At 39.0% G+C, this 63,774-nt stretch overlaps 1 protein-coding gene across 1 annotated transcript; it reads left to right on the forward strand.

The window, feature by feature from the left end:
* The first annotated feature begins 24,092 nt into the window (after positions 1-24,092).
* Positions 24,093-48,154, forward strand: OPN4 (opsin 4). Its single transcript, XM_009649218.2, has 12 exons — positions 24,093-24,119; positions 31,461-31,603; positions 33,528-33,661; positions 34,833-35,036; positions 36,891-37,062; positions 37,962-38,126; positions 41,347-41,454; positions 42,609-42,789; positions 45,873-46,025; positions 46,557-46,625; positions 47,081-47,119; positions 47,963-48,154. Exons 1-12 carry the CDS (start codon positions 24,093-24,095, stop codon positions 48,152-48,154), a joined length of 1,587 nt encoding a protein of 528 aa, XP_009647513.2.
* Positions 48,155-63,774: the final 15,620 nt, after the last annotated feature.

Here is a 63,774-nt window from a genome sequence, read left to right on the forward strand (position 1 = left end):
CAACTGAGGAACTTCCTTAAAGTATGAGTGATTATGAGATGGAGTTCCTCACTGGTGATTCATGTTTCAGATTTTTTTTGTCCCAGCTCTCCTAATCAGTAGTGTCAGAATATGCAATCTTTTCTCTAACAATTAAGAAATTATTTTGCTGCTATTTTGTCCTCTTGCTATAATCAAACTGATAAGCTGGCTAGGAAAAACATATGTGATCATATGATATTGTTTCATAATAGCTGAACCATTTCCAGCTGCACTAGAGCAGATGGCTTGGAGAAGTAACAGAAACAGTATGTGCTTATCTTAAAATTAAATTTCCTGGAGATCTGCTAAGTGATTAATCATAATCTAACAGATAATCTAATTGTATTAATGAATGGTAGGTAAGTCACGGTGTAACTTGCTTTTCAAGCACTGAGAATTGCTCAGAACAAGTGATAGTAGGGGAATAAAGAGGTATACAACTGAGGTTATATCAAACATTACTTCCAAAGTAGAAGCAAGGGAAAGAATTGAGAAACAGGACCTAAACAGTTCCACTAATGGAAAGGACAGGGCCAACAGGAGAGTATTAGTTTTCTATAGATAAAGAAGGTTCTTGTATATCTTTCATCACAGCTGATAACAAAGAAAGGAGAGCGGTGAATGCAAAGGATGAGATCTAGAACAAAAGAATGAATGGGCAAGGAGTCTTTCTGAAGACTTGGGCTCTTTGCTAAAATACTTCTTGCTTTACTACACCAGAAAGTCTTAGTTGGAGCTATCATTTCACGTAGAAAAAGATACTTCCTACAATGTAACAAATGTACAGTTATCCTGCTGCAGAAGAGATAGAGACAAGGCACTGTAGTTTGTTTGTGTGATAAAATAGGTTGTAAGTAAAGGTATTGTGCCTTGTCAATGCTTTTGAATTAAAAATTAATAGCTATTCAAATGAAACTATTCAAAAGTTGGAAATTGCCCTCTTACTTCATGCAGAACAAGCTATCCCTCACCCCTCTCTTATAAGATATTGCTTACTTGAAAACATTTAATTGTTTGTGAAAGACATGAAACTTGAACAACTGCCTCTGGCTGAACCCCGTGCCTTGTCTCAGGAGGTAGTTAATCTTGCTGTGATTGTATTTACTTGAACAATGCAATCAAATGAAGGAACAATGTGCACGAACCCAGTTTCATTGTTTAGTGTTCAATAGACTGTAAAACAGATACTGTAGTAGTTCACCAAGTAACACCGAAGCTCCCCTTAACTTAATGCCATTTGTTAAAAGAAAATACCTCCATTCTCCTTATCTAGCTTCTAAAACCAGAATGATGCTGTTTTAGAACTAATTTACAAATAACCAGCAGCTGTATCTGTGAAATAGCTTCTACATAGTTATATTCTTCTAGCACTGGGCATGGATCTTTTGTAAACTGTTGTTTGTTTTTCAGAGTAAGTGTAGGCTTTTCCAAATGACTGTAATTCAACTAGAGCATTATATGCAGTAACATGCCTTTACTCTGAGGGAAACCCATGTTTCCTTGTTTTCATCTTACCATTGAGTAATGTCATCCTCCACAATGGAGTCTCCCTTCATTAGCTAACAAAAAGTCCCTAAGTCTGTGCCAAATATTGTGATGAAAGCTTTTTAAAGGTCTTGTTACAAAGTTTGTGTACTTGTTAGCTTGATGGGTGTGCAAAGAACTCTTGAATATAAAATTAGATTGGGACTGGCAGATATGAAACTGAATTATTCCACGTAATGAGTTAAGACTCGCAGAGATTAGTTTGCTGCAGATATGGTCCACCACTTCCCCGTTAAGAAAAATGGCTTGCTTTTGTGCTTTTCCAATTTCCTACAAAACTAAGTATTTATTCTTCCACGGAGACTGAAAGATATAAAAATGAAGAAAGAATAAGTAAGAGAGAGGAACAAATGAGATATACCACTTGGGAGAAAGGAAGGAAGAAGTGAAGGGTGGGAAGAAAATGAAAGAACAATAAGTTGGGTGGGGAAAGAACTGAGTAAAGTGAAAAAGGTGAGAAGAAATTACTTCATCACTAAGGCAATATTTATAGTGTAGCTAGAACAGCATAAGATGGGTAAACAAACTGTTGCTTGAACTCTCAAGCTTTCACAGAACACTACTTAAATAATTCTGAGTGTAATTTCTTGAGGCCATCCTACTGTTAATTTCTTCCAGTTACACTCACAATATCTTTTCAACAGGATTCCAACCCTTAGAATGACATCTTCTGAACTGGTAGATTGCTATGTACAGTACTATATAAAGTGATGAATCCCTTCATATACTAACTCCTGAAAGAACACAACCCCCCTTCAATGCATACCATTATGGGATTTAACGCGTGTTCAGGGGTGGCTGGAGCTCTTGTAACTGAGAACTCACCTGTAAGTTGTTGCTTTTACAAGAGTATGCTTTAGTCCAGTTCAGTGGATTATAGCCAGACCTCTAGGGTTTGAGTGCTGTAAATTATTCACTTGTTTAGGAAGGACCTATGTTAGTCAGTGAAATGGGTGTATCAATACTTTCCTAACCAGCAAAGGGACTGTTAAAGCTAACCATGCCTTAATCTACCACACACAGAAACACCACTAAAATCAATATGACTTAGAGTATGCTTTAGTTTTAGTTAACATAAGCTTCGTGCCCTTATCAGGTTTGGTAGAGGTTAAGTGATACCAGTTATATTAAGTTATCACACTGGTTCTTACAAACCTTCTGCAATCTTATTTTATACCTTTTTATCTATAAAAACTTGTGGAAACTTGCTCAGTTTTCAGAAACCAGTTTTATTAATAGAATTTGCTTTAGAAGTTAATTTAACCTCATTTGTTAATTTCCAGTTAGAGCTCACTCTCAGTTTTTGACCTGTCTTTCAAGGAAACAGTAACCACTAGGCACAAACAAAAAGAAAAGAAAGGGGCCAAAGGGATGAAACGAAGGAAAGTAAACTAATAGTGGGGCCTGAAGTTACTAAATCTCCTTTAGTGAGGAAAGTAATATGATCAGCATTTGTGTTAACTTTTGGAGTTCTTAAATGTGGCTTGTTTCTTTTAAAAATATTTCATACAGAATTGGAGATACTATTTTTCCCCAGAAAACTATCTTGGAAGCTTTTCCCCCTTCATGGGTGGTGGGAATGAGAAAGATACCTCTTCCCATTCTGTTTCTATGCTACGTGTTAATAGGGATATCTGTCTTTTGGTGAGCAGAGCCTGGAAGGGACCTTTTTCACCTGCCTTGGATGCTCAAAGGCTATTCTTGTCTAAGTACAGCTGCACTTCCAGAGAAGTCCCTTCTTTGAACAGGTGATTGCTCTGACAGAATTGCCTTACAAATTTGTAATCCTCTTGCATAAATGTTATGCCAGAACCATTAGCAAGATCAACATACGTGGTGTCAGTAGCTATTCCTTATAAGAAATACATTTGATTTGACTTATTAGTCTTATGGCCCTTGTAGCTTTTTTCCTTCTGCCTAAAGAATTAGAAAAAATCTGCAACAAAACATTCCTGTACTGGAACAGCCTTTTATTGTCTAGATACAGTAGATAATTTGGCTTTTTATCTAGCTAAAGGGAAAGGTAGCAAGATAGCATAGTCACTGTATTTCATTATTTCCCATATCATTAACTTCTGGTGCTACTTGGAGCTTTACTAAAAAATTTCTAAATAGTTGTTCCTTAGCAAAAGACAGGTCAACCAGATATTTTTCCAGCAATTTTACTGATGTAATCCTTAAAACCCCCTGAATTATCTGCACTCTTTCACAACCTTTTTGAAATAAACATATTTTTAGTTTAGAAGCTTGATGCAAAATTATTGAAAGGGACCTATCAAGAGACTTATTTTGACATTTCTTTTCATGAAAAAAAAATCATAATTTATGCTTTTCATATCACTTGAAGATATAATATCAGTTTTTGCATAGGCAAGATATCCATTCTCTGACTAGCTCTAATGTTAATGTTCATGCAGATTAATTTTAGGAAGTGAGCTTCCTACACACCACTAATGACTTTTCAGATCCATTAGCCTGTTATGTATTATTGATTTCAAGCATTACTGATTAATGCTGTAAGTAGATTTATTTCTGCTCCTAGAGGGTAAAGGACTGGCACCTCTTGTTACCGTTGTTAGATGAATGGTATATTAGTGCTTGCTTTAGTCAGTTCCAAAACTTTCCCTTCCTCTGCTCTTGTCTGTCCCCTGTGCCACTGTACTGTTCTCCCCTTTACTATGTTTTTCTAATAGTCAGTTCAATGTTAGGTGCCTTCCATCCACCTTCTGTAAGAGGAATTTGCACTAAAGTTTGGAAAGTACAATGCAGTACAAAAATGGAAAACTCATGCATGTGCAGCTGTGTTTTTTCAAAGGTAACAGGGTGGCGTTTCATGTTCATTGCTCCTTCCAGAGTCTGACTCTGCCACTGCCCACGAGCTGCTCTGTCCCTGGCTGCTACTGCTCTCCAGGGACCACAGTGTCCTGCTGGCCCTGTGGAGGCTCCTCAGTCACTGCAACAGCTCCTCATCCCACCTCTTCCAGGTTGCAGATTCTTTGCAGTGCCCAGGCATGTGGGTTTACTTAGTACTGGATTTCTCATGTTTCATTCAGGGCAGCATCGTGCACTCAGGGTTTGTGACCAAGCCCCATACAACCAGATCCAGCTCTTCAATCTCTTGCATTCAAAGGCTACAAACTCCAGCTCCTTCTGTCTCTTTAATTAGTAACTTATACATTGTACATGTTCCTCTAGCTATCGCCTCCTATTCTGCACTTTGGAATTACTTTATATGTTGAATACATATGCTTCAGTCATTAGCACCTCTGTTCAGTAGAGATTGGTTATTTTCTGCATTCTGTTCTAGAGGTGTCTGATAGCTTATGTCTCCGGTAGACCACAGACATTTTGCTCAAGATAGTATTTAACTCATCACCTGCCCTTCTAAGTCCCTCACTAGTTTTGTTGCACAGCTATAATAATTAGATGTCATATTAGGCTGTCAGCTCTGATAATCTACACCATATTTCAAGGCTAGTTTTTAAGTATTTAAATGGTATTTTGGTGAAATGTTACTTAATACCAGGTTATCAAATGTCTGTAAGGTTTAGTCACCTAAGTTAATTCTCAAAAATGAGAATGTGCCACTTCCATCAGCTGTGGGACAGCAATACAAAGATCATGTGCCTATGTAAATCAAGGCTTGGAACATTGATATAAAAGATAGGGCAGGTGGTTGTAAAAGAAGAGTTACAGAATAGAAGCTTTAAATGTACCTGGTTCCACATGTCTGGATGGTGTTTTTCTCTTAGACCTTGTCACCTAATAGCCATTATTCTTCTGCAAGGAGACCCAGAGCCAAGCACTCCGTATGAAGTGGAGCAGAAAGTTCCTCAGGTGGGGGACAGGTTGTTAAAAAGGTTTTTTGGTAATGTCTGTGAAGGAAGAAGATTGAAATGAAATCAAGTCAGCAGTATCTTTTGGTAAATGAATCAGTGTAAAGTTGTATCCTGAATTTAAACAGTGTCAATCTCCTGCCTCATACAATGCTAATTCCTGCTTTCCTTGGCACTAATACCTTCTCTTTTCACTCATCACCTAATGATAGCGCATTACATAACAGAAGGGGGAGAGTGCTTATTATTTGATTTCTGTTAGCATTAACTTCCCCCTTGTTGGTTATCTCCCCAGCTTCTGGACCTCACAACAGATTTCAGAATACATGGGAGGACATTTAGGCACCCTGTTCCCATATAAGTGGCAACCCATGAGACACTCATCTAAAATGACATTGTCTCTTTAAGTACACAAGCTACTTAGCATGTACTGTCAGAGCTATACAGTTGCTAAGCAATACATTTCTAGGTGTATGGTTAGAAATACAACTGTCATTGGCCCAAGACATTTTGCTCCTCAGGACTCCAACAATCTTAAAGTAGTACAAGGACTTTCCTGCAGGAGTATTTTTTTTCCTTCTTTCTTGCTTTCCTTTGCCCATCCTATAACCACGAAGTTGGGGATAATCAGTGCGAAGTCTTTTGAACTCCACCCCCCAGACCTATGAGAACAAGCCTTTGATTTCCAGGGATAAATACAGATGCTATTAATTTATATTAATATGAATACATAAGCAATATTAACTGGGAAATATCTCTTTGCTCCTAGGTAAAAAAACTATAGAAAAATGTATGCCCAAAGCTTTAGGATTTCTATCATCTGCTAACTTACTAGCAAACTAAAGAGAATAATCAAAAGATCCTATTTCCTTCTATCGTTCTTTTAGCAACCGCAAAGAAAAGGCCACTTGACATATTGTTTCTGATTTTCTCCCAGTCACATTGTATTCCTCCTTAGACAAGCAGAGCAGTTCTGTAGTATGGCCAGAATACAAGGATCCATTCCCATTCAAACCTGGCTTGTCCCCTTGTATGACAAGACAGAGTGTTACCAAAAATGAAAGTTGGACCCTCGGGCAAATTGAAATTTCAAATGCTGGGCTGTGGTGCTTTCTTGAAGAGCATGTGGTAAACTGTCCTTTTCCACAGCAGGAGAGCTGTCCCCCAGTGCCTCTGCTGACCTCTGGGAAACTCAGGTGTGAATTGTCCTCCCTGTCTCCTGCTAAAGATAGACTGATTTTGGCCATGGGCAGGAGACAGAGATACAGTTAAACACTAGGAATATGACAAATGATCTGTTTATTGCATGTTTGTTTACAAATAACATGCACCATGTCAGAAATGCACTGCCAGTTATGTACAACACATGTCATTTTGTTCCTCCCTAATATCTAGTCTGGCTTAACCCCTGCAAGTTAATCAACCTCAATCTTTAGCTGCAGCAGTAGAAGCTCTTGTTTTTACACTCAGTAACACCACATTCCTACAGATAAACAACTGAAATAAGACATCACAGAAACATGAAAACAGAGGAGTGAAAGCAAGGAGCTTTTTCAAATGATGCAATGCAATGGCTCTGTATTTGTGTTAATACTGTTATTTACTGGAACTGTTTGGGAAATCATTTCACTAGCTCCAGTACTGCTGATTTTTCCTAGTTTTTTTTGCAGGCATGAAGATTCTTTAAGATTGCTTTAGGAACAGATGCAGTAATTTTCCTGCATTATCTATCACTACAGTGGTAAGTCCCTTAAAAGTTATTTTTGCTGGTGCTGTCCCATCATGAAGACTTTTTAAGTTTTTAAGTATTTAAGGTTTTTAAGTATTTAAGGAGAGATTTGTTTTTTAATGTAGCATTCTAATACATGGTTTCCAAAAAAGGAATCTCTTTGAATATACAGAGCACAGTCTCCTGCATGGTTTGAATGTACAACATCTAAGTAATAGAGGCTACTGTTGAAGTGGTATGTGAAATAGTGCAAATAATGGAAAGCTCCAGACTAATACAAAGTCCTGTTTCTTGGGTCCACTAGTACTAGTGAACTCAAAAAGTAAAGATGTTAAAAAAAAGCCTGACCCCAGCATAATGAAATTTTTCCCATATGCTGTATTTCTCCCATAGCTGTGTCCTGAGGGTGGATTCAATTCAGCTAACCTTAGCAAGAGTTTTACACCTTCTACACGTGTCTATGCCCTCCCTGCAGTGTGGAGACAGATAGACAGCCCTAGAGGGTGGCGTGTCCTGGCTGATCTCAGATACCCATCTCAGAGTGGGTTGAGTTGGGATGGAGGTGTCTAAAGAAGGCATGCAGTTCAGAAGAGACAACTAAGTTTTCAATGGCTGAGGCTATTTAAGAGGAATACCCACTTTTCTAAGGTCTACATTATCTCTGCATAAAAATTTCCTTTCAATCATTAGGAATTTATCCCTTGTGATTATAATTCTTTTTACAATGCCAGGAAGCTTACAGAGGCCCTTTCTGTCATTTGTCCTTAATGCGGATACAGATTCTTTTGGTCTAAGAGCTGATTTTTCTGGAACTTCCAGTGGGTATGCTCCATAGTATCAGATACTAGCATCTGTGCTGGGCCCAGCTGGAGATTTACTCTTCCATGGAATAAGAGACAAAAGCAAAGCAGTATAAAAGCTTCGATGAGCTAGGTAAATGCTTGCCTCTTTACAGCCTGCAGACAAGCTTAAAACTGAATGAGCAGTATTTAGCAGACAATACCTTCTTACAATAGAGATCAGTTATGTCAAAAGGGCGTAAATTATTTAACTTGAAGACTTCAAGTTTGTTGACAATAATAGAAAATAGAACAGAGGAAAAAAAAGTCTTTAAATCTGACCACAACTTCAGAGATTGAGAAAGCACTGCCTTGTGTAATATATCTTACCTTCCCTGTTGCTTTTCTCTTGTTTAATACAAACTGTTTAACATATTGCAAAGAAATAAACCATCATGTAAGCATGGTGAGAAATTGCCCAAGTTACAGCTGAAAACCCTAGAGTGTTGTTCCACGCTTGTATTTAGAGCGCCACCATTTTCTCAAAAGATGCTTTACCTGGAGACCACTTCGGTTTCAACACAGTATTTTGCTTCTGAAATTCAGTAAAGAGGAAATGAGAAATTCACATTATAGCTGACAAATAAGGTTCTTTGCTCCAATTTTTTGAAAAAGGACAGATGAAATGCCAGCTTTTCTGTACCTGCTTTTTGTACTAACAATTGATGTTTAGGAAAAGCTGTAAACTGTTCAAGCCTCTGGCAAAACATGGCAAACATCCATTGTAAACAAAAATCTTTGTAGAATTCTAGACAATGCAGCCTAGGCTGAAGAAAGGTTTCTACCTGAACCCTCCAATGCAGCAAAGATTCTAAACAGCTGGACTGTTGTGTATTTGAAGACCTGTGACTGTTTGCTGAAGAAAGGGAAGACAAAGAGGGCACTCAGGCTTTTGTCCTGTTCAGTCAAGACTAAAGCATCAGATGCTGAAGAGGAGAAATAGTTCAGAGAAGGATGAAAGGCCTGGGAAGGTAAGCACTTTCTTTCACAGCTAGGACTTCATGGACCTGATTTGAAGTCCAAACTGCCAGGCTGACATGCTCCTCGCCTGCAGGAACCCAGGTGCTGCAGGAGGACCACCTGCCTGAAATTTGGGTTCAGTTTGACAGTGAACAGAGTTTAAGTGCTGATCTGCACAAAAATTGTCACGAGAATAATTACACTGCTCTTACTTTGCATCTCTTGTTATGCAAGTTCAATATGTGGATACTCCTACTCTTTTTGTCTTAAAATAGTAAATCCTAAATCAATATCATGCTATAATTATTGTATTGTCTTCAGCTGAAGAACCTGGTTGCTTCCAAGAACATCCAAGAACATCTGTGCATTGTGTCAAGTGGCAAAAGGCTTCAGTTAAAGCAGACATGGTTATTTTGATGAAAGCAATGTAAATGAGCCCCATATGCCCTGAAAGCACACAGAAGTTTCATGGCTATTTCTTAGCACTGTAGGAGTTTCCTTGAGCAGCCAACAATCCTCTTGTTCCAGAATAACACACCACAGCCAAAATAATCACATACATTTTTGCTAACATCAACCAAATAAATTTCTAGTAGAACTGCTTAGTAATATAAACTATAAAAGTACATGCATATATATTTCTTTATATAGAGGAGGAGAGGAATTGCTATTGATTATAGAACACCAATAAAGATACTACCCATAACTCAGAATATTAATTTTATCAATGAGCATTTATTTTACTAGTGAAATCTTACTTCTGCCAGATGGACAATATTGATGAGTTAAAATTGGAATTTATTAACAGGGGTGTGTGTGGGCGGAAAAAGTGCTTCCATTGTGATTTTTCAAGTACCAGAATAGGAAAACAACTTGCAAATGGCTGGACAAAGAAAACATGCTTGATTTGAATTGTAGTACATTTTTATTTCAACAAAGGACGTATTAGTAAATGGAAATATTCTGGGAAAATATAGACTTTGGTTACCATTTTCTCGTGTCTACAAAGTCAACAAATTATAACCAAATCTTATCAAATTCTGAGTTATATTATTCCAAAAATATTAAATGAGCTCATAGTCTGTGAATGAATATCCACATGGCTAACTCCTCATGTCAGCATTCACTTTTGGGTTAGATTCTTTGTGATAGATTATTTTCAGACTTTCATCTCCCTAAGATACTGTTGGGTTTTCTTCCCCTGAAGCTGCATTCTCAGCTCATCAGAGTGTGGAACTGTTGTTTTCATATTGTATCCATGCTAGACTTTTTGACCCCTGCTGTGTTCTTACTGTTGTTCTGGCTAATAGACCCTGGTCAACAAAGAATTCACTTTCCTTCCTACAGTTAGAGTGTCACAGAATAGTTGAGGTTTGACAGTGCTGCTTTAGATCATCTAGTCCACCCTGCTGCTCAACCAAGGTCAGCTACAGCAGGTTGCCAGGGACTGTGTCCAACAGCTTTTGAATATCTCTAAAGATGGAGATTCCATAACCTTTCTGGGCAACCTGTCTCAACATTTGGCCACCTTCACCACAAAAAAGTGGTTTCTTGTGTTCTCATGGAAGTTACTGGTTTTAAATGTGCGCCCTTTGCCTCTTGTCCTATCTATCTCATTCTTCCTATTAAAGCAAAAAGTCTGAAACAAGTTTTTCACTGTACAGTATTTGTTCTGATACTGACTTTATCTCAGTAACAGCTGCACTAAACAATCAAATGCCTTCAACCAAGTTAAATCTAGTTCTTCAGAAGCATTAGGTTAGTATAGTTCTAAAATAATGTGACTATGAACACAAACATTCAGTTGAAAGCTTGTGGGAAAATGGCATGTTTATTCAGACATATGGTAAAGGTGTCTGTTCCTTTGACTTCCAGTAGCAGCTAGAAATACGAGTTACAGAATTCTTTTGGTAGTCAGTCCTGCCCAGTCCCTAGCATGCCATAGGGAAAATCTTTTACAACACTTGTTTTTCAATTCTACGATTTCATAACTAGGAAAAATAAAAAAAAACTCCATTACAAGACCAGCTTTATGCCACAGTTATTGTTACACTTCATAATGTAAATTGCTAACAGGAGCACTGATATTTGAAGACCTTTTAACAGTACAGAGCCAGCATGATCAAGGAAAACTGGTGAGTTTTATCTCTGCTCATACCTCATCATAAAAGTTGCTAGCTACATGTGACTAGAAACTGCTATTCTGAGATAAATGGTAGAAACCTTAAATAATCCAGCTCAGTTGCTGAATTCCAGATACAATTTGTAAGACTCAACTGAAATGAAGTAGTTCTGATTTGCAAAACCTAGAACTGATGACAGACAGCAAAATGCACCATCACTGGGATATGGACTATCTGCCATTCCATAGTAAAGCTGGAATTCTCCTTTTTCAAAATTTTCACCCAAGTCTCCTAAAGCGCTGCTTTCCAGTTCCCAATTATTTTGTTGAAACACAAACCTTTATTCTTACAGAGGGCCAAATGGTTTGTGCTTTGCCCTGTTTGTCACACACATTGCCTACTATTGTATTTAATTCCCTCCGCAGAAGCTGGCTGAAGTTCAATGGAGAAACAATTTGTTATGACACTGGAAAATCAGCTGCAAAAGATATCTGTGAGCTGGATTACAGCTGTCCCTCTCCGTTGTTTCTCCACATGACACCCACTTTGATTTTAACAACAGTACTCCCGTGTTTTATGCTTCTGGTGTAGTTTCATGAATTTTGGGGAGGGGTGCTGTCAAGTCAGGAAAACATGCCATTATTTCTGTTATGGTGTACAGAACACCATTACTGTTGTGGTGTAAAGACAGGCTGTGCAAGCTCTGTAGGTAAATGTCTTTCATTAGATGAACTGGCACAATTGGAAAAGTTAGGTAGTTTTCAGACGCAAACAAATTAAGGTGTGGTAACAAGGGCAGGGCAGGTAAAAGCAGCAGCTTTCAAAACTATAAACAAATGCAAATAATTGCTCAGAGTTTAGTTAGATAAGTACCCTGTACAAAAGACCATCAACATCTTTGAGTCATACGTAGGCACTTTCAGAAAAATGCATCAAGTGACCTCACAGCAAGTATATAGGTGGAACTCCAGAACCAGTGCTCCAAAGTGCACTTGCACAGATGATGATTAAAGGACTAAAATACCCAGCTCCCTGTGGGTGAATATTTCTCATAGAATGAGCCCTAATACAACATCTCAATACTGATCATTAAGCAAAACTTGCAAAAACACCTTCCAGTTTGGGAGCATATATATTCATGACTCTACTGGTTACCAAAAATTAAGAACTCAGCCCCAGTGGAATGGTTGGAGAATGCACAGCAGTTGCTCTTTTTAAAGTCTCCCCTCCATTACTTCTCTGAGCTCGGTGAATAATGAAGAGCTTTTTACTGCAGTAATATCTAATAAGCAGAGGTTAAGACATTCAGTAGAAGCATCATCAAAGCACCACAAGAAAAACCTGAGAAACAGCAGTGGTTAGAAACTATTCCCAACATAGCAAGTGTTAATTTTGCATTACTCTGTTAGATTTATGGTTTTATTCAACCTTTCAGTTCTTAAAGCCTAATTCTTATAAAAACCCCATGTTCCTAAATCTTCAGCTAGTCATTCTGGGTGCTTCAGTTGCATCAAGCCTTGAAAATCAGAGCTTTTAATAAGGCTACTTATGACCTTTTTTTTTTTTTTAAAAAAAGATGTATTAAAATCTGTGAATGAAAAATTAATTTTAAGTGGGAGGAGAAAGGACGGAAAGGGAGCTTGTATCTCAGCTGGTTTGATCTGGCAACTTTTTTGAAAGGCACTTGCATATCATGAAGGGAATAGCTGAGCTGGATGAAAACTGGTTTTGTAGTATGACAGTGTTTTAAATTATACAAAGCTTTCCAAGAGAGACTGTTAGCTTTCACATTTCTGTGCTTGTGCTCAAGCTAAGGAGTAATTTGGCATGGACCAAAATAACTTCATGGTTCAGACTGCAGCCTTTCTTTTCCCTGACTTTTATGTTGACAACTTGAAACTACATTCTTTCTTACATCCAGAATCCTTTTACAAACCCACAAAAGCTCCATCCGTGTTTGATTTAGATCACCGAAATATGGTTTGAGAGGCACAGATTTGCTGAGCTGCATACTCTTGGAGGCTGAAAGAGTATTCTGGGGAAATGTCACCATTTTCTTGCACTCTTTCTTGGCACGCTGCTTTTAGCCACTGCATGTTGGGTTAGACAGAACTTTGCACTGACTCAGAATGGTCATTCTCATACTCTTCTTAGAGATACTTATGAAATACCAACATCTTTCTCGAATGCAACAGATTATTTAAATAAATAAATAAATAAATAACCCCTCATGAGATCTCTTGCTCCAAACTTCCAAAATGTCAGAAGATTCCAAATGCAAATTTAAGATCCTAAATAAATGGCTAGATGGTAAATAGGTATTTAGGGTGACATCAGTGCAAGGTAGTAGGACTCCGTATTCGAGAAAAGGTGCTCATCTCTTAAGAATTTAATTTAGCAGAAAGAATTTAGGAGTGCGAATTTAGTAAGAATTTGAGACTCAGGGTCTGTCAAGGACCTGAGTGCACTAATAGGTCTTAATTGCCCTGAGCAGCCTCACCTGACACTCCCATCAATCCCCTCTACCCATAGGGCCAGGGACTGCATTAAAGCTTAGGCCTGGCCCTGTGTTTTCTTCCTGAGCCTGTCACAGTTATGCCTGTTCCTACCCATGGACCTGGGTACTGTCACTGACCTGGACTTGCTGCCTTTTGCTCCCAGCTTTGCCTCAGCCCTGCTCTCGCTGGCGTGGACTTACCTGATAGCCCAGACTCTCAGCTGATCCTGGCTACCGCGCCGGCTCTGCCTGGCTCACCGCACTTGTATGCTGTGGGATGGTGCCCTGGCTGGTGAGGCTCCTGCCCTTCTGGTTTATTGCCATCTTTGGCTTCCTGGCCCCTATAGAGCAGCCGGCTTTTGCTGTTCCCCAACATAGTCCAACACTTATGTCCTAATTTTAAATTCTTGTTTTTCTTTAGTCTTAGTTAAATTTTTGTTTGTTTACTTCAGTGTTTGAACACCTGACTGTTTGATCATCTTAAAACATCCCCAGGAAAAAAAAAAATTGCTATTCTTTCTGCTGTACAGGTATTGAACTGGAGTTGCAGCGGAACCAAGTCACTTGTTAAACCCTCAAGAAGTTCCTCTGGAGCATGAGGTCCCATAGTGTTCACATCAGCAGAGTGAATGGAAAAAACCCTCCATTGTTTTCCCACTGTAAAAGCAGTTCTGGAAGGCTTGTCTAGAAACTGGAGTCTGTTAGGTTGTCATTGCTAGGAAGGGAATGTGCTTTGTATACTTTGTGGCAGAACCTTCCTTGGGCAATTTATACTAGCTTTGCAGTTGCTTTGTGATGGGGAGCTCAGATCCTCAAGTGATAAGAGCTGAGTTAGTAGAGCCATGTTGATTTATGCTATCTGAAGAATAGATCCATGATAAAAGGACAAAACAGCTAAATTCTGTAAGCGTGATTAGACCTGGACACTTTTTGTATGTTCTATGGAATATCTATTTTGGTGCACAGTAAAACTGAGTCCTAATAGGTGTGCTGTTCCTTAAATTTGAAATGTTTATGCTCAGAAAATAGGTTTGAGTTTCTTTGGTATCTAACTTCAGAATGCTGCCCCCAGATTATTTTTCTGTTGTTTCCATTGAGTAACCAATGTGATCATTGTTCACTTGCTGTCTGCAAGACACTAGAGCATGCTGAGATCACTGCAGTTGTTTGATGATGGTAACTAGTTCTGATTGCTGCACGAGGATGTTTCTCTGGGAAATGCAAAATAAACAGCCCTGTTCTCTCATTTTTAAAAGACATCCAAGAAAGTAACCACAAGTCAATGAATTTGAAAAGAAAAAGACTGAGTAGACTGTCAAATATGTCCCTAGCCAGCAATATAATAGCAACAGTTTGTACTGATTGCATGGCTAGGGTTTTTTTAACTTGCCTACACTTAAATTTGTGAAGATAGAAGTGGCTGTATTTCTCATTACCTCTTCTCCCTGATAATTAGTTACTATAACTAAACACTGAAAAAATGTAGCATTTTCACCTCTTGTGTCAGAGGCAGCAGCAATGTATTTGTTTAGTAAAATATTCTTTATGTGCTAAGGGCAAAGGCTTAAATTTTTAGCTGGGTAGAGTATTTTGGGGGGACAGCAAGAAGAAGATGAGAATTTTGCTCTTAGTAAATTACATTTTGTTACTAAATGCTGCAAAAAGGGGTAAAAACATGCGAAGAAAATGTTTTTGTAATCAGGGAATAATGCCTCCTAACGTCCATTCTTTATTGACATGTTCCGCAGTCTTAAGTCCCATTACTGAATCTCTGCTTAGAAAAGAGCACATTGATTTTCTTACTGGGAGAAGCAGTAGCTGAATCATTCACTCAGAAGTGAGACAAGGCTTGTCTAAATCTGATGTCTCTCACCATCGGATCCACTTGTTTATTATACAGGGAGGGGTCCGTCGCTTCCTACTGGTGACATTCTTAAGTTTCAGTTTGTATGAGAAGGGAACTGTATGGTGGTGTGCAAAATAGCTCAACTGCTTTGGGGAATCAGGCCCAGAAATTAAGTCCACATTCAAGGATGCATGTTTTTAATGTGTTTTGGTGTTTCAAGTATATTTGTAGCTATCTAAAAGGAGCAGCAAGAATACAGTGCCCCGCTTTCCCAATCATATGTATGAATTTCAGGATATTCTTTCAGTGAAAAATTCTTACAGCAAGTAGAGAAGAAATGTTTGTCTTTTTGTCTCTGCTGTGCCGCAAAATTACTACCCAGCTATGTTTTCATGATTTGCAGCATCATCTGCAGCTCAAGTGAGAAGTAAGTTAGGCTTTCTGAGGACTAGTGCCAGTGGTTTTTATCACTTTAGCTCATATAGGCTTGCTTTTGAGATGTTTGTTTATTCAGAAGGCTTTCTCGTTTGCTTTTTAAACTCTGAAAACAATCTTGAAGCAGAAGTCCACATTTTTATTAAAACAAACCCCTGAACTTCAATTGACTTTTTGTTGTAACCATACTGAACTACTTACCAATTCAACACCAAAAAATTAAGCCGAGTATATTTGTTAAGGAAATTCATGACACTGCCAGAGAATAGAAGCCCACAATGTTTTCATTATTCTCATGCCTAGAAATATTAGGCAAATCAAAGCATTATACCAGCACAGAATAAAAAGTATCTGCTCCAAAGAGCTTGTTATCAAAGTACAGGGAGACAAGAAATGGAGGCATACAGGCAGGAAAGTAGCGGGTATCAATAAGACAATATAGGTCAGGGCTGACACTCCAGCCAGCGGGCTCTGCGTGCCTACAGCCTAGCTATTGTCAATGCCTCTCGTCGCTGCTGCCACCAGTGTGAGGAACTGCATGAAGGCAAGCAAGTCATGCGTGCTGGAAACTGTGTTCAGTGAGTGATGGAAATGAGCATCCCTGGCTGACACCATGTGAGAGCTGGCAAGCCAGTGCTGTCTGAAAGATGATAGGTAAGCTGGAGATAGATAATCCATCAAGGCCCCTGGAAACGAAGACCAGCAATATATATCTGATTTAATAGAAAAGGGGGAGTCAAAGAAGGGGATGCATGGCAATAACAGTCAAAGCAATGGGCTGGGAGTGGTCAGGGTCAAGATGAAAAGGGCCCAGCCTGAGCTGGACATAGCTGCACTGGCACACTTGCATCCTGTCTGCAGCCTTATGGTAATTGCCCTGTACATTCCATTAATTAAGGTCAGAGAAAAAGGATGTCATAGCAACTGAAACACAAGTCAGTGAGGATCCAGAGGACGCATTTAGCAGAGTAGGTATTAATAAAGGCCACGCTGCAGAGTTAAACAAAAGAGAATCTCTGTTCTTTTAGGGGTCTCATGGGAACACTTGGGAAATCAGAGTCCAAGGTGATGACAGGCTGGATGATAGCCCTAGCAGAAGAGTTGGTAAAGAAATGGGCATGTGGCTTTACACTTCTGTACATTGAGAAGCTCTGATCACAGAACTGAGGTGGATTCTCTTCTAGCTTAAGCATTGGATTTTGTGTGGAAGACTTCAAGTTGCAGCAGGGATAAACTGTTGATAACGTCTCTTCTCAATGGTCATGACAGAATCCTGCCCAAATCTTGAACATTGTTGTAATCTGAGCCAAATCCTGCTTCAGCTGCTGCTGGCCGTTTTGTCTTGGGCAGGACACTTGTCACTGAAATCTCTTACAGACCCAGCTAAAATATACTCGGGTATTTGTAATTTGCACTCACTCATCAGGCTGTTTTCAGAAACAATTCAAATACAAGATTTTGAAAATTCAGTTATGTTAGTGAGTGGTCTGTTCCTCCCTCCTCATCCTGCCCAAATTCCTGAGAGCCTGGGCACAGCACAGGCTAGAACAGCAAAGCACAGGGCACCTGCAATAGCTGTGAGCTGCTGAGACTTACGTGGCAGTCAGTGGCAAAGCTGTCTGCTTATTAGTGCAGTAACATAATTTTCTCCCACCAGTGGAGTGACAATCATGGTTGGGTTTTGGGTTTGTTTTTGTTTGGTTTATTGGGTTTTTTTGTTTTCATTTTGTTTTGTTTTTTTTTTTACAGAATCACTGATGGTATTTCTAGAAAGGATATTTCTTTCACAGGGATGTTGTCAGACGAGAGAGTATATGTCAGGAAAAACAGCTGTATAAGCATCAGGGCAGTATATGCATTCTCTGTGGATTGTTTGAAGACAATAGTGCTATTATCTAAGGAGAAAGATGATAACTCTTTAATATCAAATGAGACCACACTTTGTTTACCTTCTGGTTATCATGAACTATTATTTCTCAAACCCCAGGGTTTTCATTTTGATTGCTGTGTGTGGGTACAAATTGCTTTTTATTGTTAGTCTTCCCATAGAATTTTCATCAGAGACCAGGCTGTCTCTGTTACTGTCCTCTATCTTACCTATCAAGATACTCATGCAGCCCCTCCCCATGATAGGCTCTAGTCACTGAGTTCTTTCTATTTCAGAAGTAACTACTGTATAAACAGATGAGATTAAAGACGAAACAATCAAAAATCAAATGGTACCAATGGTTCTTCCTGTAAGCAGTACAAACTCCATTCATGCTGACCCAAACCTGGCACTGCTCTCTGTCACTGGTCACTGTGTGCACCTCTAATGGCAGTCAGTACTTGACTGGGGAAAATGCTTGATAAATAGAATTTCTCTGCAATTTTATTTCTCACCCCTTCTTGATCAGTAATTCTTTTTTTTTTTTTTTTTTAATCTGAGTACTAACCCAGCTGGGAAACTCGCTATTCTGCTGTATCTCTGCACAAGCCAATCTTTCATAATGCCTGCTTCCAGCAAAGGGACAAGGCAGCTTGGAGAGCACCATGTGCGGACCCCATCTTTCAGCCCAGTGCAGGCTGAGTTGCCTGTGGCACAGACCTGGTTTATTAGGGGCAAGAGAATAGCAAGGGAAGTTTCTTTTAAGTTTTGTATCTAATTATTGCCTGAAAGATGGGGAGGTAGTTCTTTCTGCAATGATACAGCAACTTTTCTATCATTTTTAAAATGTGATTTGTCCCTGCCTACAGAAGACACTAAACTGCACTAGCACAATCAGCTTTATTTCATACATGTGAGAGGGGCTGGAAAGGTGAGAGCTTTTATTTGGGAACTGGAAGGAGGGAAGCATCCAGCTGAAATTATTTCAGAAGACTTTGGTTAACTGGAGTTCCCTGGAGAAGAGTAGGCTTTGCACAGAGGTTAAGCCATAGGAGGTGGGGAAGGATGAATTTGAGAGCTCAGCCCACAAAACAAGGTAACAGGCTTTTTTTGAAGGCACTGCAAATCCAACTTGGCTGGTCTGGAGAGCTCTTTGTGTGACTACTTTGTCTTCAGACTCTGAGGAAGGACAAGAAGGACAGAGGTGGGCTGACATTTTCAAGCTACCTGGCCTTGAAGCTGTAAGCCACTAGAGTAAGCTGGAAATACTACTGGGGAAACTAAGGCAGAGCACCTGCTGGATTGTGTCTTGCCATAGAGTGGCAGTCTAATGCCATATTACAGAGCTCAATCCATACTATTGAAGATCACTGATACAATCTCTTCATCTTCATCAGACTTTTTTTTTTTTTTTTTTTTTTTTTTTGCTACGTCTTAGAAAAAAAACTTGTGTTTGAATGGACTTTTCTAAACCATCCTTTTTGGTCTGGCCTTTCTGCACTCAGTCCAGCCCTGGGATTCTCACTCTCCTGCTATGGGGCTAAACAGCTCTGCAGTGTTACTCACTTGCTGGCTGCAACCAGCAGTTTGTGCTTTTGCTCTTCACCATAGATACTGGCTACCCTACAAAATTAAACTACCTATGAGGTGAATTATTCACTTCAACAGCTGAGCAGAAACCACATTGAGTTGATTTACTGTTTTCTATTTTGTCTATTGATTTTTGGGTAGTCCCAACAGTGTGCTCCCATAAGCGGCCATACAGAACTTTGTGCTCAGTTTAACAATTTTATTTACAAAGGGTGTTCTTGCCTCCATGTCCCCTTGCCAAGTTACTCCAGGCATGAAGAACTAAATTTAATTTCTATGATTAATAGAGCACAAAGAAGATATATATTACACAACTTGCTCCCTGCTTTGTTATTTGGGGTGCCAAAATTGCACTACGCTGGCTGGGAATGGCTAGGAAGTGGGAGAGTTCCCACGTGACAGATCTTAGCTGTTAAAAGGTAAAAAGAACACAGATGGTTGAAACCAGATTTGTATAAAATGAGCAACCAGCTTTCACCTGCCTGTCTAAGCAGATAAGTTTGTTGCAGGTACTGGTACAAAAGTAGGCCTCTGAAAATGCTTCTGAGAGACGTGTTTTCAGATGTTACAGCCACTGACAAGCAATACCACACCAAATACCCAAGACTTGCAACTTCTATACAGGAGGGACTGTGTAAGGAAGGCTGCTATGGACTCAGATTTTATAGTGTGGTATTGTCTTTTGAAAGGCGGATACTGAAAATGGAAGGCTTTCGTGTGAAAAATCAGTAATTCCTCCATCTATCCCATCACTTACTGAAAGAACTAGCACGTTTGGAAGGCAAGCACAGCATATTTTGAGGGTAGCATTGTTATCCCCAAGATGTTTTGCAGGGGTTATCACTATCATTCTTCCCATCATAACCATGGGAAAAAATCACCCAACTTCCTTGCTTTGTGCATTCCTCATTTGTGATAACTCAAATACCAGAACTGTATCTGCACTTGAAGAGTGGGAGTTTACCTTTCCCATTACTGAGTAGTCTATTCCTCTTTCCTCATGCTGGCCTTGGAATTCTAGGTGATCTTTTGTAAGGTTTAAGGAAGCTAAGGTAAGCTGTTGTAAATACGTCTCAGGGACATTAATGCCTGGCTGACCATACTCCTGGTCTTTTAACTCTCCTGGCATTTCCCAACAGCAGTCTTTATCTTCTAAGCAGATTACCTGTTCTTTCAGTCATTCTGTATTCCTGCAGACGAGCTAAAACCTAATTCCGCGCAGAGCTCCCAGCCAAATCGGAGGGCACTGTTCCCTTTCACTCATTGTGAAAGAACTCCTATGCTCCTTTGGACTTTAATTAAATTTTACCCATGCATTATCTTTCCCTTGTCCTGTTAGAGAATTTTCTCAGTTTCATGGAAAGGCCCCAGAGTCTGTGGCCTTTCTGCTATTTCTGCCTGTAGCTTATAAAAAGCTATGAACAGAAGTTAATTATCAGTAGCAAGAGATGCAGGTGAAAGTTAAGACTCTAAAACTGGGAAGAATGTTCTCACCGTACCTCAGCATGACTGAATTTGGAGAGATGAATTTGGGGCAGGATTTATTCCCTCCAGAAGTGACTGGAGGGCAACTCAGACCTGGGCCATAAACCACGTGGGCTTCTGGCATGTTTCACACACAAAACTGCAGCAGAAACGTTTGAAAACTTTAGGATGAGCAGGATGGCTTTAGAAAGTACCTAGGGTCATGAGCTGATATATTTTCTCCATTAAGCTTCCCAGGGATACAACAGAGGTAAGTTTATGGTGGGGAATAAACAAGGGAGAGACAGAGGGCAAATTTCCCTCTAGATCCATAGGTCTAGCCTTCTGATGACTTTAAGCCTTACCTATAATGAAAAACAATTATTGCTCTGTAAAATACTTTTTGAATTTTTCTCTCTGGTTTAATACTGCACATAAAACAGAAGCAGATCTGAGAAAAAACGTTTTGTGAATGATTTGCTATTACATGTATTTGTCTGACTTCCCAAGCCCTAGGTACAGAGAATGAGAAGCCTCATACTTCATACCTTGTGCAATTCTAGGAGATGCCTCCTCTCCTTCCATGGAAGCTGAGGCATTGCATATAAAATGGGTCAGCTAAATCGCCTATAGCAATTGGCTATAACACAGTATCAGACAACTGTAATTGTATGAGAACACTTCCATTGGACATGAACCTTAGTGTTAGGGTGCAATGATCAGAACTAGATTTCGCCTAGCTTGCAAGTGCTTAGCATTCACAAAAGCAGGTCGCAGAGGCTAGGGAAGGACACCAAATCAATAGTTTTCTTTGGAGTAGCATCCACTTCTCACTGGGGAAACTTTTTTTCTCTTCCTTATACTGCATATTCTTTCATAATATACTCTCAGCAGCTGCTGAACTAATCAAATTAATCTATCTGGAAAGGTATGTACAACACCACCAAATCTAGTGAAGCAAGAAGACACATAGTTTCTATTATGTCTGATTTACTTAAAAACCCCTACATTTATTCCATTATTTGATTCCAAACGTATTATGGGCTCCCCTAAAAATGCCAAAGAATTGGATGCTTCCAGGCTAACTGGAAATGAAACACTTTCACTGCACTGACTTTTTATTAAGATGAGAAGAAATAAGAAGGAAGAAAAATGTCATCTGTAACACAGGAAAAGGCAAACAATGTACAAGCTGTATGTAAACAGATTGAGTGTTGGTGTTGCACAAAGCTAAGACAAAGCAGAAAACTAAGATGAACTGAGTAAGGAAAATTAGAATACTGAGTCAAGGAACACCCCTGATTTAATATTTATGCCTGTCCTTGAAGATTGTATGTTTCAAATTTTATGCAGTAAGCAATTTCTTTGAACATAAAGTTCACGCAAATGGGAAATCTCCCATTCCTTCCTTTCTCTCCACTTCAATCATTAAAATGTACTTTCTGCTCCACTCCCTTGATAAGCTTTATCTGAAGATAGTACAAGCTTTTGCCAGTTTCACATTGTGGCTTTCTGTAATGACATCTCCTGCCCTTTTAGTACTAAAGTGCAAAATTGTCTTCCAAAAAAGGACCTGTCCCTCAAAATATCCAGCACCGCTGTTGCCTCATACCTACAGTGTTTGCTGCATACAAAGAATGCGTATACAAGAACACAGCGTGATGGATCTGGAGTTCACATCAACGTCTTTTGAAGCACGTACCATTAATGCCACATCTACCGTTGCCCCGATATGTCAGGTGACTAGCCAGTTTGAATCTGTCTTGGTTGTGTCTACCTAACACTGCAGGGCAGGGATACTCAATGAAATCTCTCTGCCTTTCACAACAGGTCTGCTAAGAATTATTTTTAAGGTCTCACAGTTTGAGAGCCTGTATAGTCTAAGAAGTTCCTCCTCTGGTTAATGCTCAGTGGCCTGGTGACACAAGGTAAATGCTGCCTTCCTTAAATGACTATCAAGGAAAAGGAATCTGCAGCACTATAGGTGAGTGCCTTTGATATAGAGGCAGAGCTTCTGTTCACGCAAAGATACGCGATCCCTTTTCCCTCAATTTAAGGTTAGGTACTGCAAGTGCTAGTTTAAGGAAAGGTATGTGAGAAGGGGAGGAGCTGAGGGAATACAGTTTCCACCATTACTATCACAGCCTTCTCACAAAGGCTTTCCTGAAACAGTTCACACTATCTATTTTTATTACCTACTGCAATAAGGCTAATAGCTTGCAATAGGGTCATTTTGACGGTGGGTGGGAGGCCTAAACTCTGTGATATTCAGGCTGTAGTATCTGCTAGAACAGCTTTTTCACACTCTGTGCCTAATTCTCTACTGCGATTAAACTTCACTTTACCACAGCGAAAACCAGCTTTCACCTGGGAATACAGCAATTCATGTTTCTTCGCACAGTGCAATGTAATGGAAAATTTGTGTGAATAAGAATCTGCTCATGTAAGCCCTAACTAAACAGAACTGAAGAAGAAATCAGACAACTCTTGAAAGAAGTGGTTATTTGCTGTTCTCTGCCTAAGGTATTTGTGTGCTTTTTTTTTTTTTAACTGAAGAGCAGAAAAGGATGATGTCAGTGGGTTTTATCCCTATTTTTCAGTTATTTTTAGAAGTGGACCAACAAACAACAGTGACCTAAATTCTACAAGACAGAAGTGCGCACAAGCACATTGTTAAATATCAGACTCTATTTGAGTTCAGACAATTTCAGCAGAACTGTACACATACATCATCTTTAAAAGCAGACTACAAAAAAACTAATTCACCAATCCAGTGAAAATGAACAACAAGGTCTAATATTTAAGACAGGTAATGAAGTCAACCTTTTAACTTCTTTGTCTTCACACAGGGATTATGTGGATATAGCATTAAAATACAGACATAAGACCGTCAAAGGCAAAAAAGATAACAGCACTTTTAAGTGGGCATCAGTTTTATGCTGTCATTAAAGTGAAGCTGAAATCTGGATGGAACAAGCTTCAAACTGGGCATGTGCGGACCCTGCCATCTCCTGTATTTAAATGGAAACCGCTGCTGCTGCTACCCTTTGCTAAGCTGAAGATGGAGCGAAGCAATCTGAAGCTCTAGTAAGAAACTCTGCACTGGATCTCACATTATTCCAGAGAATCTGGCAGTCTGCTTTACACACACACAAAAAGGTAATTTACCTGACTTGAATTCAGAGGAGAGGTTTTTTTTGGTTTTGCTTAGATATTATTCACCTGCAGAATCAGCCCATTCAAAGGGGCATCTCTTGTCCCTTTTGAGGACCCCAACGGCACCAAAACTGTGGACTTCTTCAATGCATGGAATGACTCGGAAGCCAGTGCCTACATGCTGATGGACCTGCCTCTTAGAGCCCCAACAGTAAGTGTTTTCTGTCACTAAAAGCTGTAGCAAGTAGTTCTGCTGGCAAAGCTGGAATTCATAGAAGTTTAAATGGCCTTTTAAGGTGCATGTATACATTTAATGCTGTAATGAAATAATGAACAACATAATGAAAACTTAAAAATCTTCTTTTTATTCCTTTGACTATTTACTGCAGAAAGGACAGTAAAAGCAGTGTTTTTCAGCAGAGTTACATGGGCAGAAGACAGGGAGGAATGTCTAATGGCAAAGTACACCAAATACGTTGCAACCTATCAAAACAAGATGTTCTTGTGTGGTAAACAGCTGTTTAGCAGTTCAAGCACAATGCTCTCTTGTGTTATTATTCAAGATGGAAATCCCCATCATTTCTGTAATAGTCTGTAAGTGCAGTGGAATGCTTATGTAAATGATAAGAGTTGTTATTTGCAGTTACCCAAGAGAGCTGTTCAGAAGGTTTTCCCAGGTAAGTTCTACCAAAGCTCTTTCTCAGCTGTTCAATACCAAACAGAAAGAAAATTTCCTTAGAAGCGTGATGGTGAGAATCTGTTATGATGACACTTCAGGATGGAATTTATTTGGGCACACTAAAAATATTCTCCATCCCACCCTACAAGCCCAAACCAAAGTCCTCTTCACAGTTGTGTATCTCAGTATACTATTAGGACTACAAAATTTTCTTCGCCTGCTGCTTATACAAAGGTCTCTATAAAAGTAAAGAATAAAAAAAATGACCCAAGCTAATTTCTAAAGTTTCTCAAATCTGAAATTCAACTTAAAATCTTGATGTGGTCACACCAGGTATTTTGGCATGGTCCACATAACACAGCGGACACTTAAAAATTGCGTGCAAGTTTCAAACACTCCAGAAGTTTTTACACATATAGGATGTTGGATTGAGTATTTCAGTTTGACCCTAATTTGTAATGAAGGACAGGTAAATATTTTATTATCTGCATAATAAAAATACAGTCTGTTTATTTATTTTCTTAATAAAACCTGGATGTGCACAGTGTATTACAGGAAAATAAACAGAGAAGTGTCCTGAGCCAAGGCGCTTACAAACTAAATTAGATGGATAACATATGAAAGAGGATAGCAGAACATAGCAGGAAGGCAGAAGAGAAACTGGAGAGCGCATGGCAAAATGGAAAAGGATGCTGGGGGACAGAGTGATTTACATTGGAAAATTAAAAATGGGATTTTTTCCTTATTCTGCTGAAAGAGGTAATGAGCTGCCCGTTTCCTCTCCCTAGGTCAAGTGACTTGTATGGTCAAACTTTTGCATTTTAATTTGACACAAAGATTGGTTTAAGAGAATTTCAGGATGGAAAGCAATATGTGCTGCTTGCGGTTGAGATTAAATCCGGAAGACAGGATACAAAATCTGCTATCCAAATTGCTCAACAGGACAAACATCATCTATGGAAAGCCCTGCTGCCTACTGGAAAGAGGGCTTAGCAGTTGGCGTCACCCTGCTGAAACCATAATTGAGGTGGGATTACACTCCTCTTTGTGCTGCCTGTCATCACAGAGCAAGTGCCTACAGAGGCAAGCTCAGAAATCAGAGCAAGGCACTGTGAAGAAAAATAAGTGCTATCAGTTGTTCGAGGCCTCTTGTAGGTAGGCGGTACAAACATTGCACCTAGAAACCCTAGGAAATTACAGTATTTGTGTTCTGATAATTTTTCTAAACTATATGATTTGTTGTAATGTGAAAGGCCTAACACTACCATTGGCAGTGTAAGTCATACTGTGTAAATAAGCAGCTTCATTACCTGTGTTGGTAGGAAAATTAAGAACAAAGAAACCTGATATATTGCCAAAGTCAGTGTCGGGCTGCTCAAATCCCCAAATGACCTTATGAGGATTCCTTCTTTCCCTGTAAGTATAAACTAAACCGTGCTTTATACTCTTGCCATTGGGAGAACGTGAGGAGTGGGCTATATCAAATATGATTTATATTCAGTACAAGTATTTACATACATGGCCTTGCTCCTATCATCATCACTGTTAGCTTCAGGAGGACTTGAGTAATCAGCGTCTCCAAGTGAACAGTAATTAGGCGACATGATTTTTTTCTTACTCTGAAAAAGAACAGATTTTTTTGCCCCAATAATAGCTGAACTGTGTTTTTTGCATGTTGTCCCTTTTTCACTTATACACAGATATTTTTCTCAGGCTAGGGGGGGAAGGGTTGGACTTTTAAAAATGGTATGTATTCTACTAGCAGTTATTCAGAGGTGAGCTGGTTTGGTTGGTTTGGGTTTTTTTTCATCAATTATGAAATAACTTTTTAGAAAACCTTCTCTTTAGGAAAATGTGTACAATAAACAGATTCCCAAGACAGAACAGATGCAGGCATCAAATATTCCTGGGTTTTCTATCTGATCTGGACTTCTTTCTAACCTGGGCAAATCACTTAGGAATCGTGATTTTGTCCCGGACTGCAAAGGAATTGCTTTATCCTTTTACCTCTCTTCAGACCAGTGTCTTGAAGGGTCTCGACAAACTTCATGGTGAAATACAAGTTCTGCCCTACACTGATGTTCTCTGTGGCTGATTCATTTTTACCCCTTCTCTGCTTGCACGAAGCCTTAGCAGAAGGGAAGGGACTGTGCGCTGCTCTCTTACTGAAGCAGCAGGCTGGCTCCTCAGATTGGCCCTCCAGGAAGAATTCTGCCTCCCTTGTAACCAGCTGTGGCAGCAGGCCATAAATGTAGAATAACAAGGCTCCATGTTGTGCTGCAGCCTCCACAGACAAGGCCAGAACAGCAAGGATTTAGACATATTTATCTATCAAACATTTCCTTTCTACAGACTCCCCAAAAGCATCTCAAGTTTGTAAGTCTCAATCAAGTTTAATGAATGATAACTGAAAACACAGTCAGTTCTGGTTTAGTTGTTTTGTTGTAGGCAGTAGACAAGCATTCCTGTAGGGAGAACAATGAGCATTTTAAGAATGCAGACTGCATTAAACCTAGGTGTTTCCCTCTCTTCTAGTGTTTCCACAAGGATACACTTAAACCTGCTGGAAGGAAATACACTCATGTGGAGCAACTTCATAACTTCTTGCCACTGACTCACATGAGGCAAACGATAGAGTAGGATTTAGAAAAGGATTACACCTATATATGGAGGATAAAAATATCCTCCACTAAGATTATCCTTTCGAAGGGATAATAACCCTGGTTTAGGGTACAAACCAACTGCTAAGACTCTATACTGAACATGAAATTTCCACATCACTGTTCATTACGCATGTTTCATAGCTCTGTGAAACACCCAGTCATGGCTAAAGGCAGGCTAGGGTTTTGTCAGGAATGCTGGTCTGATTGGTGTGGCACTTCCCAAGTTCCTTTACCACACCAAAATTATCCATGTGATTTTGCAAAACTTTAGTGTAAATAAATAATAACTGGCATGCCTATCAGCGATTAAAAACACAAATTCTTTTACAGTTCTAGGAAAAGGCCAGTTTTCATATGCACCCAAACAATATTATAAAACCTGCTTTTAAGGTTGACTAAAGTGCCATCCTTGGCTAGAAAGTATGTCCTCCAACTGACCCTCAGTTTCCAACTTCACCCTTACTGTGAAGAAATTTTCTTATGTTACAGTTACTACCTTGATGTGCTCCACAACTTTCATGATCATTTGGTTTGCTTGCTTGAGAAATGTGCAATATTTATCTTGACTGACTGTCAGGAAGTTGGTGCTTCCCAGTGAACTGTTTCCTACAGAATTAATACCGACCTAAGCCACCCACAGCACAGTAGGCCTGTGGGTATACTGGCACCCAGTGGTCCAGAGCCTCAGATACAAGCATCTTTTATTTGTTGACTTAGGAAAGCTGTAGTCCATTGTCCATCCACTGGAAAATGCCCAAAGTCTTAGCTTCCAGTTCAGTTTGTTTGTGCATTTGGTGATGTTTTGAACATGTTACATTAAGTAAACTGTTGTCATATCACTTGGAAGAGAAATAATGAGGTGCTGGTTTTGGCTGTTCATTTTTCTTATCTTCATTACGAGGTGTTTATAAGAAGGCAGCTGAACAGAAAAAACATGCAAGGCAACAATGCTCTGTATTATCAATGCAACTGAAATAATTGTTCAGAGTATTCTCAAAGGACAGTTGCTACAGTGGCGATTGCAACAGTGGGATTTTCATTTTCCCCTGCCAACCACGTACTCATACCATGGGGCGACAACAGAAGACCGAGACTAAACAAGGCTAATCTGCTGGAGCAACTGAATAGAGAAAAGCTTTGGGTATTGTCTGATTTCTTGATTATCCTGCTGGCCTGATTTCCTCAAGCGCTATCTTTTTCTCCCTGTCCTTTCTTTTGACCTGCAATTCCCTTAAAAGATCTAGAGCTCAACTTGATACAGGCATGCGTTTTCCTCCTCTTGTAAGGAAGCTGTATGTGTGCAACTTAGTGATGAATTTGAAGCGCTTAGGCCTGATCTAATGCCTCGTCGGTCAACTAGTACCTTTCTTTGACTTAAAGAAGCTTTGAATCAGTTCTGTATTTCCAATAAAGAGAGTGAAATTACTTTGTTTTAATAATTGACTTTTCCCTCTTCCTCTTAGAGCCCAGTTAAGCACCATGGTAAAAATCCCAGGCCTACAGGAAGTCCACACTAAAATGTGAATTTATTCCTCTTTGCCACAGAACTTTCTTTGCCCTTATATTTAGTATTATTTATGTCCTATCACTGCTCTAATATAAATATTATTCCTTTTTTTTTCCACACTTGACATTTTTATTGACTCTCAACTTGTTTCATTCCTGGATAAGTAATTTTAAAGTCTTCTACTGTCCCCTAAACAACCTTTCGTCTCTTGTGATTTTGCTGTGTATTTATATTTATCTTTCAAATTTTTCCTTGTCCTTAGTCCTCCACAAATTTAATTCAAATTAAAGCCATTCTAATCTGTTCTTTGTAGCCAAAACAAGCTCCTTTAGTCGCTTCATTTCTGTTACCGTGATCCAGTTCTGATTAAATGGATAGCTACAGGGAAAAATATCAGAAATCTGCATGCCATTAATAATCATCATCAACCCTGTTGATGCTGTTTAAACTGCTGTAGAACAGCATTTAAAAATCTTCTAGCTACAAGGCTAAGGATAAAAAACCAACAAACAAACCAAAGAACACCCAGTCTCATTTATTTAAAACAGTTTTATCTCAGACTCTCCCTCTCCACTTGCTATTACTATGGGATTTTTTTCTTATTTTACTGGCAGTGTGTTAAGCACAGCAATTTCTATCTAGGCAAGATGCCCATTGATGTTGATGATGTGATGCCAACTTACACTTTGCTGCAGGAACCTGAACAATAAATGTCATGATACTGTCATTCAGTTAGTGCATCAACCTTCACATTTTGCTCCAATTATAGTAACAGCCAGAGCTACATTTTCTCTCTCTAAGACCAGAGTATTTGTCCAGCATTTAATTGCTGCTAATGTAGAAACCCAGGGAGTGCACTCTACTTGTTGAGGATTGCTGTGGGCAGAGCTTCAGCACACAAGCAAAGACAATCTCTTCCAGAATTCCAGATGCTCCTGGGGTTCACCTCTTGCTACTGGCACATTGGTTTTAAATACAGAGTCTCTAATGACTTCAGCGCAATCTCACAGATTTATTCAGAAGTAACATCTGTCTCTATTGTCTGAAAATACCCATTTCCTTTGATAACTGGGGTGTTATCAAAGGCATTTCTGAGTTGCACTCTAATGGTGAATGCCAACTACTGACAACTGTAGCATAAAAGGGAGAACTTCATATCTACCTCTGTGCACTTTCCTCTTTTCCTACCAGCAACCTTCCTTTCCCTGGGAAGGAATGACTGCGTATGACAGCTGTACCATCACCTGCCAGTACTTGTGACTGCAAAGAACATACTCAGCCTCATAGCATTATTAAAGCTTGGTACAGGCACAAAACTAGGTACAGGCAATTCCCTTGTCCTGCGTCCTAGGCCACAGCCAGGTAGGTTGACAGTATTCACAGTAGGCAGGCTGCAAGCAATTCAAAATATTTCCCGGGCTTTTTTCCACTCTGGTGTGATTCTTGTAGGTCAGTAGCTGAGGAATGCCTTGGCTGCAGCTTGCAGGCTTGAGCTATAAGCGGTGATCATGGCATGCCATTCCAGAACAAGTGCCACCCTTGGAGAGAAAAGCCTGGCTATGGAGACAGGATCTGTCCATGCAGATGAATGAAGATAGGGCTTGGTATTTTTCATGACTACATTAGCTGGTTGGAGCTGATGCCAAGACACGTTTAGGACAGTGGCAGTTGCACAGAGGTGTTTAAGTCTGACCTTATATCAACAGGCAGCAGAACAGCGATGGTTTGGACAGCTGTTCTTCTCCCCTCTTCACTTTCTATCAAGTCATCCTGCTTCCTGGGTGCAGCCTTATTGTTTGCTTCATTACTAATCTGGAGTTGCTTGGCCTAAAATGTGTTTGTGGCTCCTGATGTTTAACTAAAAAATGTTTTTAGAGAATTGTTTAAAATGCTGTTGTCTTCAAGCTTGGGTACTGAATTTTACTATGAGTTATTAGTTGATTAAGATGCAAATGCCTTCATCAAGTGCTTTACCACGTACTTCACAGAGAGCAAAAAACATTCAGTGCAGAGGAAAAACAGAACTGGTATGGAAACCAGGCATAAGGTATAAAGTATTTGTGGTTTAGTTTTTCTGATCCTTCATTTAGTTTCCAAAAGACTCTTGCTTAATGCTGCCAGGCTTTTGGTAACTAAGTCTTCAGGGCAGCGAGCAATTAGGTGTTGTTCAGTGGGAGAAATGTAATAGCCATACGACTAAAGGAATAAATGCACATTTATCCATAGAAGATCATTTCTACTTAGTTAGAGAAGTCTAGCAAGTGATGTCAGAGGGCCACAGAAATCATACTTCATAAGTACAGAAACCTTCCTGAAATGAAAACTACAGCAAACTTATCTGTTGTTAAGTAAGTAAAGTACTGCATTACTTGATGTCAGATGCAATAAAAAGGGTCCCTTCCTGTCTCTCTTTTTCTCTTCTATATCCTTATCTTTCTTTTGGGAGAGGATAGATTGCTCTTATTCAGCAAAATTCTACATCATCAATAAAGGTATAAACTGCCCTTTGACCTTTGCACTGCTGATGGCATATTTATCTCTTGAAGATGATCAAGAGTAAACATAATTTGAAAGCAATTAGCTTATTCTAACTTCTTTTGCTTGCTGTCTTTCTGCATTCTTGCCCATTTCCTCTTCTAGAGAAGCACATGCCAGCTTGTTCAGTAAAGTCTGACAACCTATGACCTCTTGTTTACTCCACAGAAGATGACAATGCAAGATGTTCCTGGTGCCTTTCCTACAGTGGATGTCCCAGACCATGCCCATTATACAATTGGAGTAGTCATTCTTATAGTGGGGATCACAGGAACGCTGGGTAATTTTCTGGTCATCTATGCTTTCTGCAGGTACCTTTCATTTGGATTTTTTAAATACTTGAATTTATGAACTTTAACAGTACCTTGACTGTGCTCTGCAAACGCAGCACAGGCATACTATCAGACTACTATGCAGACATAGTACAATGCACCAAGAGACATTGCTGTAGGAAAAAAAAGCGGCAACCTGCCATTTCCCTCTGACTTCTTCCCATTAGCCATAGCAAAATTGTTAGCAAAATTGCAAAGAATCACCCTGACATGACAAGCAATAGAAAAGCAGCCAAAGCAACAACCTTCCCATGAATTTTTTTCTACTGTATGAACTGTGTCTGCATTGGACTGATGGGAAATTTTGCACCTGTCTCTCCCACATCTCTTCTCTATTTTAGATGTTTTCTGCCTCTTGCTGCTTACTACTCAGTTTCTTTTCTGCTTCTGTTCCTTACTGGCCATGCCTCTTGCTTTCACATTTTCTAACACTTAGCTTATTTGATTTTATCTAAAGCCACATTCCAACTTTTATATCTGAAGGAAATTGGATCTCTGACAACAATGTGATATTTTCACCATTCCTGTTCACTCATCCTGTTTCTGTTTTGTCATACTGGGGCAGAGCATTGGTGTGATGTCCAGACCAGTGAGCTTCTAGTTCATGATTGGTATTTAGGCGCTACTGTAATAAACCAAAATAGTAGCAACTATATGATAATTTGGCTGTGTTAACTAAATGACTGGAGTCTGGATGAAGTAGTCTGTGTCTCGAGCCTATACTTATGTGGTGCATTAAATGGTAGGTTTCAGTATGTGCATTCGGAGTAGATACCAAGACTTAAGTGCGAACGACATGGCCTTAAAAAACAGAAAAGGTGTTGGCATGCAGACCAGATATGTGAGGATAAGTATATGAGCTAGCTTAGCTGTTTGGCTGGTCCCATACAGGAAATCCAGTCACAGCAGTTGCAGTTCCACCAGAGGACACAGCTTGTCTTCATTTGAAGATGGTATGAAGACAGAAAGGGATGTTGATAGCAAAGTATCAAGTACATCAGAAGTTCAGAGGACACATCAGATGCCTACAAGCATCTACATGCAGTCTCAAGTAATGGCAAACTGTAAGACAGCCAGCTGCCCAAACCAGAAATATGTTCAGTAACTTTGCAGACTACTGAACAAATACAAGCGGCCCATAAGCATCTACTAATAATATCTCCCTGCTCCTAAATTGACAGATAGGGGACTGTAGTCCTAGTGATTGATTCTGGACCAGTGCAAGGAACCCATCATTTATTCTGGTGTTTTTCAATTGTGTCTAAGACTGAAAATTTGAGAAAGGAGCTAAAAAGTTACACTGAGCCCCAAACTGAGGAGCTCTCAGTTGAGCTTTTATGTGTACCCTTTGAAACATCGTACTATAATATTATGAATACCATATATAGGCAGGATACGCTGAAGGCTGGCTATTGCTCTCTTCAAAGTCAGTGCCTGGGCCAGTGAAACGAGAAGAATTGATGTAAAACAAAATGCTTGATGTGGTTCATAGTGAGTTTGCTTAATCCCTGTATTTGGAAGTCACTGTTGATCTTAGCAGCAGTGGAAAAGGCAGTCCCCTCCCCTTGCTTAACATGACCCAGATCCAGCAAATCCATAGAGGACATCAACTTTAATTTCCTGTTAATCATGGACATGCAGTGCACCAGGTCAGGATATTTAAAGAACAATATTATTTATCCCCATCACTGAGCTGGTTCTCAAAACAATCCTCTAAAGTGCACAGGAATATAAATGTGTAAAACTGAGCCTTGCTTACGTTCTCTAGTGAGGGAAATAAGAAGCACTCTGCTCTAGCTTGCTATGTAGTGTGCCTTGTGAAGCTGCCAAGGCTCACAGGAAAGAGTAAAACCGTAATTACCAGTGCAGCAGTGTTCAGCCACATTCCTTTTGATGTTTTTAGGAGTAGGAGCCTTCAGACTCCAGCCAACGTATTCATCATCAATCTAGCTATTAGTGACTTCCTGATGTCCATTACACAGTCTCCAGTTTTTTTCACTAACAGCCTCCACAAACGTTGGATTTTTGGTGAGAAAGGTTTGTATATATTCTTTCTAATAAAACTCTAAGTATGTTCTTACCATAATGGCAGTTAATGTACTATTTCCTTATCCTCAGGTACACTCCAATGTTGAGAGCATTTCTCAACATTGTTTCAATGTTGACACAAATGTTTCTTTGAACATTTTTGTCTGTAAGCAATAAATACATTCCCACCATGGAGAGGAAAATTACACACATAAGATACAAAGGTGATACTGGCAATGTAAGGCACAGGGCTAGTCTTCTTGCCAGCATTCTTACCTAAACATCTCCTAACTTAGTTACAGGCAGAGTCCCGTGACAAAGAAGCACCACTCCCAACACACCAGCTTAATAGCTCTTCTAAATAACCTGCTCTGGGACTTGCACCTGGCAAAGTGAGACACGAAAGCTTGGCAAAAGTGAGTTTTCACAACAGAAATATTAACTAAACATTTCCTGTGCAATAAGAAAATGTGGAATGAAGGTCCTTTCATTCTTCCTCTGTAAGTGTAGTAAGAGGCAGACTAGTCTTTGCCTCTTGAACAGATCTTAACAGAGAGGAAGGTCAGAGAGGTAATGGTGCTATTTTGATCTCTGATGACCAAAAGCACATTTTTTTTAGTTCCATGAAGTGTTCAATTGCATACATGTCAAAATAAAAATAAAAAACAAAACAAAACAAAACCCTGCTTCTAATCATTAGGTTGTTTGAATAATTAAAATAACTCATTAATATATTCATAGTCTGCGTATTTACTCCAGTTATGCTGACCTTGAGATATAAATCATTCCGTGATATCAAAGTAGCTATAACCCATTGTTAAGCAAAACAGCTGTTTCTACGGGAGCTGCAGTAAAACTGGAGTTAAACAAGATATTAATGGACTGCTGAAATGATCCCACTAGAAACATCAGAAATCAGTGAGTCAAAATATGTTAAGTATCACTGTCTCCAGCAATTCAAGCAAACAAAATCTTTGAAGTTTATCTCCATGGATAATGTAATTAGCAAGACAGACAGCAGCTTTGAAATGGCATTACAACTGCAGGAAAACTGAAGTTCCATTACTTTACAAATTCCAGAAGACATTAGTTCACAAGGAATACAGACTTGATCTCCCCCAGAAATTAATTAGCATGGGTAGATTAATTTCACTGCTACTTCTGTCATCTTCATTGAAAGGCTGTGAGCTGTATGCCTTCTGCGGAGCTCTGTTTGGCATTACATCTATGATCACTTTGATGGTGATTGCCTTGGACAGATATTTTGTCATCACAAAACCTCTGGCTTCTGTTGGAGTGATGTCTAAGAAGAAAGCCCTAATAATCCTGGTAGGAGTCTGGCTGTACTCTTTGGCTTGGAGCCTCCCGCCCTTCTTTGGATGGAGTAAGTGAACTGGAATAAAAGTTTTTTTTCCCTCATAGCATTGGATTAAAGACCGATTACAGGTATAGAAGAGGGTTGAATTAATGGCTTGCATATTAGGCTTGAATAAATCAATTTAAAGGAAACTGATAAAATACATATTGAAACTGAAGATCTCTAATCAAAAGAAATCAGTGTGTATTACATCATATTATATAACAATGGCACTATTCCTTAAGCTCATTACTTACTGAGTAAAGAACAGTAGATAAAATCAAGGCCAAAATTTATGAAGGATGTGCATGCCTATTATCCCATACTACTTCTGTTGAACTAAATTCAACAGTATAAAAGTGAAAGAAATGTATTTGTGGTTTTTTCTGATGACTTTTTTTCCTCCCCAGAGGTGATGTGTAAGATGGTAGTGTCAATCTACATTTCTTTATTCACATAAAGAAGGAATACAGTCTGAGTATTTTGTGGAAGTACCTATTCACTAAGTCTTGACTATGTTCTAGATGGGCAAATTCCACTAGGCATTGGTCACATTCTCCATTCAGCCAGTACCTTCACTAGGGCTTCCAATAAGGATGGCAATTAGTAATAACTAACTAATTTGCTTTTGTAAATGTGAATTTTACCCCTGCAAATTGGAACACACACAGAGCATCTTGGTCCTTGCAATCTTGTTGCAAGAGAGTCTCTGTTGTTCTTCCTCGTTTGAATCCGCCTCACTACCATTAATTTGTTTCCTGTGAGTCACCAGTTTCAGTCAGTAAATTAGAATGAACTCATCATGCAAAACCCCAGCCCGTTATTGTGCTCCCTAATTCCAGAAGAGAATGTGTCAGCGCGGCTGAGGTGAGAACATAGCAGTGTCTGATTTTCCCAAAGGATGCTGCAACCAACTCAGTTACTGAGTGGAATTTCAGCAGATTTTTGTTATTGTCTTGTTATTGTCATTCTGGTGCCCCATAAACATGAAGCATGTTTAAGCAGGCAAACCGCAATACTGGAAGCAGCCTTTAGTTGAATGAGGAGCTGTTAGAACAACAAAACTGCAATATAGTCTTAGATTCTAGATTCTTAATTGGAGAAGGTGCAATAATTGCTTGAAGGGTGTTGTTATCTTGTAATTAGATTCTAATAGTACCTACAATACTAACTCTCATACAGCAATTACATGCATCTGAGCACGTCTGGTACAATACTTTTAAGAGTTCAACAGAAGAGATCACTGTAAATAGTGAAAATTAAAATATAAAAGTAAAAAGACATTGCTGTTGACAATTCTTTACTTAACAGTTTGACACAGTTTCTTTAAGGAGATTATATTTTATTTCAGGCAGAATATTATGTATGCATGATTTTTTTTTACTTGCACTCAACTTTACTTCACGACAAAATTAATTTGATCTGCACAATAAATCTCCCTCCATTGCACAGTAAAGCTTTTTTAAGCACAAGCTTAAAAAAGTGGTAGCTATAGCAATCGGTTTTGTTTCACTCCTTGGGAAGACAGCAATTTGACAGGAAATGGAGATACTTAAAAACAATATGGGTCTGATCCACTGAAGTATTTGGAGAGATGCCCTTTGACTATGGTGAGCTTTAGACAATATTTGAGTACTGAAACAAAATTATTCAATTTTCCGGTCTGAAGCCTTAGACTGCCAAACATAAATACAATAGGGCAACAGAGTAAAAGACAAGAAAAAGAGGTGCTTTAAGCCAAGAATCGTGTATCCTTTTAACCTCTTTTTCCCTCTAAGAGAACAGGACTAAATCTCACGTTATTCTGAGTATCTTTTTCTAACTGCTGCACTCAGAATTAAGAATCACTTCATGGCTTATGTCTTCTGTCTTTCTTTCTAGGTGCATATGTGCCTGAGGGTCTGCTGACTTCCTGTTCCTGGGACTACATGACTTTCACACCATCAGTCCGCGCCTACACGATGCTGCTTTTCTGCTTTGTCTTTTTCATTCCTTTGATTGCTATCATATACAGCTATGTCTTTATATTTGAGGCTATCAAGAAGGCCAACAAGTAAGTAGTCAATAATCTTAAGTTTTCATCCTTCTGCTTAAGTGACTGCTTGTTTTCTTGAAACAAAGATTAACAGAAGAAAATTGGGAAGTTTTTAGCTTTTAATTTGTATGCATGACTGAGACAGGAAACTTAACAAGAATTCTGTCAATAGTCAGCAAGATAAGAAATATGATCCTTAGAAGGACCATTCCTGAACTTAAGCCAAAGCTGTTCAGTATATTGTCTAATGATGCAGAAAAGGGTATGAGTAACAGCAAGAGAAATCTGAAGGATGAGAAAGGACTACTACAGAAATTAAACAACCAAAAGAAATACTAAAGGGACATCAGAGACAGCTAACTACAGTGTATCAACAACTATTCCACAAAAAAATAGACGGAATTGAAGTACAAATTCCATATTTGACAAAGGGTGAAAAAGAGGTAAAACATTTCATCACAGGTCTCTGAACAGAAACTACTGTTGTAAAAATAAAGGCCAATGTCTGCCACTACATTTGCAATCTGTAGATACCTGTCTTGTAGATGTCAGCATATGGAGTCACATAGCTGAGAAGCACAGAGTAAGAGTAAGGTACCAAAACCGGACCTAGGGAAGCAAAGACCTCTCTAACTATATTTAATATAGAGTTGTTCAATTGGCTCAAATACCTGATTTATGTGCAAATTCTTCTGGTACAGGACTATTTTCTTCACTAAAGCACATGTGAATTTTGCCATTGATCAGTGCAACAAAAGTGCATTGAATTGTGAAGGACCAGTCACATACATAAACTCATTAAAAGCGCATGACTTCTAGCATAAACTAGCATAAGAGTAAGTGCTGCCCCATTTTATGAAGCTATTTGCTCAGTTCCCTACCTCCTTTTTTTGCTGTTGTATGTTTATTTCCCCTAGGTCTATTCAGACATTCGGATGCAAACATGGAAATAAGGAAATCCAGAAACAGTATCACAGGATGAAAAAAGAGTGGAAGATGGCCAAAATTGCACTGATTGTCATCTTGCTTTATGTCATTTCCTGGTCACCATACTCTGTTGTTGCTCTGGTAGCTTTTGCTGGGTAATTATGAATGTATCAGCAAGGGAATATTTAGTGAAAGCAAAAGGTGTAAAACTGTAAAAGACAGATGAAAGTCAAAGCTACCTGTCAAGTTTAATGCCTGAAGTGCATCCAAAACATTCATGTATTTAGGACTGACATTTAACAAATGAGGTATATGCTGACTGTGATTTTTTCTTAGTTTGACTTGAAAAAAAAAAGAAAAAGAAAAAGAAAGTAGGAAGGTTATTACTGGCAACATAACATTACTGTGCTGATGACTTCTGAATGCAGGTTCTCTATGCTAGGATATTTGAACTATCTGAACTTTATTTAGCACCAAAGTGCCAAATAAGGGGCCCCAAAAGATCCACCCAGGGTTGATTCTCTTTTCTTTCTCCACTTTTTTTACTTACAGAAGTTTACTAATTTTCTTTTATTACATCAAACTGCTGCAATTCCTTACATATACAAGCAAGTTCAAAATTAGTACATACTTGCATTGGGGAGCTTTTTGATGCTGGATATAAAAGATTGTAAATATAAATCATTTAACCATGATCTTAATCTATTTAATAGTCAGCATTTTATACAGTAATTCAACAAAAGCATGATACTATTAATACAGTATCTGTACATAGCTTGACACCAGACTATGTTGATACAATCCAGGTACAAGTAACAGATTGCGGCTCCATGTGGATATTTCTCCCATGTTAACGTGAATTTTCTTGTGCTTCAGTTTAGCCTTTGTAAAATGTGTGTGGCTTTAGAAAGTCTTGTCAACTGCAAATCCTCAGGTGGAAGACTACTATGGCAGTACAAACCACTTCCATTTGTATTTTTCAAGTCAGAAATAAAAAGTAGGTTTTCCTAAAATTGGATAAATTTACTGCATTTTGGGAGGCAGGGGTGATTTTTGTTACACACCTAATGAAGAGGTCACTGCAGGGCCCCTTCTCTAACACAGCTTAGGAAAGCAGCTTCCTAAACATAGCACTTCTAAAATCTTATGCTTAAGAAGAAAAAATGCTGAGAGAAGAGGATTCTCTCCCTTTGTATGCAGAGGGACAATTCCATGCAGCAGCAAATATTTTGTCCATGAAGGTAAATCACTCAGAAATGTGAATCCTTAGGATGCATCCCAGTGTCCTGTTACCTATCACAGGGGGACTAAGGTACTGGGCACCCACCTCTGGTGATATGTGACCAGCTAGAGACAAAGGAAGAGCAAGAACACAAAGAAATGTAGCACAGTTACCTTGCAGCACTACTTGCTCTAAGATACCTCAAAAAAAACCCAGAAAAAAAAGAGATGCTTTAAGCTAAGCATTTTAGCTATGTAGAACTGTCAGGCTGTCCCATACGATTCAGCAGCTATTTTAGGATGTGTTGAACTTGACTTGTAGCCCATGTCTCACACTGACAAATATCTGAACAAATGGACAATTTTATAACTCTACAGTATGTGACAAATGAGCATTTGCAAATTTTGCTCATGAAGACATCTGGTGAGGAACACGGCTTCATTCAGCTTTTTTTCCATTTCTGAACTACGCCTTTTAGGCAATCCTAATCTTTTCAGAGATTAATAGACCAAGCCTGGAGGCCTTCTGTGGACTTTTATTACAACAAACTCAGACAAAATCACTGTATGCCATATATGGGAGGCGGAAAGGGAGTCTGTGGCTATGGTCTTGGACTGAAGACAACTCATCTGACAGAGCAACAACATACACAAAATGAAGGAAGAACCTTAATTCCTTTAGAAAATATTTTGGATGGGGAATACTGAGATAGCATACAGTCACGCTCACTAATATTGTTGGTCTACAGGTTGTATTTTCTGGGAATGTTAGCTTAGACAAAAGCCTTTGTCACTGCTTCTGTTAGCTGAACTCTCCATCAGTCTTATTAAAGTACTATCTCATCTCAGTGTCAAAAACTCCATCCCAGCAAGGTCATACTGTCGTGTGTTCTCCAGGCTCTGTGAAGAATTACACCTCTAACCAGTGCTTTAAAAGTATGATTAGGAGAAACCATGTTAAAAATTGTATATGGAGAACATGCTTAGCAGAGAAAAGCCTTAAGTTAGAGGCGAAATGGCATCTCAACATTCAGGTGGCTGACATTAAAATGATTCCTGTATTACCATTGGCAAACCATTTCCACCTCATCACAGAGCATCAATATTCCCATAGTATGATGAAAAATTTCTTCACCAGGAAGATAAGCTGCCACCTACTTATGCAACCCTCTTCGTTGTTTGTTTGCAGCACTCATATGAGACACCTTCTGAGAAAGGATTGAGGGGAAAACATGTTTTCTCCCTCCCATAATATTATAGGAGTACAAGGCTACCGGAAAGATGGAGGTTAGACTGTCTTCTCAGGAAGAAGAGCAGTGACAAAGAAAGGATGTTATCCTTGGGAGGAAAGACTCACTTACTGGGCCTTTTCACTTGGGACTCTTTCTACCAATGCCGTAAGAGGTCTTCATAGCCTCTAAACAGGTCTATGGAGAATTTGCCTGTAGAAACCACCTATGAAATGTGATTGTTATTTTGGTCTGAGTTGTTCTATTGACTTTCTTCTGACCAAGACCTTATGGGCTACTTCAGGCTACCTTCAAAAATAAACTGGCTGATAGCAGCATGGCCGATAGACATCAGTCGTAATTCTTTTATCCTTTAGAGTCATATCGCCTGCATACAGGCATGGTCACAGTAACACATGAGCATAACATATGACACCTGAAAATACCTTCCCTTCACTGTTTAGTTCAGAAAAATACTTCCCCTACACTTTTTAGTTCAGATCAGGCAAAAAATAAAGTTTGAATAGGAAAATAGATTTATTAATTATCTTTTTGCATAATGCCTCATTCTGCATACCTATTTAGTGATATATTACTCAGCAAGTATCTGCTGAATTTGGAACAGATAGATACTCTGATGAATGCACATTCATTGACTTTGTCCCTAGGATAAACAACATGGGAATTACCACCATCCTGAGTCATAGTAGTGAAGTGCTGCAAGAGAAGCCCCAAGAAAATCATGTTTCTCAGAAATGCAATTAAGCTGGTGTTGATCTTTACAGGCAGAGGATGTAAAATTTGTCCTCTCACTGTTTGGGTACACCTTTTACTCTCTCTAATAAAGCATTGTCTTGTCAGTGTATAACTGCATAGACTACGTAGAACTCAATACTAAATATGTAATGCATTTGCGTTACTCCAGGTACTCCCACGTCCTAACACCCTTCATGAACTCCATACCAGCTGTGATTGCCAAAGCTTCTGTCATCCATAACCCCATCATTTATGCCATCACTCACCCCAAATACAGGTAAGTTCGCTCTTATAAGCTATGTTTAATATAGCAAAGAAAATCAGACAGTAACTTTGTCACTTTCAGGACTAGTACATGAACTCTGCTCCACCTGCTCATTTTACCTCTGCAAGACAGCCTCGCCCTCCCCAAGAAAACTTCTCAATGCCATAAAAATGTCAGTGGAATTTGTACTTGGAAGAAATTACTATGCAGATGAGAGTTAGAGATGTTTATGGATACTGATCTGCACTTAGAGATTACATGATAAAAGACAGACACCTTCCCACCTCAAAGGAAAGCACCATAAATTTTTTAACTCTCTTTGTGAGAGATGCAGACATTTGTCAGTGTTGCAGATAGCAGTTTGTTAAATTAACCAGGCCGCTGAGAGATGCAATTTAGCAAGTCAATCCACCTCTTCCCTGTTTTGTGCATCCTCCCCACCCTTCTTCAAGCTTTCATATTTCGGACAGTATTTCTTCTGAGTTGTAACATCTAGGGTCATATCTAGGGTCATTACCATATCCAGTTCAGATGCAGGCTGTGAGATCTGATGGACGGCAGCGAAGGCGCTGTTGTTTCACCCTTGACAAAGACCTACTGGGGAACTGGGTAGAGAAGAGGTGGGCATGAACATCTCAGTGGGGAAGGCTGGGAGGAAAAGGAAAGCTAGGCAAAAGAGCTGCCTTACGCTGCATATGAGGAAAGAAATACTGTAATATAACTGCACATTTTGTACAACTTTACAGATAGCTGGCAAACAGATGTGGAAGAGGAAGCTAGAATAGCTGCTTAGGGGAAGATTAACATAATTCATTATGTGGTACTTCTGTGAGGTTCAGTTTAAAGGGACAGAATTTTATTTTTGCCCTGATTAAGCTGAAAGCAGATAAAACATCACTTTAATAGCTCCCTTCAGTTCGAAGAGTTATACTTTAATGCCCTTATCCCTGACAAGCAATAAATTTGAGTTCTGCAGAACACTGTGAATAAGTGATCTTGCAGGGTGACTTTATATGAGATATTGGAGATCTGGAAAACTCTTTTTGTATGCAGTAATTTTCCAGTCCATGCAGCATTAGTTCATCTCTCTGAATAAATGCATTGTTTATGACTGAATTTTTGTGCTAACAGAAAAAATCTGACTGATTCTACCTCTCATCCATTAGAACAGCCATTGCAACATATGTTCCTTGCCTTGGATCCCTGCTGAGAGTTTCTCCTAAAGACTCACAGTCTTTCAGCAGTTATCCCTCCTCCAGACGAGCAACTGTAACCAGCCAGTCTTCTGAGCTAAGTGGGCCGCAGAAAGGAAAAAGGTGTCTGTCTTCTCTCTCTGACAGTGAATCAGTAAGGGAGACACTTTCCATACATCCATTTTTAATTGCAAAGTAATTCATTTTCAAAGTGGTAGATTCTGTAGATGAAACGCATTATGCTGCTCATTACAAGAGCTCCACAGAAAGTAGAGGGACAAAGTGCAATAAAAGGCAGAAGGCTGAAGTGTAAAAGTAGAAGGTAGATCTTTTTATTCTTGATGGTATGTGACATTGAAGGAAAAGTGGAAAGATGGAACAACAGGAATTTTAGAAAGTAAGGGAAGCTTAGAGTCAGAGCACCCTTGAAAGTCTGATCATGCTTCTAGGATGTACTTGTCTGACCACAGATTTGGACACACAGAAAAAAGAAACTGCAGGTCACTAAATAGTTCTCTAGAGAAAGCAAGGTTGTAATGAAACAGATAATGCTTTCTGAAAGTGAAGTGGACTGTATTTGGAAACATATTAATCATCAGATTTAGACAAATCAGTAAATCCATTACAGGAGCGTTCTCACAGAAGAATGCAACAGCTTGCTCCTGCCAGCCCAAGCGAAACCAAAAGTTTTGCACAGCAGCTGGAAACAGGGCAAATATTTGGCATCTTAGGCTCCTGCAAACCTAGTTACATTACTAAGTAACTAAGCACATTAGTTAGTTCATTGCAATTGTTTTAAATGAAATTTCCAAATATATGAAAAGCCGTAACTTTCTTGGTGGTTCTTTTTCATAGTCAAGGTAATAATTGTATCTAATCCAGCCAAGCACTGAATATTGACAGTTGTTTTTAACAGTGACCTTTCAATTTTTTTTTGTACTGTATATTCTTTTGACTTCTCAGTCCATTCAAAATTAAATTCTTCTGGCTAGTAGCCATCATTCAGGTGGAAGGTTTTAAAACTGGCTAATAAAAAAGGAACATTTTAATATCGCAACTCTTAGATTGTGAATCCTGATTCTTAAAAAAACAACAGCCTGCTTTAGTAACACTGTGTGTCCCTGTACCACTATCGGTGCTGGGGAAGGGGAACCAGGCAAACAATTCAACAACTGTTTTTGCTTAGGAAAGCAATTCTTAGTACTTGAGATAAACAGGTGGAATGCAGAACAAAAATTACCTAAAGTAAAAAATTCCAAGCAATTGGCATGCTTCAGTCTGGAATTTTCTATAGCCTTGAGTAAGTTTGGATCTTGTTCAGAACAATGATGGAATCAAGACCTTTTGACAAGAACATATGTTTCCCCTAATTATTTGATTTGACCATAGAATACTCTGATTTATTAGTAATATCAGTTTAGCTGAAGTACAGAGATGAAAGAAGGGCTCAAGCTTAAAATAAACAAACAAAATTGCTTCGATAGTCGCTGATCATTTATTTTGGGTTTTTTTGCACCATATGTGGCTCAATTTAGCTATAAGATTTCTAGACATACATTCACAATGCGAAAAGGCTGTACATATGCTGCCCTGTATTTTATGTCAAGGCTGGTCATCAAACTGTAAACCGATAAATTATCTTTATGCAACTTTTTTGTACTCCTGTGGACACAAAGATATTCTGCACTTTGGAAAATTCTAAAGAAACAATTTCCAGTCAGTTCTTTGCAATGAAAAGGAGCCGAGCTCCGGAACAGATGCTCAGAAAATAAAGTTGCTTCCATTTTAAAATTCAATCAAGTGGGACTGTAAGTGCTAATACACTCTATGCATGGAATGGGAAGCACAGTACACATTTTTTAAAATACTGGGATCCAGACTGTCCTGTGGATATTTTGTTAAGCTCTTCTAAAAATCTTCCTTGCAGACACTTTAGTCTTGAGACACTTCACTCTGTAGATTCATCTTCATTATTGCTTCCCCAATAGTTAGAAAGCTGCTTCTGAAAATACAATCTTGATTGTCACTGTTCCAAATTAAATTAAATTTTCCTTCTTCTTCTTCTGTGTTCCCCTTATCCTTCTCCACCGTTACACAGAAAAAAATTATCCTGATCCTCCTTAGAGCAATCAATCTGTTATGTATTAAAATTCTGGTATAGCATAACTAATTGGGATTCTCTCTCAATAGTAACAAACTCGTCAAGTCAGTTTCTCCAGTTCCATCAAGGTTCATGTTTTTCTACACCTCTTATTTTTATTTTCTTCCCTGGGGAAATTTTATTAATGTATTAATAATGGAAAGTATCAAATATTGAAAGTATCAATAAATGCTTTGAGTATTTTCAAGCAATTATATACTCTCATCTGATGGAAGCTACATCCAAAGCACACAGATTGTGTATGAAAAACCCTTGCTGCATGAAAAAATTTAAGACAGTATGTTGTCCTATTATGTTCCCCCATTTTAAGGCAAGGTACACTGTCAAAAAGAAAACAGGCTGGTTTGCCATGAGCTGCTCATCACAACCCCATTAGCTGTTTCATTCTTTTATTATGATCTATGGAATTCTGTGATTCTTCCACATTGTAGTGAAAAGGCTGACAGAGTGAGGAAAAGGAACAGAATTTTTGACTTCCAGGAAATTCGTGTGGGTTGGGGTTTTTTATCTTATTATTTTTTTGTTTTCCCATTAATTGGAACAGTTTATAACATCAGGGCTCCTTCATGGAACAAAATGTTTCTAAAGCAGTGATTCTGCAGTCCCCAGACATCACCTCCTATTTATTCGTGCAGTCCCCAGACATTACCTCCTATTTATTTCTGCTTCCACCCAAGCCACTTCGGAAATTTTTGGCCCTAATTCCTCCAAACACCTGTGCTTCCTAATTGGGTACTTCCTAATTGGGAAACACTCTCCTCAGAGCTACAAGGTGCATCAGAGAAGGTTCAACAATAGACTATAATGAAACACTATTTTGTTTGAAATTTTGCAGCGGATCATGTTGATGAAAAAAAGAAACAGTAAGCCAAATTTTAGACTCAACAGACTTGATTGTTTGTACCTCTTACAAGCAAAGATTTTATGAAGTCATATGTGGCAGAACTTTTGTGCAATGTCTTTTATACAATGTCTGTCTCTTACAATTTCTGTCTAGGTAAAAATTATTTTCATGGGGCAAATTGGATGGAAGCCTGAGGAACCTACTGTGATTGTTTTTGCTGTATTCATTTTAGGGCTGTACTGACACAGAAACTGGTACCCCCAATATCTTCTCCAGACTTGCTAGCAGACAGATTTCCTATGACACGGGTAAAGACACAACTCAAACTAGTGACATAAGAGCCAAACTTAAACTGAAGCACCATGATTCTGGGATTTGTGAGAAGGTAATAGACTGCATTAATACCTAAATTCTCTGACAACTTGTAGGTTAACAAATCTGCACATTTTAACATAATTAATCATGAAGGTTCCTGCCAAGAACATGGAGATAACCTATGAGTTAACACAATGAGTAATGACTTAGAGGCTGTAAAAGATCGTCAGCTTTTTATTTCCACCCTGCTTCATTATTCAGCTTTGTAGCATTTCTGACAAGCAATGGTGCTGTTTTAGTGAACTTAGCATCTGAACAGTATGTTGCCTTATGTTTGGTTTTAAGTGTGTGTTCAGTAATATTTGTATTTCGCTGTCCAAATTACTTGGTCAATCTTTCTGTTGTCTCACAATTTGCTATCAAATGAACACTTATGGTGAGAGGTAAAAAACAAGGTTGTCTTTAGTGTATCACCACTTTTCAGTCAGTTGTCTGCTGTCCCCTTTTTTTCTTTTTCCCATACTTTGCCTTTCACATATGTAAAATGCTGTGACATACCTATATGTCATTTATGTCTTTCTTATCTGTGTTCATTTTTCAGACAGCTGTAGATGCTGATGACATATCCATGGTGGAATTCAATGTCACAGAGTACAATGCTACACCTACTGTAAGAATTATTATTTTAATATTTGGTATGGGTCTAACTAACTGGGACAATAAAAACTAATGACAACCCCAGTCTCTAAGCACAAATAAAGTTATTTTCTGAGATGCAAAAATCACATGATACTCCCAGCAGACTATAGAAAACAAGACCACAAAGGGTAGACCATTGCTGAAACTAAGCAGAAGGAGAACACGTGTACTACAGGGTTCTCCTTAAGTCCAACTTCATCAAGGAACTTGAATATTATCTTGAATTCAGTAGGACCCCTGATAAGGTCTGTGATTTCCTTAGTGGAGCATGGAAGCATTTTGTGCCATCTTTATGTGAATAATATACACAGTAAGCTGAGATAGATAGCCATTCCGATGGCCGTACCTCTGAGACAGTCAGAGTCTTGTGTGTACTGCTGTACTAAGTGACATTGTTAATTATTTAATTTTCTCTATTTTGGGTAGCACCAAACATCTAAAAAAAGCAACTTGGAGGAAATCAAGGTAAGTTTCTGAAACATGCCATATCACCTATCTGGTAAGATGTTGTGTTAGCGTCTATTTCTTCTTCCTTATAACAAAGCTACAGCAAACTGATAAAAATTTTTTGACATCTGCTACAAATGAGTCAACTTGCCTTAATTCTTGACAGACAGGAAAATAAGAGAAGAGTTGACAGGTGAAAACAAGCCAGTTTTATCTTTACAGTATTAACCCCAATGTAATATGAACATCTTAAATTATCTCTTTATTGTTAGTAGTGATCCTTATGAGCTACTGCTAGCCTCAACCTAACACTCATTTTTTGGTCCTGTGCAAGTGACAGCTAACATTGCTATTGTCAAAAAATGCTGATTAATCTTCTCCTCAATTCCTGCTTTCACTTCATTCTCTAGCTTGCTTCCCCCTTCGAACTATCCATGCTGTTATCAATATTTTGCATCACCTCTTGCTCCAAGGAACCTAAACAGTCCGTCTTTACGGAAGGATGCCTTACTTCATTGATTTAGTAGACTGTCTGAACATATTCCCAGCACTTTTGTTCATAGTTGAATATGCTGTCATTAGCCTGCTCTTTCATTAAAGTAGACCAGCTCTTAAGTAGCAAATGCAAAATCCGTGCTTTAGTACATTAACTTGTTTAACAGGTTTTTTTCTCGTAAGTTGTTCATGAAAGATTCAAAAAATGTTCAGATCTACTATTTCCTCCATCCTTTAAGTTTGGTTTTGAGTTAGTCATGGGGATTGGCTTATCTAAATATATGCCACTTTTTCATAGATGATGCAACCTGATCTCCTTGTAGATGTTTTAGTTTTCCATTTCTTTCAAATCCTTGCAACCTTTAGAGAGGTGAGAGCCTGAATAGTATTGGACAAAGAAAAGAAGAGTCTTACTGTGGACCACCTGCATCCCAGATACCCAGCATTACAATAACATACAGCAATGTCCAAGGAGTAGAGCTGTCTTCAAGATACAACTCTGGTTTCCTGTACCCTAAGATCAACAGCCACAAGCAGAACAAAAAGTCAAACAGCTAACTGAATGGTGCAAGCCAGAATGTCCCCTTAGCCAATACCTCTGGAACAACTACGGACCAGCTAAATCCAGAACACCTTCCTACATTGTTCTGAAATGCTCCTACAAAGACACAATGCAAGACAAGCAAGGATAAAGGCCAGGGGAGTAAGATTTTCAGCATCAGAACTCTCACCAGTGGTTCACTTCCTGATCTGAGTCACTTTGTAATTTTATTATCTCTTCTTTATGCAGCTCACAAAATTTTTTCCACTTGGATTTTACTCTGCTCAGGTATATTCCACCACTGCATGGATCTTACCTACAAGCCTCCTAGGATTAACTGGAGAGGAAAGGGAAGTATGCGATTCAAAACTGACCTTTGTTCACTTAGTGTAGTTTAACTTCAAACCTATTACTGAGCTAAACCTGAGAGATTTTGGGAAAAACGTACGTTACTTCCTGAAGATGGTTTCTTCATTATTGTGATGTTCCTCAGCCAAATGAAAACTTAATCACACAGTCAGTGCTCCCTTCCCTCATTAATGATACATTTTCCCTCATTTTCTTCTACAATCCAATTGAAAGGCAATGCATGTGAGCAGTAATTTGAAGTCTCAGATCTTTATTTCAATTTCTGAGATTCTGGGCAAAGGAATCACACTGAAGATGAGGTTATGGCCCTTTCCATTCTTGGCTTCTTTTTCCAACAATCACTTAGAAGACCATTTTAACCCACTCTTAGCTAACCTCCCCAGAGCCATGGGAAAGTATTAGGAAACTCCCCTCAACTTCCCTTTACCAGGTTTCATGAGAAGAATGCGGAATTCAAAGCAATGTTTGTACTGAAATGTCTAATGGGTAAGTCTGCCTTCTAATACCTCAAAGTGGTTTACCTTTAGATGTGCTTTTCTAAAGTAAATCTTGGGAGGAGAAGAGTTAGTTCTCCAAAAATAGTTGTTCTAGAGATGTATGGAATCCACACCGTCCCCACTTTAATTTTTCCCCAAAAGAGCAGCATCCTTATAGCTGATGTTTTTTTCCACAGTGACTAAATCCATGAGATTGTACTTATTCCCCCAAAAGGAAAGGAAAAGATTTATATGAAATAGTGATTTTCTGCTTTTCCCTGGTGCTCCTTCTAGTCGTTGAGAATAAATGGACAGAATTAATTTGCAATCCTTAGCAGTCTACATCACAAGAATTATGAGGTATAGTCAGTCCACAGTGGGGATATGTACCTTCTGAGCCCAAAAGCACAGGGCACAAAGAGCTATTGAAACCGTTCTTCCCCAGGGCCCTCCAGTAGTTCTCCCTTTGGTTGCAATAATGGAGGGAACCCAGCAAGTCATTTTGTCCTAAGTAAATCAGTTCTTCCTTACGTCACATAAGAAAAAGCCATAAAATCAATAAAAATGTAACCAGCTTATTCCTTTGAGGGGAAAAAAGTAATCAGCGAGTTCCAGAAGATTTGGGGCATGTTTTGAAGCAAACTTTTGGAAACTTACTTCAAACTGAGGTTTATTAAAAGGAAGGTTATTAAAACTAAAAATGGAGGTGATAATGATTTCTGCAGCAGCCAAATGTTAGAACATGTAAAAGTGAGCCATTTAGGCTGGTAATTAACTGCCAAAAGAAACAAACTGTTTGAAATCCAGGATGTTTTAATGTAAATAAAATCATAGGCATTAGAGATGGAAAGCAGCTATTACACTTCCTCCCTTCACCTACCACAACCGGATATTGTCTCCAGGCAGAGGACAATATTAAACTGATAATCTATACAGCTAGCAATAAGGAGAAAGAAGGGAGAAAACTCACCATCTTCAAACAGGAAGCATGTTCAAAGATATCCATCAAGTGTAAGGAATTTTATTATGACTTATTGCTTAGGCTTTTAAAATTATTTAAAAAGATGAAACATGTAATTCTTCCCATCCTTTGTCATGAAGGCCATTCACACTAGTGAAAACTGGGAAGAAATGCTAGCAAATGCTGCCCTTTTCATACAGGTCACAAAAGGCTGAACCTGTCAAGAAAATAGGTCAAAACTCACACATGCTGTTTCATGTGTTAATAAGAAGTGTGTGGTATGCGTCATTAAGAGCTAGACCCTTTGCTCCTGTCATGATTTTGCTCTCAAGTTGTATTCTTGAAGACTATACTCTGCTCTCTTCTGCATTCCCTTCCACTTTTAGAGGGTATAAAAAGAATACTTCCATGGCTAGAAAAGCCTTATGAATTCGCAGCATGTTGCTCTCTATATCCTTCAACTCCAATATGTACTAGAGATTAGTTTGTACCTATAAAAAGAACTACAGCTGTTTGTGCTCGTCTACTTACAAGAGGCTTGAAAAGCATACATTAATTTGGGAGCACTTCAAAACTCTCGTGTGTACTCCCTGTGTAACTAACAGCTTTGCCTTCCCTTCATCTCTACTGAGACTATAAAAACCATTCAGGGGAAAGCCTACAAAATTCATTTCACCTGAATATCTCTCTAAGTGATTCACACTGTAACCCCAGCGGCATTTGGAATAAATCATTATTAGTTCATATTTCATCTCATCTTAGCAGCTTTATTTGTGTCCCGTATCCTCTACTTGGCAGCCATTCTTTCCGCTTTGCTGTCTCTTTACACCCTTTAACACAGATGACTGATTGGATTAAAATAATTTAGGACTGAGATAGTTCATGTTTCAGTAAAGTCAACTGTACAGCCTGTTCTGCGCTGGAGTGACCACCTGTAGTTTACCATGCACTTGGGTATGTTGCAGTGACTTGTAGAGTTAAAAGGACTAGGGCAAAACTGAGGCGGCTTTCCTTTGGGCTTCTGTGCAACAGCAGCTGTTCACAGAGCAGCCTTCTGGCAAAGCCAATAGCAAGCAGTGTTGTGAGTTAACAGAGCAGCTCTTCACCTCCGTGGGCTCCAGCTCAAATTCAGACTTGGGTCACAATTGAGAATGTTTGGTCTGATCATCCAAGCAATTCTGCAAAACTGCTGAGCAACTGGTCACTATTGGTGGTCCTGCAAAGAAGGTGCCAAGAAGCACTGTAACAAAAGGCTGTTGCAAGTCAAGACTGACGCACGGCATAAGGCAGCAGTCACAAGTTGCCAATCTTTCCAAGTTTCACATACTGCCAGGGATCTTAGTCCCTACGTTTTGCAGGTTACAGCCTCATTTTCCATACTTTTGGAAACTGTTTTGCATCCACCACTGGACTAAAAAGTGTTATCACAGCATGTGACACTGAGTACATTTTTACACATTCTCAGGTAAGATGGAGTAACAAAGAGTATTTTTCTTGAAGTCATATACAAAACCAACAGCAAGCTTGACATTCAGAAAAAACCAAAGGCACCTCCAACGTTTTTTGGGTGTTTCTACAGCTCTTTAGGGTATAACATGGGTAAGTCTCTTGTGTTCCTGTTTTCCTCAGTGTGACTGGTGCCATTTTTAATTTGGTCATTCCAAGAAGTGCTGCAATGTGGCCCTTGTCTTTCTCTGATCCGTCAGTGAAAGTTATTGCCATCTTAGTAACTCTGACAGGATAGCTGTCTGTCTCTGCTTCTGAAACCACAATTTCCACCACTCTCTCTATTGAGAGAGGGCCCTTACCTGCAAAGCAATGTTAGTATCAGTCAATGGTATTTCAGTGGCTGAGCAACAGGTATCTCAGTTCAAACACTTGTGCTTGTAGCCTTGCAGTTGTTAAGGTCAGAGGAATGTGAGAAGTCCCATGTTATAAATAGGTTTATATAAAAGCAGCCTTAAATCAAAGAAATCAATTATTAGTACTGTCATTCCTAGCAACCCTAGACATGGGCCACAATCCCATACACTAAATGTTTCATGTGGAACAAAAAAATTACTATACTTCCCTTCCCCTATTAAATTTACAGCCTAAAGGCTCATTTTCAAACTCATGCAAAGTTCACAGTTGTCAAGATTTATAAGTTGTCCTATTTAGAATCACAGAACCATTTAGTTTGGAAAAACCCTTTAAGATCATCAAGTCCAACCATTAACCTAGCCCTGCCATCCCACCACTAAACCATGTCCCTAAGCACTTCTTCTGCCCAACTTCTGAATACAGGACGAGGGGTCATGGTTTTAAACTAAACCAGGGTAGGTTTAGACTAGATACAAGGAAGAAATTCTTTACAATGAGGGTGGTGAAACACTGGAACGGGTTGCCCAGAGAGGTAGTGGAGGCCCCATCCCTGGAAGCATTCAAGGCCAGGTTGGACGGGGCTCTGAGCAACCTGATCTGGTTAGCAGTGTCCCTGCTCACTGCAGGGGGGTTGGACTAGATGACCTCTAGGGGTCCCTTCCAACCCAAAACATTCTGTGATTCTATGATTCTACCTCCAGGGATGGTGACTTGACCACTTCCCTGGGTAGCCCATTCCAATGTTTAACAACCGTTTTGGTGAAAAAATTTTTCACTGAAAAACATTTTATTTACATCCCTTCTAAGGACAGTAGACTGAGTAGATCATCAGTGTAAGCTTAATAAAGCCAGAAAAGTTTCTTTAGAGCAAACCTAGCCTTAACAGTCTGATATAAAGCACGAACATTAGTAAGAAGATTTTTTTTTTGGTAGGAAAATACTTCTTTTAGTTACAGCAGTCCTAGCAGCAGCAGGGTTCTGCTGCAGACACAGCACAGGAATTCTATGTACCTGGCACGCAGAGCAAAGCAAATGCTGCAAGTCATGTCAGCATAGGAAAATGCTAGTACATTTTCCAAACACTGATATCACCTCACTGTGTATAGACAAGTCAGGATCTCATGGTATTAGACTACAAAGCTGGCCTCACAGTGGTTGGCTGGCTTATTACCTACAATTTTGGCAATGAAATTGGCTCTCAAGATTAAGATTCACCTGAAACTGTGGGTAAATAGTAGGACCAGTGGCTGGGAAGAATGAAAAGGGATTCATCCACCTTTACAGTGAACTTATCCTCTCTACCCTTCTACTGTTTTATTTATTTGTTTATTTTATTTTTAAACTTACACAAACAGCAGTATTGATGCAGATTTAGTACCAAAGAATCTTTATTATCACTTTCTGGAAAATTTTAACCAACCCTTGCCAAGAAGACTTTATGTGGGAGAATCTTTTTAAGACCCACTTTCATTTTGGCTACTACAATACATACTCAGTCATAATCCATCAGATCTATGACAGAGAAGCACAGAAATTTACAGCAAAAATGGACAAAGTAGGTCTTCTGATGCTGACTGTAACTTGAAAGATAAGTAGAATTTGTAGAAACAGCCTTTTTAACTTTATCAGACTTGAGTCAAGCCTTAGGTATGCTGCAGAGCAGAGTGAACTGCAGCTCAGGTTAAACTGTCTCAGCACACAATCAAACACAGACAGAACCTGAAAGTAAAGCTCATCAGGTGCCTCTTAGTCCATTATTGTTTGGTGTTTTCATTTATGGAGTTGTATGTGATTTTGTAATATTACAGTTTATCCTGGAGATAGTGACCTCCTACATTAGTAGTTGGAAATTTTATGATAGTGCATTTGCAGTACGTGTTGCATTATATGAATTTGTGTTTCTTTCTCCCCACAAAGAATCTGCTCTCAGTATTATCATCCAACTTCAGCATTCTACCTTGTTATGAATAATTAACTTCAGCCACTAAAAAATGAACATGGCACATACGTAAAAAAGTTGCTAAGGGGAACTTCTGCAAATGATGTTTTACCCAGAATGTAAAAGCAAAGCTGTTATTAATTTCCCTCAACATTTAGACTTCACTGCAACTTCTGCATGTGTACAAGAAGATGGTTCAGAAACAGACACAAAAATCTGAGACTACACCATTGGATAGCACAAGCTCTCCCATGTAAAGTTGCATGAAGGACATTTCCTGAATAGACTGTGGGACACTAACGGGCATACTTAAAATTGCTATATGATGTCCACTGACTGGAAAAATAGAATGGAAAATCCATACCCTTCCACATAGTGCCATGCCCGAAGGGCCACACAGAAAGTGACTGTACCTCTAATGTAACAGTACTTCCTTCAAAAGCCCCAGTACTTAAAAAAACTGTATTACATATACCAAGATGCACCCTTTGGATCGGTATAATTGATTTTTATAAAATTTTTCAGATACCCGAAGTTAATCATGTACATAAACATTTCAACAACCCCTCAGGACACTCAAATGAAATGAAGAAGTTAAGAATGTGTTAGGTCAGTACTAGAAGTTACTGAATTTCAGAAATATTTTTTCTAGTCCAGTATGCTGCTAATTCCATGGAACTGTATGTTGATAAATCTCCTAAGTGTCACATTTTTTAAAGCCACAGTTAATACTGATAGATGAGTTGGGCTCATCTGTATTGTTATTATGCCTACTGTGATTTGATGTAGAAAGCAGTACTTCAGTATAGCAAACCTTACAAATAGGAGGAAGAACAGTCCTGAGAAAATGCAAAAAAGTTGGAATCAGAAGTCCAAGGTTCTATTTTTGTTTTTTTCCATGTTTTCTGTGTGACCTTGGAAGAATTACTTAACCTTTTCATATCTCATTATTTCACCTGTAAAATAGACATAATATGCTCTTCATCATCATGAGATCTACTCTCAATGAGCTTTTGCAGGTTATTCCAAGATTCACAACTGGAAATATAATTTATTTTTTCCACTTTTCACATTTTCTTCCTTTACTGTACAGTTATCAAAAAGTCTAAACTATAATATTACATATGAAAGTCAGAGATTGTTACTGAAGTGAATAAGGGATGCACAGTAATTCATTTTCTCAATAAGAGTTACTCAATAGAAATAATTTACAGACAGCCACCAAGCTGACCTCAGGTTTCACTTACAGGTATATTTTACTTTGTAACATGAGTCAAGTAGAATCAAGCATTTTAATGGTAAAATGTAACTCATAAAAATATATGCAATTGTGTACATTCTTTGGTCAAAGAGCTCAATACATAATAATAATCTCTTGAGAAAGCTGAATATTAAAAATCACTGGAAGAAATTTTGCTCTACAGTACATAAGCAAAAAGGAAAACTATCTGTGGAGAAGGTGCTGAAACAGATCTATGGGGAGAAGCAACTAATTAACAGGAGATGATTTAAGAGAGGATACTTTGGAGGAGGGCTGAGGCCTCATAAGTAGGGTTTGTCCTTTGAAGTCAGCAAAGTCAAACAGATAGTAGAATCATTTTTAGGGTTTTCTCTTCAATTAATGGGGCAAGAATTGTCAATGGAAGAAGGGAGTCATTGACCAGCAGCACCATCCAGGAAGCAAGGGCAACATTAACAGGATGAAGCACTACAAAATCAAGCCAACAAGATTTTCAGAACCTTCCCAGGATATTGCCTAGAATGAAAGTCAGAGGAAACGCATAGTGCAGCCTGCTCTGAACATCAGATAGCTGCTTCTGTCCTGTCTAGACATGAGCTACACTTTTCAAGGCCAATCTCTACCTTCATGCACAAAAAAGCTCCATTAATGTCAAAGGATTTAAAGTGGGGCAATTCATCAAAGTTTGAACTCCAACAAGTGTTAAGAATACAGTGAGGCTCAGCCATAAAAGGAATGAACGAAGGAAAGAACAAAACTATATTCTTAAAAATGTACAGAAGCATTTCTAGTGCATTTCTGCAGCATGTGGCTACTGTCACAGAGTGCTGGATTCTCTAAGGTAACTGCCCAGTGCTGAGCTGTGACTTCAAGGAAATCAGTTCTCCATCAGACTGCGAGTAGTATTAATATACACTAGACTGGTCATGGTTGTAAACACACAACCAGAGAATAGACTATAACTCAATGTTTTAGGTACTACCTCTCCCCTTATTTGTCTATATATTAGACATGCTATGCAAGTTCACTTAAAAAAAGAGGAAAATAAGAAAGACAGGTTTAAAAACAAACTAAGAAAAATTGTTTCTCTCTTTTTTAACCAAAAGTTTCAGATCTGAATTTAGAAGTTCTTTCCCAATGCCACCACACACCTTCATCCTGTTGTGGAAAGTGCAGAGAGCCTGCTCTACATCTCCTAGAGATTCTTCTCATTTTGCCTAGTCCCAGCAGAGAGTCATCAGCCAACAATTTGCTAGCTAGTCCACAGGGCCAGAGGGCAGGCCTTCGCTTGCCCTTCCCAAGGACCTGGCATGGAATAGCTGTTTCTCAACCTCACTTCTCTTTGCAACCCTGATCTCTTGAGTGCCTGTAAACTCGGATCTCAGCTCCCTTCTACCAGACAGATCCTGCGGTCACGCATTCCTTGTCACTCACCCCAGAGTCAGTCCTGGAGCAGTCCAGCCTTCAAGCCCTCCAGGGTCTTGCCTCCCAGCAGTGTCACCATCTTCTTCTAGTTCTCACTAGTTCACACTTCTAGTACCCCTTTCCAAGCAGTCCCCAGTGCCCTCAGGTGCCAAAGCTGGCATTAACTAAACACAGACCCCTCCTGGCTTGTAAAGAAACGATGTATGCTTCCACCTTAGCATGTAAACAGATGCAATCTGGGTTTATAATAATCCTCCAACTGTTATTTAAAAATATGAATCCTTTTGATGCAAAATGCACATAGCAGAACCCTTAATGTGTATTGATACTTCTTATTTGAAGTGCTGTTTTCTAGATGCACTGGTTAAAACTCACTTTCTGCTGCTGCTGAGTGAAGTAAGAAGAGAACTTAATCTGATGAAGGACAGAGTTGAGGTAGTAGCATCAGACAGCTCAGTGGTTGATCATATTCACTGCATAGTTTCCTTCGGAAAATCATTCCTCTGAAAAAGAAAAAAACACACCAGTCTTTCAGGTCCTGGATCATTATGTTCAGTCAGATGAGAAATGAATTTCACGCAGTAAAAGTTGCTCTCTCTGGGCACTGCAGAGACTGTTTATTTCGACTGACGGAATTAAAAACATGAAAACTCCATGAAACATTCATATGAAACTCCATTTCAATAAACCACATCCATTTTAATTCTTGCTTTACTCCAAATTGTTACAGTAGAGGGTGGCCAAAGGCAAAGGAAGCAAAAAAGAAACACAGTTCAGGATACCCATGAGCACTGCATCAAAATAAAATGACTGTAAATAAGCTAGGGAATCCTGAATCATTGCAAAACACAGTAACTTGATATGAAATATGTCTCTTCTCTTTCCTGTTGTAGGCCACTATGAGAAAAGGAACTTAGAGTTACCACCTTGTGTCAGATTTCTCTTTGCTTCTTTCACTGACTCAGCCCTCCTTGATTTTTCTCATGTGTAGGAGCCAGACCATAGCGACGTCAGAGACAGGGCTAAGGAGGCCACAGTATGTGTTAAAGGCTGCATCTGGCAGCTTCCCTTTCTTGTGCTGTCTGCTGAAATAGAATGAATTTCCATCACAGCTGAAACTGCTCCATTTTTACTGGGTCACAGAACAAAGGCAATTGCTTATTAGATCAGGTCATGAACATGCTAACAGTGTGAGGTGCCTGAATTCCAGCTTTTAAAAATAAAATCACTGTAAGAGTTTTCAAAATAACACAACTGATTGTCCAACACCATTGGAAGCCATTTCTGGGAAAAAGAGGATTTTGGGTTTAGATAAGATCAGTGCATTTATTTTGCCAAAAGATGGCCAGGGCCACATGCCTTACCAGAACAGCCACACTGGTAGGAATGGCATGACACCAGTAAGGACTTACAGCGTAATGCTTCAGCCACACAAGATGGATCCCGATGGAAGCTGGAGGTTTCAGAGAGATATAATTTCTCATCCACTTTTTAAGGAGGATTCTCTGAACAGAAAACGATGGCAGGGATCTCAAATCAGCTCTGAATTTGTCAGTTAAACATGTTAAAAGAAAACAAAAGAAAAAGTCCCATGGCAATACGGCAACTAAATACTTTGTGTCTTAGTGATTAGTTCCTATTTGCTTAAGATTTTCACAATACTAGTATTTCTTCCCCAGTTTTGTATCTCTCAGGAACAGAGACAGAGATTTGAAAAAGGATCCTGCTTGTGCAAGGGATATTCAATTTTACTTCAGCAACCAAAGCTCTTTGGAAGTCCCAGCCTAAGTACTTACTAATGCCACAGTCCCAGCTACTGCATATTCAGTGCAAATTACACTCAAAATATTGGTTGATTCAACAAGTCAAGAGGACACCATAATGTTTCTGTTTCAACATGTAACTAACTTACAGGCACCTGTCTTTCTCTGCTTTGTCCCTCCAAGAGCTTGGTTCTACTTAAGAAACATTGGTTCCAGCAGAATTACTTTACTTCAGTTATAATTTGACTGCTATTATTTTACTTGATCTCAATTTGCAAGATCTCATCAAAAGAAAAAAGCTCATCACAGAGCACACATTTCATTGGAACTTTCATTCCAGTCCCTCTACAATTAATACCCAACTTGTAAAGGAAAGAGCTGAGGAACAAAATAAGTTGTTGAGTAGCAAATGTTTGCTTTTGCACATATTCTCTTGTGTAGATTTATGTAACTGGCAGGACAGACTGCTAGCATAAATGTATTAAGTGAAAACTGCTGTACTTAGGTTTCAGTTTAGTTTGTTCTATTTCCCTTTTAACAGACATACTGCTATAATAATAGCTTACTCTAGGTTATCTGTTGAGGTTGGTGGTGTTAAACAAATTTACTTTATGCTTGAAGGGCCAGGAAGAATTCGGGGAGCCAGTGTTGAAAGGTGGGGCACTGAGGTGCTAGCCTTTGAAAAAAAAAAAGATATACCAGCAGTCATTCTCCAGCAGCTCCTGAGTTTATTTTAAAATCATTATCTTTACCTGCAACTACAATGTGGCCAAAGCATTACTTGTAGGCCACTGTTAGAAAAGCCACTGAGCCAGTTCACCTGTTCTATTTACAGCTAAATGAAAAATTTCCAGAAAAGTATGGGTCGTTTCGCTCCTTCTTTACTGCTTTAATGCAGTGAATGTATCAACAGAGCAAAATATTTGATAATTCTGGTTTGTTAAAGTAGGTGAGCTGGGCAGTCTTTCTTCATTTAGATAATCTAGAGGTCAGATTGCCCTTGGTAAATACCTCTTTTAAAAGGCTCTGAGAATGTATATTTTAATGCTCACACAATTTTTAGTGCTCAAGGAAAAGTGGTGCTTGAGTTAAGCTCTTATTTGGAAGAGCCAAATGGCTCACAGTTTTCTCAGCTAAGTTTATCCTAGTCTTCAGATGTCACAATTAAAATTGTTTCAATAAATCAACAAGCTCAACGGAACAAATGGTCAGATCAAGGCACCAAGTAATCAAACTGAGCAAGACTGATGCTCATCTGACACTTTTGTGGCAAGCATCAAAGATAATCAGTTCTTGAGCCAGAGTATGGCATTAACTCCCTCTGTGACCTTGACAAGTCAATTTACTCCAGTGCCCAAGTTTATCTGTAAATGGGCATATCATTTTCTCTTGGAGCACTGCAAGGCAAAATTAGGAAGGTTTTGTATAAAGGTTGCAAAATATAACCTTTTTTCCATACTCAAACAGAAGATTAGCAGTGCCTGTTTTAAGAAAGATGCAATGATGGATTAATCAGCCTTCAACTGAGAGATGCAGAGATATCGAGTGAAACAGGTGGGAAGAGATTCACAATACCTTTCCCTTCACAAAAATAGCATGCCTTTACAACTGAATACTTACAGTTGCACAGTGAGCTAGAATTAAGAGGCCAACATTTATTTAGACAAACTAGCTGAAAATAGATCAAGTTTTAACTTAAAGAGAATTCCAGCTTTTCTTCTGTCTAAAATCGGAGCACAAGATTGTGGACATTGTGTAGTCAACACTGACATTTTGAGGCTGGATTGGCCCCAAGTATGTGAGCAGCCTGGGTTATGAGTCAAACTGAGTTGCCGGGGTTCATCCTGCTGACAGTCCGTCTTGAATTACCTACTGCCATAACTCTGTTTTTACTCTGTGCTAGGAATGTTATGCTAATAGTGTAGCTCAGGGAAATGACAGGAGTCGTCCAAGGAGGTTACCATAGGGACAGCCTTCTTTTTTATGTTTGAGCAAAGCAGTAGAGTTGCAATTCACAATGTTTTATTGAACTCTCTGTAACAGCTTGAAGTTTTGATTGTTTTGTTTGCTAGTTTGTTTGCTCTTGTACCTGGGCAACATTTGGAACTTTGCAAAACTTGTAAGATAAGACTGAAAATGGGAATGATAAACCTCTGTTTTACACGGGTAAAATTACCAAAGTAGAGTCAGTCTGAAAAGATGATTCTCATCTGAGCTCTGCTTGCTACATTTTCCTAAGATTGTCTGTAAAATTTCTGCAAAACAAAGTAATTTTGAAGATCCAAAATATTAGATTACTTTGGAAACTTTTTTTGCCAATGCCAGAAATTAAGCTACAATCCCACGTGAATCAGACTGTTAATTGGACACATCTATGGTCCTAATTTTAAAGAAATTGCCTCCAGTCTTTTGTCAGAAGGGAAGTGAAAATTGTGAGCTGTTTTACAAATTGCTTATTCATTTGCTAACAACAGAAGGAACAGATCACCGAATCTCCTGCCCCATTACATAGCACGTGCAAAGGACAGTGAAAGTCAGAACTGCTAAGCAATAAGAAATCACAAATGGAAAGGCCTCATTTACTAGAGCTGTTACAGATTGGGTAAATGACAGTGCAAATGCACCCCAGATGTGCATTACTCTAAAAGTTGGCACGTCTATCCGAACAGTCACATCAAAGCCACCACAGAGAAAGAACACCTACACAGGAATGAGATCAGACACCAAAAGCATTAACCCAAAAGCATTATCCCAGAATTTTGTGCTGCAGTGTATTTATTTTACACACTAATTCTCCTAATACCATCATTGTTGAGGAACCCCTCAGTAACTGAGGAGGCCAGCCTTGTTGGCCCGCAATCAGTCTTTTACATTTCCATCCGTGATGGTTGTACCTCCAGTTTACAGTTACTGCAACTAAACTGTGCAGACAGCTTATCAAAATGCCTTATAACCCTAATGAAATCATATTGCAGAAATTTGTGAAAAATTAGGGGCTTACTTATGAGGAAAACAATCTTTCTGTGACTGATCTGAGGCTGGACAGCTAATGCAACAGTTGGGGGGGATCAGATTGTGATAAGAAGAAAAGACAAAAGACTTGGAGAAAGACCTGTGGAAATCACAGAATTAGCCCTTGACAGAACTATCCAAATTTCCCAGGAAAGGAATTTTCCCGGGCTGGAATGAAACTCATGGGTCACAAGCAAATCACACTGAGTGAGTCACAGAGAAAAATGGACAGCTAAATCTACCACTAAGCTACTTTCCAGAAAGTAAATAGGATTGTTTGCACAGGATGGCCTGGCCAGACCAGTCTCAGTCTTCAGCTTTCCATACTAAGTGGTGATCCTGAAGGTGTTTCACGAACTATTCCAAGGCCATTGCTAGGTCAGCAATGTATTCTTGAAATGTTGTTTGAAATTCACGTTTAATACTGTCACTAGTGCTTGCTAGAAAAAGAGAACAGAGCATTTTGTCCCTCCAAAAGACAGGCACAAGTTTCTGGGAACAAGTTTGTAGGCTCTTTCAGAGAGTGCTGAGCAGGTAGAGCTCCCATACTTTCAAATTCCCTGGCCTTGGGTGACTTAATGAGCAACGCAAAAGCTAGTGGATGCCATCCTGTTTCAAACAAAAACAAATTCTGAAGCGAAACTGATCCGCCACTTATCAGAACAGGCTTATGGGCCAATTTGCAGTTGTCCTTGCTGATGTGTTTACCAGGGAGCAGAAAATCAGGTTGCTGAAGTCCATGTAAAGGTTCAGGTATAAGCCCTTAAATCATTTAGATTTTTTTCTCACATGTAGAATGGAATAATCTAACATATCATTGCCCTATTCATAATAAAATAAACATAATTTTTCTCCATCTGGATCATGTTTTCCAGTGATCAATTATACTACCTCACAAGGCTTGCTCAGCTGCAGGAGAACTACTTGCGGTCATTTTGCAGCTTTTGTTATTTAAAAAGGGCTTCTAAGAGACAGCAGAATCAATGAGGAATTCAAAGGATGACAAAGAGCTACAGCTAACTTCAAGGATAATAAAGCATGTATTTTCATCCTGATATTTGTTAACACAGATCCCACTGCAAAAAGCCTCTGAGAATCAGAATTCCTACCCCTTAAACACACTACTTGAAGGTCTGAGGAGGGGTTTAAATGCACATGCGTATACCATATGCTGAAACTAGTACAGAGCACACAGAAGTGCCTAGCCATGTGCCACAGAAAGTCAAATCAGATTCTGCCCTCATTTATTCCCACCTAATCTTCCTAAAGAGAATCAAATAGCCTTGATGCAAACAGCGTTATGAACTTGTACAAAAGGGAGGCTTACAGCATGGTAAAAGCATTATTCAAAGCTGAAAAATGAAATATCTGCTGAAGTTCTGAAGCCTTCTGGCAGAAAAGGAAAAAAATATTTAGGTCTTTTGTTACACTAACTTCAGGATCAAATAACCACTTACTTGTATCTAATTGCACAGTTATGTCCTGCAAATATCCATTATTTTCATTAATTGGTAGAGAAGTATCGATCATCATCAGAGTTGGTTAGCATCACCATTTGTAAATAAAGATACACAAAGTTTAAATAAATTGAGTAAATTTCTTACATTTTACCATACAATTCCACTGCTGCCTCAAGACTACTCTAACAGGCAATGGTTCACAGTTCTGATAACTGTGTAATACAAAGCAATTCGAAAAATATATGTTGGTATTTCCATGGCTCGAGGCATCAGTAGCCACAGCCATTTAAAAATCCATTTTCTAATTGCTTTCTTTATTAAAAGACAAATTGAATATAATGCTGTCAGCATCAACATTTTTTTTTCCTCATGAGATGTATAATTTTAGCTATGAATGAATTTTGGAAAAAGTTACATCTAATATGCTGTTGAAAATTAAGTGATCTATAAAACTGACTGTGCACGACCCTATGGCATGCTTTTCTTCCTTCCACAGCAGCCATCCCATTATTTTCTGTATTGTCATATTTTTTTTCGGCGGGGGGGAGAATTTGCAAGGATTTTGGTTTTATAACTCATGGTAAAACTGATCTGCTCTACTGCACGTTGCCTTAGATCTGTCAAATCTTTTACATAAACTGCACTGTCTTGTAGTAATTATTGATAACTTTAATGCTCCGTGAAAAGCAATGTATTCAGGCATTTGACAAGATGCAAAATGTTTCCTTTGGGGATGTAAGCCGACTTGTTAGTGGAATATTTTTGCCACTACGATTAAGTCACAGTCCATATGAACATGAACTTTGACCAAATATAAACACAGAAGTAATTTAGATCACGATGTCTTGGCCTGGTCTGTGCATCCTGTGTATTGGACCACAAGACTGCACTTCATGTGTATCACAGTCAGTACTTAGGCACGGTGCACGTGTGGAATAAAGAGACTTTTGGTGCCGTAATACGGGAAATAGTAAACCCCAACTGCAATTCTGTTAAGTAGGCTAGAGCTGCGCTGAGAACGTGTTCAAAACGGTTGTTTTGTCTTTCGGCTGGATTTATTCCCGCACACCACCTGTGAGGCAGTTTCGGACTCCTGCGGGTCTTCTTAGCCGCCGCCATTCGAGACCCC

Source organism: Egretta garzetta, unplaced genomic scaffold, assembly GCF_000687185.1.
Source record: "Egretta garzetta isolate BGI_Z169 unplaced genomic scaffold, ASM68718v1 scaffold280, whole genome shotgun sequence".
Lineage (NCBI taxonomy): Eukaryota > Metazoa > Chordata > Aves > Pelecaniformes > Ardeidae > Egretta > Egretta garzetta.

Excerpts from the sequence above, each read along its gene's own strand:
- OPN4 (XM_009649218.2), top strand. The coding sequence starts at position 24,093 with ATGGACCTGCCTCTTAGAGCCCCAACA. Across the intron at positions 42,790-45,872 it reads CTCTCTCTGACAGTGAATCA|GGCTGTACTGACACAGAAAC; the intron begins GTAAGGGAGACA and ends TATTCATTTTAG. Across the intron at positions 46,026-46,556 it reads ATTCTGGGATTTGTGAGAAG|ACAGCTGTAGATGCTGATGA; the intron begins GTAATAGACTGC and ends TTCATTTTTCAG.